The sequence below is a fragment of the Nicotiana tabacum genome, chromosome 18, assembly GCF_000715075.1.
Source record: "Nicotiana tabacum cultivar K326 chromosome 18, ASM71507v2, whole genome shotgun sequence".
Lineage (NCBI taxonomy): Eukaryota > Viridiplantae > Streptophyta > Magnoliopsida > Solanales > Solanaceae > Nicotiana > Nicotiana tabacum.
The window spans coordinates 125,158,823-125,230,911 of record NC_134097.1 but is presented as its reverse complement, the minus strand read 5'-3'; the positions used below and the strand labels follow the sequence as shown (position 1 = coordinate 125,230,911).

The following is a 72,089-nucleotide window of genomic DNA, read 5'->3' as shown; positions in this document are numbered from 1 at the left end:
TCGATCCTATTGTGTTTTCTACCTAATTAAACTTGAAATTTGGGGGATTTGAAGCCTAAAATTGGGGAGTTAAGGCTTGAAAATTGGAGACCTTAATCTAGGGATTTGAGGGGTCATTTGTAGTCAGATTTTGGCATTCTTGGTATGTATGAACTCGTGGGAGGATAAGGATTCCACTGATGTGACTTTTATCGAATTTCGAGACTTGGGTCCGGGGGTTGGATTGGACCAATTTCGGGATTTTTGGTATAATTTGATTATTTTCGCATGGGCATCGTTCCCTTAGCGTATTCTAATGTTATAATTCTGATTTTGGGTAGATTTGACGCGAGTTGAGGCCGAGTCGAGAGGCAATGGCGTCGCAGAGTAGTATTTCATCCGGTTTGAGGTAAGTAACCATTGAAAATCTGGACAAAAGGGTATGAAACCCCGGTATTTCATATTGTTTTGATAAATGAGGTGACGCAAATGCTAGGTGACGAGCGTGTGGGCGTGCACCGGTAAGGATTGGAATTTGGTCCGTCCTGTAGCGACTATTAAGCCGCGTATTTGGTTTGAAATCTTATGACATTTCATATTTTTGAGATTGATAGTATACTTTGGGTTGTAAGCCATGTTTGGGGCCTTATGCCGACCTGTTTAGACCCTATGGGTAATTTTTACTACGTTCCTAACTCTATCTGTTTTGAAAGCATATCCTCAGTCATGTTTTACTTGTTTATTATTTAAACCCGATTTTACCACTCTACTTATTAATATATGAAAACTGTTTGGGCTGAGTTTCCTCGATTTCCACTATTATGCCCGAGTGGCTGTAAGGTTAATGACTGAGAGAGGTTGAGGACCTAATGGTGAGGATTATATATATATAATATAGGTCGGGCTGCACGCCGCATCAATGTTATATGGATCGGGCTGCACGCCATAGTGATATATATATATTGGATCGGCCTGCACGCCGCAGCAATATAACGTGTGGGTTGTAGGATCCTCTCCAGAGTCTGTACACCCTCGGTGAGCGTAGTCGACTATAAACTATGGATCGGGTTGCATGCCGCAGCGGTTATTATGATTATTATTATTATGAGATATTATTGAGCCGGAGTGTTGAGTGTGAGTACTGTTGACGAGAGCTGAGTTACGAGTGACTGAGAGGCTTGCCTGAGAGGCTATACTGTGAGTGATACCTTGCGCGAGGGGCCCCTTTATGACATTTTGATGTTTTACACTCTTCTTTTATACTGAGGATCTGTTGAAAGATGTTGAATAAATGATTTCAAAGTATTTCAATTAAAACTGAAGTTTTTACGAAGTAACTAGCTATTAACTATTTAGTTTGACTTGATATTCTGTTGAACACTCTTATATGATTTTTAACTGCTCGTCACTGCACTCAGACCTTATTTACTTTAGTTACTTACTGAGTTGGCGTACTCATGTTACTCCCTACACATTGTGTGCAGATCCAGGTTCCCGAACATCAGAGTGAGAGCTTCCAGCACTCTCAGAGCTTTACCGGAGACTGCAAGGTAGCTGCACGGTGTTCGCAGCCCTGCTTTCCTCCTTCCTATCTTAGTTTCTTGCTATTTTAGACTTATGATGTATTATTTAGTCAGTTTGGGTTGTATTTAGAGTCTCTTGACTTGTGACACCAGATTGTTGGGCTGTGTTGGTATATTTTGTACTATTTTCTGCATATTTCCGTTGATTTATATATTTCATACGAGAATTTGAGACTTAATCAGTTTTAGAAAATGATTTTATAAAAAGAATTCGCTGTGGTTAAATGTTGGGTTGGCATGCCTAGTACTTTGATAGGTGCCATTACGATCGGGATATCTGGGGTCGTGACAAGTTGGTATCAGAGCCTAAGTTACATAGGTCTCGCGAGTCATGAGCTGGTTTAGTAGAGTCTCGCAGATCGGTATGGAGACGTCTACATTTATCCTCGGGAGGCTGTAGAACCTTTAGGAAAACTTCTCATTCTTGAAGTCCTGTCATTCGAATATGTCGTGCGTCAGGGAGATATGACTGTGACACGGTATGAGATGCGGTTCTCTGAGTTAGCTCATCATGCGGTCTGGTTGGTTCCCACAGATCGAGAGAGGATTAGGAAGTTCATTGATGGCCTCACATATCAGCTTCGGATTCTCATGACCAGGGAAAGGGTGTCAAGTGCTACTTTTGAGGAGGTTGCTGACATCGCCCGCGAGATTGAGTCAGTTCGTCACCAGAAGCAAGATGAGAGGGAGGCCAAGAGGCCTCGGGGATCTGATAGTTTTGGTGGTGCTCCTTCGAAAGGTCAGTTTCAGAACGACAAAGGCCGTCTATTCAAGCATGCTCAGTCAGCTCACCCAGGTTATCGTGGGACATCATCAGGTCATGGTTTTCATAGTTCTTATTAGGGCCATTCATCACTCAGTGCCCTTCCAGCCCAAAGTTCATCCCTTGCTCTATCAGTTCAAGGCTCTTTTATGTCAAGTGCATCTTCTAGTCATCCCGATGCTAGGGGTTCCCTTCAACCCTCGTCTCCAGCATCGGGGAGTTGTTGCGAGTGTGGAGAGCTTGGGCATATGAAGAGGCAGTGTCCTCGTCTACTTGAGGGTCCGTCTCAGCAAAGGGTTCGACCCTCGACTTTAGCTCTAGTTACTTCACCACCCGCTCAGGCAGCTAGGGGTGGGGGTCAGTCAGCTAGGGGTCGCCCCAGAGGGGGAGGTCGATCAGGTGGTTGGCAGGCCCATTTCTATGCACTCCTAGCCAGACCAGATTCTATTGCTTCAGATGTTGTGATTACAGGTATTGTCTCAGTATACCGCAGAGATGCCTCTGGATTATTTGATCCTGCTTCCACTTTTTCATATGTGTTATCAAACTTTGCCCGTTATTTGGATATGCCCCGTGGGTAACTTGTTTCATCTATTCGTGTATCTACTCTGGTGGGCGATACTATAGTTGTGGACCGTGTATACCGGTCGTGTGTGGTGATTATTAGGGGTCTGGAGACCCGAGTGGACCTATTGTTGCTTTGTATGGTAGACTTTGATGTGATATTAAGCATGCATTAGCTATCTCTGTGTCGTACTATATTGGACTATCATGCTAAGACAGTGACGTTGGCTATGCCTAGTGTGCCACGGATTGAGTGGCGAGGTTCGACTGATTTTATCCCTAGTAGGGTGATTTCATTTCTGAAAGCCCAGCGGATGATTGGGAAAGGTTGTCTTTCATACTTAGCCTTTGTGAGGGATGTCGATGTAGAAACTCCCAGTATTGATTTTGTTCCTGTTGTGAGGGATTTTCCCGACGTTTTTCCTGCAGACTTGTTGGGCATGCCACCGGATAGGGATATTGATTTTGGTATTGATCTGGTGCCGGGAACTCAGTCCATTTCTATTCCACCGTATCGTATGGCACCGGCGGAGTTGAAAGAGTTGAAGGAGCAGCTTCAGGAACTCCTTAATAAGGGGTTTATTCGGCCTAGTATGTCACCGTAGGGTGCGCCTATTCTATTTGTGAAGAAGAAAGATGGCACGATAAGAATGTGCATTGATTACAGGCAGTTAAACAAAGTTACAATAAAAAACAAGTACCCGTTGCCTCGCATTGATGATTTATTCGACCAGCTTCAGGGAGTGAGGGTGTTCTCCAAGATTGATCTCCGTTCTGGGTATCACCAGTTGAAGATCAATGACTCGGATATTCTTAAGACAGCTTTCAGGACTCGATACGGTCATTATGAGTTCTTTGTGATGTCTTTTGGGCTGACCAATGCCCCAGCGGCGTTCATGCATTTGATGAACATCGTATTTCGGCCCCTATCTCGACTCATTTGTCATAGTTTTCATTGATAATATTCTGGTGTATTCGTTGTTACATCTCGCATTTTTGTACGTTAAAATTTCGTTTTCAGTTAACCAACGTAGACTCGGGGATGAGATCATCTTGACGTTAACGTACTTACACTATTTATAACAAGCGACAAATAAGTGTTACGTAGTATAAAGGGGTACACGGATTAAAGAAAACGAGTTTCATTGAAAGTGGACAATTTGAAATAAAATACGGGTCGAGCGATAATACCCGATAATTATGAACTAGTACCATGCAAGATACCATATGACCACGGTAATATAATGTATAAAGTATATATGGAATATTTTTAAAAATAAATAGAATTTTAAGTAATTTGGGGTAATTTTTAAATTATGCGGGTAATTGGTTAATTATCAGATAACGGAACATTACCCGATTAACTAATAAGTGGATAAAAATTAATAAAATCACACCAAAAGGAACGTGGCAGCCCCCTCCCCCCTTTTTAGTTTAAGGTGATTCATTAGTCACCTTTACATGTGTCACAAGGACTAATTTACAAAGTCTTATCAAAATAAAGATTCGTGAGCATTTAGAATTTTGGAAGCTCTTCATTCAAGATCAAACAATAATTTGCATTCTGACTTTAAGACCAAAAACGTGAGAGGCAGACCCATTTCGTCCAAGCAATTCTAAACCTTAGCCAAAAAAAATTCGATTGGAATTTCAAAAGAAGCAACCAATTTTGCTTATGAATTTCAAGAATTTCAAGCAGAATTTCGTCCATATTTCGCAGAAACAAATTCGTTCAAATAATTTCAGGAATAGGTATGTTAAGGTCTTCCCTTCTTTCTTTTGGCATGGTTCAAATTATATTGAAGAAACGAGCAAATACATAGTTTTCATAAATTACTCTATTCATAGAATTTTTAGGGGTGTCTATATTCTTGATTCCCCATGAAAATTATAATTATTTTCTGTTCATGGGTCTCAGAATACTTTTACGAGTCCATGCATACCAAAATTATCTAAATCCAATGCCAAATTCCTAATCAAAACTCGAAATCTAGGTCTAAGAACTTTCTTCATATTTTTCCCCAATTTTCATCTCCAATCCGAAATTAAATGACAAAACTAAGATTAGATTATACGAATACAACTAGAAAGGGATTGGGAATCATTACACACTGATTTCCTCTTCAAAATCCTCCCAAAATCGCCCTCTCCCGAGCTCCAAATCAATTTTCTAACTTTTGAAACTAAACCCTCGAATTTTTGATTTTTCTGCCCAGCAAATCCGCATCTGCGGATCAACTTCCGCATCTGCGATACCGCTTCTGTGGTCAAGGGAACCACTTCTGCGGTTTCCACTTAAATCCTCTCTGTCGCACCTGCGACCTAGAATCCGCATATGCGGTCACGCAAGTGCGGTAAACCTTCCACTTCTACGGTTCCTGGCCTTTTCTCATCTGGGCGCTTCTGCGGCTTTATTCCGCATCTGCGGGAGTCACACCTGCGGTTATGACATCAGTCATAACTTCAACTGAAACTCCAAATTCCAAATCTTTCCGTTAACCATCTGAAATCATCTTGAGGCTCCCGGGACCTCAACCAAAAGCACAAAGAAGTCTAATACCATTGTTCAAACTTATATGAATCTTCAAAATACCACAAACAATATCGAATCAACCAATTAGCATCGGATTCAAGCCTATGAACTTCAAAAACTCTCAAATTACCCTTTTGATCAAAAAGTCTATCAAACCTCGTCCGAATGACCTGAAATTTTGCGCACACGTCACATTCAACACTACGGAGCTACTCCAACTTCCAAAATTTCATTCCGACCTTGATATCAAAATCTCACTACCGAACCAGAAACTTCAAAATTTAACTTTCGGCATTTCAAGCCTAAATTAGCTATGAACCTCTAAAACACAATCCAAACACGCTCATAAACCTGAAATCATCCAACAGAGCTAACGGAACCAACGAAATTCCATTCAGAGGTCGTATTCACACCGTTCCGATTACGGTCCAAATTCTAAAACTTAAGCTCTCATTTAGGGACTAAGTGTCCCAAAACTCTTCGAAACTCCAAATAAATCCTCCTGGCAACTCGCAACAGAAGATACAAACATGTGAAATGTAGTTAATAGGGGATCATGGCGTTAATTCTTAAAATGACTGGATGGGTCGTTACAGCCATAGCTTGCCCCGTATTGTTATAACCCTTCTATTTCACCACCGTGTCGCTTGGTAATGCACCCTTAGGACGAGAATTTAGAGCTTGAGAGATTTGCCCCATTTGAACTTTTAGATTTTAAATTGATGTGTTGTGTAAGGAAAGTTGGGCATCTGAATGGGCATTCTTCTCCATCATTTGCTTGAACATGTTCTCAATACGTCCTCATTGTTTGAAGAACCTGCCCCATGGGAAGGATAAGGAGGTGGGTTGCTCGGTTGTTGATACATTGGGGGCCTTTAAAATCCCGACCCTTGGTTGCCTTGATTGTTCCCCAGCCACCTTGGTTGGGGAATTGTTGATACATTGGGGGCCTTTAAAATCCCGACCCTTGGTTGTTGCCTTCCCAATGTCTTTGATCGTTTCCACTCCAATTTTCTTAATTGTTGTTATTGTTATGGTAATTCCCTTTATTATTAGAACTCCAATTGCCATTGTTATTTTTTGGTTGTCGTTGTTGTTGGTTTGGGCCTTGGAAGTTATTTCTTTGCCCTTGAAAATTATTCACATATTGCACTTCTTCCTCTTGCTCATTATAAGAATCATCTTGATCAAAACCGCCATCATCTTGCACTTAGTTCTCCACTCGAGATTGCTCTTGTGGACCCTTGGTCCTACTCTTGTTCACCAAAACATTCACTCCTTCCATAGCATGAACATGCTTAGGGGCTTGCATTTGATTAAGTTGGGCCTTTGCTAGTTGAGTCATGGTAGTAATCAATTCGGCAATGGCTTGCCCATAGTCTTGCAACTCTTTGTGAAGGTGAATCATATTTGAATCTCCTTGTGGGACATTAGCCCGGGATTTCTAAGCTGATGACATCTCCGTCATTTCATCTATAATATCACATGCCACCTCATAAGGCGTAGTCATGAAGTTTCCACCGGCTAGTTGATTCACTATACATTGTTTGGTTGTGTTAATCCCACGAAAAAAGGTTTGTTGCAACATATTTTCCGTCATATCTTTGTTGGGACACTCTTTAACCATTTTTCTATAGTGTTCCATAATTTCATGTAGGTAGGGCTCATTCGATTCTTGTTTGAATGCCAATATCTCATCTCTAAGTGTAGTCATATGCTCGAGAGAGAAAAACTTAGAAATAAACTTGGCCACCAACTCATCCCAAGTGTGAATCGAATGGTTCGGCAATCGTTCCAACTAATCCAAGGCTTTCCCCTGTAGAGAGAAGGGGAAAAGCCTTAGCCTCAATGCATTCTCAGAAACATTATTTTGCTTGCTCCCCCATAATGTATCTACAAAACCATTCAAATGTTTGTAGATATTTTAGGTTGGTGCACTGGTAAAAAATACCTGTTGCTCAAGTAATGTGAGCATCACATTGGTGATTTTTAAGTTGTTCGATCTAATACGTGGATGGACTCTTGCACTAAGATAACCTTCGTTGGGCAATATCCGGTATTGAGCCACTCGTGGTGGAGGTGGGGGTGGGACGGGCACATTGTCTTGTGGTACCCGGCCTTTCTGATTGTCTTGTGGCTCTTGAGGTACCTCATCGAGTTGTTCCTCCTCGTCGTCCAAGTCCCCCATAGGCATATTTCAGAGCTCATTGTTTGCCATGATTGTACCTAAGATTTCTTAAACAAGTTAGTAATACGGAAGGGAAAGAAGATATTCGAAAAACACACTCAAATATATAGCTAACATCGTTTTAAATTTCCCGGCAACGGTGCCAAAAATTGATCTACTCCCAATCCACACTCAACAATGAGTGGAAGAGGTCGTTGGAAGAATAGTACCCCACTATGAGTCGGGGTCGATTTCCTCGAGGAGCTAATTATGGGTGTTAGAGTGTACACCTGATGCGTGTAGAAGAAATAGCTTAAATACACTTCCAGACAAGTTGGTTTTGCAAATTACTTCTAATATATACTATCAATAATTGTTTAAATAACTAGAGAAATGAAATAGCTTAAATAACTAGAGAAATGAAACTAGAAATTGATTAGTTGTTTTTTGGTTGTTTTTAGATAGGTAAAAGGCATAGGGATATAATCTTAGCCTAGGTGCTAGCCAAATGGGTTAATTATGTTAACACTTGTTTTAGTGATGGGGGTGTATTATAGCTCTCAACACTAAAATACTCATACCTCTCGGTCATAGAGTGATTTTGCCCAACTTAGCTTTATCAAGCACAAATGGTATCAAACCAAATAGTTGATATGAGCTCAAGTCGGGTTTTTCCTATCTCTAGTTTGAACCCTTTAATTAGGATAATCAAAATCTTGACTAGCCCAATTACTTGTTAGCCAAGCTTTCCTAGACTAAGTTTCTCTTTCTCAAGTAAAGAACAAGTTAAAAAGGCATGAAGAAATGTTTGGAATCATTAATTCTAAAATTAAAGCATAAACAAGGCTAAATAACAAACGTACAATCATAAACAAGCATTAGATTAATTACCCATAAGGTTTACACACTAGGGTTGGGTCATAACCCTAGTAAATATCTTGCTACACATAATAGGAATAGAAGAAAACAAAGAAGAAACACTAATTAAAGCCATAATATGAAATTAAAATGATAAACTATTGTGTTTTAACCCGAATTGGACAAAAATTACCCAAAAAAGGTAAACTACAATGGCTACTACTTCAAAGATTACAAAAATTGACCTAAAAAGTGATTCCCGACTATTTATTGTAAGGCCCCGGAAAAATTTTGCTAAGTAATTTAGGATTTCGAGGTGCCATGTAGGTTAATTATAATATTTTATGTGCTATTAACATGATGGACATCAATTGGATTTGGTAAATAATTGTATAAGTCTTATAATAAGTAATTTGGAGTCTAATGGGAGGCCTAAGTCTAAGTCAGGTTAGAACATTTCATACTAGGCTAAAATTCCAAATGAGTTCGCACAAGTCCACACTTTTGACGATATATATCTCTCTCTCTATCTCTCTCTCTCTCTCTCTCTCTCTCTCTCTCTCTCTATATATATATATATATATATATATATATATATATATATATGGTTTTATGTGGTGAACAACTTTTCAAATTAAAGTTCTTTGAGTCTAGTTTCCAACGCTTCAAACCGTTCGTCAATTGGACACTCCTACCAGAAGTTATGACCAAATTACCAAAAGCAGCGCACAATTTTACACTATTGCGGTGCCCCATGCGGTGCCCCATGGGGTGCGCCTGTGGGGAGGTACAGAGAGCATTCAAAAACATTTTCTGAGCATATTTTTCACAACTACAGCGCCCCACGTGGCGCGGCTGTGCAAAAATTGGGTATTTGTTATAAAATGACCTCATTTCGCTAAATAAATGTAATGGATCATTTCTTTAGCTAAAATCAGATATTTTTAGAGTGAGAAAGTTCCCTAGAGTAGGAAAGTGTCCCTCATCAATTTTTTCTTCAATTCTTGCCCAAATCTTGAAAGATTAACAAGGAAAAACACACTAGGTCTTCATCCTTGAGGTAAAATTCTTTACCCTAACCCTTAATTTTGAATTTTAGATAAAGATGGGTATTTATCAAAAATGTTTGTGGGTATAGGAGTTGTTATCTTGCTTGCATGTGTTGTCAAAAGGTGTAGGAACATTGTTGAGCTAAAAATAATAAAGTATGGGTCGTGGGTTGATGAAATACTCTATAAAAGGACCATAAAGATTTAATGCAAATATAGTATTTGATAAAATGCTCAAATAAGCTAGAATTATGATCATCTTCCTAAATTTTGGTTCAGATTGTTATATTTCCAAAATAGATTGAAGTTGCTAAGAGTCCCGAAATTTTGTAGGAATTTAAGGAAAGCTCTATTGAGGCATGTATGGCTAAAAACCCCTCTTTTTAGAAATTAAGCTTCGTTGGTGTTTGTGTAAATGCGGTAAGATTAAAGTTGGGTTGATGTATTGATTATTAATTCCACATAAATTGGTGTTGCATGTTTATATACGTGAAAGGTGTGTCTCAATATGATCGATGTACTATTCTTGATGATTTAAAAGTTGCGGAGAATATGAATTATGTATTGAAATGCTTAGACCTTAAATCAAGATTGAAATTGAGATTGTTATGCCAAACTATGTGAAATCCTCTATGTATAAAGATGTTTGAAATAAATCAAATGCCAATAGCTTGAGTTATAATTGTGCCTTGGTGATGCCTATGACATGAGAAATATGAAATAGATTATGAAATGAGCCTTGACTTCACTTTCCATAAATGACTTCAACAATAAAGTGGCCTAAAGGTTTTGTGCTCAATTTATGCCCATAAGTGGCTGTTCAAGATAATGATTTGCCTTATAAGTACCTCCAATGTGATCCGAGTTGTTACATACACCGATGTTTAAATTGTATATTGTCGTGATTGAAAAGGAGTAATTCAAGAATAATTGGTGTAATTGCTTGTCTATGACTTGATGTGTGTTTCTATTATGGTTTTGTATGTCCCTCCCTTTTTGGAAGAACCCTTGTGTTTGAAGTTCCATTGATAATGAACTTGAGGTGTGTTATTTCTGAAATATTCTATATGACCATGATTCATGTTTCCTCTCATGTGTATGAATTGAATGGCTTATTGTTGAGATTGATATTGATCTGAAATATGTGAAAAGAACTCGAATTATGAAATACGGCCAAGTGCCAAGTATGATGTAATGATTGTGTCCCCAAGTGCCGATGAATTGATATGTGAAATAAATATTAAAATGAGATGATTGATGGAAAAGGGAAAATATCTTGGTAAGACGGCCTAGCTGATCGGGCCGTGATCGAATGTCATGCCGCACACATGGTGGTATTATGTTAATATTGAGATTGAAAAGTGACAATAAAATTGTGATCGAGGTACACGTCTCAAGTAAGACGGACTAGTCGATCGGGCCGAGATCAGACTCCGTGCTAAGATTCACGGTGGAATATGTATATATATATTGGCATATATATATATATATATATATATATATATTGGCACAGAAATTGTGATTGAAATTGGGAGTTGGTTATGATGTGCATATTGTGAACAATGGTATTATGAACAGTAGCATTGTGAATTATTGTGAAGATGATGCAAAGTTTTGAAATGTCCCAACCTAGAGGTATGGAAATTATGTGAAAGCTATGTGATCCCTTTTATTTGATGATGTGGTGATTGTTTAAAGCTTTTGTTGAGTCTTTATAATTTCTTTGTTCTTGTATAATAGTTCTTTCTATTGAAATGGTATTTAGTTATACATACTAGTGCTATTCGACGGCACTAACGTCCCTTTTGCCGCGGGCGCTACATCTTTAAATGGATGTAGGTATTTCCATAGCAGATAGTGTTAGTCGCAGCTAGTGATGCATCTTCCTTTCAGCTAACTTGTTGATCCCCACTTCATTTCGGGGTCCTGTTTCTTCTGTTTATCATATACTTTGTATTTTGAGGTATAGCCAGAGCATTGTTCCCGGCATTTCCATATTATTCTTCAGTTTTATTTAGAGGCTTCGTAGACAGGTTGTGGGTGGAGTTGGTAATGGGAAATTGAATTAGAAATATTGATATTTGGCAAGGATGTATAAAACTTGTAATATTTTTGAAAATTATGAATGAAGTTGCTAATGGAAATGAAATAGAATCATAAATGATATATGTACAAAGTATGATTAATGGAGTCCATCTCCTCCTTATTCATGGATTGGTTTGGGTAGAATGAAACTTAATATGCTTGCTCAGTCAGGTTTACTCGGTTGAGCGTCGGTCGCGATCCTCGGTTTTTGGGGCGTGACAAACTTGGTATTAGAGCCTAAGGTTTTAAAGTGTCCTAGGATGTTTCGAAGCCGTGTTTAGTAGAGTCCTTCTTATAGGTGTGTATTCGCCATATCTATAAGTTGGAGGCTATTCTGATATTTAGGAATTTCACCTTTTTTTTATACTCCAGATCGTGCGATATAGCACTCAAGATAGGGAGCTAATTTCCTCGCTATGTCTTACTCTCAAGATGAGCAACCTTGAAACCATAATCCACGAGTTTGAAGCAGTAAGGAGGGAATGACCCCACCATTGAATCTGAGGGAGATTGCCAAATAGTTTCTTAGAAGAATGTATCGAGCCGTGGAGGGATTGGTAGAAGTTGTTGCTAAGGGGAGTACCCTTGTTCCTATTAATGTCTCTACACTACCAGATCATGTAGTATATCAGTATGTTACCAACGTACGTTAGGGATGTGGAGTCGAGGGGTATCGATTAAGCTATTGCTCTATCAACCTAAAGTCACCAGGTAAGTCACTCCTTAGTACATCAATATGAACAACACAAAATTTCTACTTGTTGTATATGTACATCCTTATAACACTATTAATACTTCCCACTTGCTTTCCTAAATTCTAAACAAGGGACTATACCTGATAAATTTCATACATGATCTTTTTATTTAAATGGACAACATGTGCTCACTTGTGCCTATGCATGCACCGTCGTAAAGTTTACCTATGTGTTGGCAGGTTCCATGTAAAGCATCCCAGTGTTGCGATCCTTCTCGAGTCACTCTTTTACTTATTGGTGTATATGGCTTCTACGGTCTAAACAGTCACTCTACTCTCTCTCGAGTATCATCACAAAACCTTCTCATTGTCAAGTAACATAAGAGCATACCTTAGCACCTATCATATGAGTGCATGTCAATCGGAATGGTCACTGTTTGCATAAAGACTCTCAGAAAAAAAATGGAGATCCTCGCATCCCCGTCATAGGAAGAACTTGTGTCGCCATCTTAGTATAACTTTTGTGTCCACTTGGGACATCTCACAGTAAGTAGCTCACCTTGTTCCTAGTATTGTGGTTGCCCGTGACGTGGTCATGTATTGTAGTTGGGAGTTAATATAGCAGAAGCATGTAGCTCATAACAAATGTTTATTTTCTCTTTACACCTCCACAACATGTGTTAATTGTGTTCCTTAGTTAGTGAATTCATTGTGCTAGTTCCCCAACACTTGTTTGATAACCTTGAGAGAAGATATCCTTCTATGTGTCATTGTAACACTTCTCTTCTCATAAGGACCCTTACTAGGCTCTTCGTCAAGACCAAGTGCACCTTTGGGGGTTATCATAGCACAACGCCTGTTTCTCATGATTTTCTTTCTTTTATTAGCATCTGGGTATTTCTCAAGTCAAAATCCATGGATAACTCATTATGATGCAAACCTTCCATGGTTATTGTATACTATTTCATTGGGTTCAGTTGTCTTTACACACTCGACTTCTAGAATCATTGACTATGTCGTTGTCATGTGCGGGGAGTTTTGCTACCCTTGGTGTTCCACCTTCTTGGCTGGATAGGAGTGTTATTTTTCTTTCTCCCCGGAGCATCATGTTAACTATTAGAACTCCTCTAACAAATACATGATTTCATCCCAATATTAAGATGTCCTTGCTATGTGGTTTCACTCATGAAAGGTTGAGATTAGATGCCTTCAGATTTTTGCACATATCATGAGCGTATTGATTTGGAAGGCAAGTGGTTGTATCTTTAGTTCTCTCATATAGGATCAATTATCAAAAAAGGTTAAGCTGTTTGAAACATGATAATCTCATAAGTGTTCAACTTTTTTTCATCCTCATGGGCTTGTGGCATAGATTCCTTGTGTCAGTTAACAATAGGATTGTAATTCAACTTCATGTACTTTGAAACCCATATCGCATTCAAGGTGCCAGAGTATTTTCCTTCTCGATAAACTGATTTTCCCTACACTCCAGGAGACGACTTGGTCACGTACTTGAATATTCCTCTTTAATGATTCCTATTGCCAATGTACTAGTTACCCATATGCCACATTTGTCTAATAATTAATGTCGTCAAAATGATTAACCATGTCAGTATTGTTAGTAGTAATCTTCGTGTCTCCTAGCATATAACCTCAAGAAATACTCTGCTCAGCACATTAATGGATTCCTAAATAATTCCAGCCTGATCTTGAACTCCGTTGCTCCTCATTGTATTAAATCTATTAGGTACTGAAGGTTTAAACATGTCAAAGAGGAAGTATCCCTATGGAAGTGAGCTCTATAATTATGTTCCTGAATTGAGTTATAACACTATTAATACTTCCCACTTGCTTTCCTAAATTCTAAACAAGGGACTATACCTGATAAATTTCATACATGATCTTTTTATTTAAATGGACAACATGTGCTCACTTGTGCCTATGCATGCACCGTCGTAAAGTTTACCTATGTGTTGGCAGGTTCCATGTAAAGCATCCCAGTGTTGCGATCCTTCTCGAGTCACTCTTTTACTTATTGGTGTATATGGCTTCTACGGTCTAAACAGTCACTCTACTCTCTCTCGAGTATCATCACAAAACCTTCTCATTGTCAAGTAACATAAGAGCATACCTTAGCACCTATCATATGAGTGCATGTCAATCAGAATGGTCACCATTTGCAAAAAGTCTCTCAGAAAAAAACGGAGATCCTCGCATCCCTGTCATAGGAAGAACTTGTGTCGCCATCTTAGTATAACTTTCGTGTCCACTTGGGACATCTCGCAGTAAGTAGCTCACCTTGTTCCTAGTATTGTGGTTGCATGTGACGTGGTCGTGTATTGTAGTTGGGAGTTAATATAGCAGAAGCATGTAGCTCATAACAAATGTTTATTTTCTCTTTACACCTCCACAACATGTGTTAATTGTGTACCTTAGTTAGTGAATTCATTGTGCTAGTTCCCCAACACTAGTTCGATAACCATGAGATAACATATCCTTCTATGTGTCATTATAACACTTCCCTTCTCATAAGGACCCTTACTAGGCTCTCCGTCAAGACCAAGCGCACCTTTGGGGGTTATCATAGCACAACGCCTGTTTCTCATGATTTTCTTTCTTTCATTAGCATCTGGGTATTTCTCAAGTCAAAATACATGGAGCACTTATTATGAACATCTGCAAACCTTCCATGGTTATTGTATACTATTTCATTGGGTTCAGTTGTCTTTACACACTCGACTTCTAGAATCATTAACTATTTCGTTGTCATGTGCGGGGAGTTTTGCTACCCTTGGTATTCCACCTTTTTGGCTGGATAGGAGTGTTATTTGTCTTTCTCTCCGGAGCATCATGTTAACTATTAGAACCTCTCTAACAAATACATGATTTCGTCCCAATATTAAGATGTCCTAGCTATGTGGTTTCACTTGTGAAAGGTTGAGATTAGATGCTTTTAGATTTTTCCATATATCATGAGCGTATTGATTTGGAAGACAAGTGGTCGTATCTTTAGTTCTCTCATATAGAATCAATTATCAAAAAGGGTTAAGCTGTTTGAAACATGATAATCTCATAAGTGTTCAACTTCTTTTCATCCTCATGGGCTTGTGGCATAGATTCCTTGTGTCAGTTAACAATAGGAGTGTAATTTAACTTCATGTACTTTGAAACCCATATCGCATTCAAGGTGCCAGAGTATTTTCCTTCTCGATAAACTGATTTTCCCTACACTCCAGAAGACGACTGGGTCACGTACTTGAATATTCCTCCTTAATGATTCCTATTGCCAATGTACTAGTTACCCATATGCCTCATTTGTCTAATAATTAATGTCGTCAAAATGATTAACCATGTCAGTATTGTTAGTAGTTATCTTCGTGTCTCCTAGCATATAACCTCATGAAATACTCTGCTCAGCACGTTAATGGATTCCTAAATAATTCCAGCCTAATCTTGAACTCTGTTGCTCCTCATTGTATTAAATCTATTGGGTACTGAAGGTTCAAACATGTCAAAGAGTAAGTATCCCCGTGTGATCCCATATATTCGATAGGTAATTTTATGGTCAGTTTATGATAGCACATCTTATAGTAATTGTGGAAGGTCATCAAAGGTTTAGCATAGGCGTTCGTGTAGAGATTTAGAGTTTAGGAAGGTGAATGGGTTATTCTCAATACTTTCCCCTAAAGATGTTATGTGATTTGATAATGAAGGTTGCATAAGTGTAGTTCACATTAGGCCGTGCTATGAGTATGATGTTTCCCCATCGTTGTTCCTCATGTATTCTGTGTTTTCATATGCCTATGTCTAAGAATGTAGTTGGAAATCCCTTGTGCATCATTTCGATGGAAATTACTGAAGGTGGAGGTAATGGATAGTTGGCCTATGAAGGGTATCTACTTGTCATCCTTGTTAGGTAAGTTTGGGGCTGGAGATTGCTTCCGTGAATGTGTTCAGGTGAATTCTGTAGGTATAAGAGGCCATATCGAAAGCCGAGAGTGTTGTGAAAATAAAATATTTTCTCTTGATCGTATAGCAGTTGGTTTTTATTTGAAAGGTACCTTCTAGGTGTTATGATTTAAAATGTGCAGTCCATGTCTAGGTATCATCGTGATAATGTAGTGCTTGTAATGATGAGGTTCGTGTTATTGATATATATATTGTGGTGCTTTGTCGAGTTGTGTATGTGCTTTTAGGATGGTTTTAGTGGTTCTCTTGCAGGTGGATAGGCCTAGTTACAAAGGAGACTCTGCCGAAATTTCTGAAAAATTTGGGAGTTAGTCAAAATTTAGGGATTTGAGGTAGGATAGAAAAGAGATATGTTATGTTAGGTATTTGGGTCAGGCTCTACCTCTCATTCGAGGACGAATGATCCTAAGCGGGGGAGAATGTAAGGCCCCGGAAAAATTTTGCTAAGTAATTTAGGATTTTTGGACGCCATGTAGGCTAATTATAATATTTTATGTGCTATTAACATGATGGACATCAATTAGATTTGGTAAATAAGTGAATAAGTCTTATAATAAGTAATTTGGGGTCTAATGGGAGGCCTAAGTCTAATATATATATATATATATATATATATATATATATATATATATATATATATATATATATATATATATATATATATATATATATATATATATATATATATATATATATATATATATATATATATATATATATATATATATATATATATATATATATATATATATATATATATATATATATATATATATATATATATATATATATATATATATATATATATATATATATATATATATATATATATATATATATATATATATATATATATATATATATATATATATATATATATAGCGCGCCTGTGGGGAGGTACAGAGAGCATTCAAAAACGTTTTCTGAGCATATTTTTCACAACTGCGGCGCCCCACGCGGCGCAACTGTGCAAAAATCAGGCTTTTATTATAAAACGACCTCATTTTCCCAAATAAATGCAATGGATCATTTCTTTAGCTAAAATCAGATGTTTTTAGAGTAAGAGAGTGCCCTACAATGGGAAAGTATCCCTCATCAATTTTTTCTTCAATTCTTGCTCAAATCTTGAAAGATTAACAAGGAAAAACACACTAGATCTTCATCCTTGAGGTAAGATTCTTTACCCTAACCCTTAATTTCGAATTTTAGCTAAAGATGGGTATTTATCAAGAATGTTAGTGGGTATAGGAGTTGTTATCTTGCTTGCATGTGTTGTCAAAAGGTGTAGGAACATTGTTGAGCTAAAAATGGTAAAGTATGGGTCGTAGGTTGATGAAATCCTCTATAAAATGACCATAAAGATTTAACGCACATATAGTGTTTGATAAAATGCTCAAATGAGCTAGAATTATGATCATCTTCCTAAATTTTGGTTCAGATTGTTATATTTCCAAAATAGATTGAAGTTGCTAAGAGTCCCAAAATTTTGTAGGAATTTAAGGAAAGCTCTATTGAGGTATGTATGGCTAAAAACCCCTCTTTTTAGAAATTGAACTCCGTTGGTGTTTGTGTAAATGCGGTAAGATTAAAGTTGGGTAGATGTATTGATTGTTAATTCCACATGAATTGGTGTTGCAACTTTATATACGTGAAAGGTGTGTCTCAATATGATCGATGTACTATTCTTGATGATTTAAAAGGTGTGGAGAATATGAATTATGTATTGAAATGCCTAGACCTTAAATCAAGATTGAAATTGAGATTGTTATGCCAAACTAAGTGAAATCCTCTATGTATAAAGATGTTTGAAATAAATCAAATGACTTTGGGAAATAGAGTATGGCCAACGTGCCAATAGCTTGAGTTATAATTGTGCCTGGTGATGCCTATGACATGAGAAATATGAAATAGATTATGAAATGAGCCTTGACTTCACTTTCCATAATTGACTTCAACAATAAAGTGGCCTAAAGGCTTTGTACTCAATTTATGCCCAAAAGTGGCTGTTCGAGATAATGATTTGCTTTATAAGTACCTCCAAGTGATCCGAGTTGTTACATACAAAGATGTTTAAATCATATATTGTTATGATTGAAAAGGAGTAATTCAAGAATAATTGGTGTAATTGCTTGTCTATGACTTGATGTGTGTTTCTATTATGGTTAGTTGTGTCCCCTCCTTTTTGGGAGAACCCTTGTATTTGAAGTTCCATTGATAATGAACTTGAGGTGTGTTATTTCTAAAATATTCTATATGACCATGATTCATGTTTCCTCTCATGTGTACTTGACCTCTTGAATTGAATGGCTTGTTGTTGAGATTGATATTGATGTGAAATATGTGAAAAGAACTCGAATTATAAAAACGGCCAAGTGTCAAGTCTGATGTAATGATTGTGACCCCAAGTGCCGATGAATTGATATGTGAAATAAATATTGAAATGAGATGATTGATGGAAAAGGAAAAATGTCTTGGTAAGATGGCCTAGCCGATCGGGCCGTGAACGGATGCCATGCCGCACACATGGTGGTATTATGCTGATATTGAGATTGGAAAGTGATAATGAAATTGTGATCGAGGTACATGTCTCAAATAAGACGGCCTAGCCGATCGGGCCGAGATCAGACTCCGTGCTAAGATTCACGGTGGAATATGTATATATATATTGGCATAGAAATTGTGAATTACTGTGAACGATGATGCAAAGTTTTGAAATGTCCCAGCCTAGAGGTATGGAAATTATGTGAAAGCTATGTGATCCCTTTTAATTGATGATGTGGTGATTTTTTAAAGCTTTTGTTGAGTCCTTATGATTTCTTTGTTCTTGTATGATAGTTCTTTCTATTGGTATGGTGTTTAGTTATACATACAAGTGCTATTCGACGGCACTAACGTCCCTTTTGCCGGGGGCGCTACATCTTTAAATGGATGTAGGTATTTCCATAGCAGGCAGTGTTGGTCGTAGCTAGTGATGCATCTTCCTTTCAGCTGACTTAGTGAGCCCCAATTCATTTTGAGGTCCCATTTTATCTGTTTATCATGTACTTTGTATTTTGAGGTATAGCCGGACCTTGTTACCGGCATTTCCATATTATTCTTCAGTTTTATTTAGAGGCTTTGTAGACAAGGTTGTGGGTGGAGTTGGTAATGGGGAATTGAATTAGAAATATTGATATTTGGCAAGGATATATAAAACTTGTAATATTTTTGAAAATTATGAATGAAGTTGCTAATGGAAATGAAATGGAAGTCATAAATGATATATGTACAAAGTATGATTAATGGAGTCCATCTCCTCCTTATTCATGGATTGGTTTGGGTAGAATGAAACCTAATAGGCTTGCTCGGTCGGGTTTACTCGGTTGAGCGCCGATCGCGCTCCTCGGTTTTTGGGGCGTGACAAACTTGGTATCAGAGCCTAAGGTTTTAAAGTGTACTAGGATGCGTCGGAGCCGTGTCTAGTAGAGTCCTTCTTATCAGTGTGTAGTTGACCACATCTATAAGTTGGAGGCTATTCTGACATTTACGAATTTCACCCTTCTTTGATACTCCAGATCGTGCGATATAGCACTCAAGATAGGGAGCTAATTTCCTCGCTATGTCTTACTCTAAAGATGAGTAATCTTGAAACCATAATCCACGAGTTTGAAGCAGTAAGGAGGGAATGACCCCACCATTGAATCTGAGGGAGATTGCCCAAGAGTTACTTAGAAGAATGTATCAAGCCGTGGAGGGATTGGTAGAACTTATTGCTAAGGGGCGAACCCTTGTTCCTATTAATGTCCCTACACCACCAGATCATTTAGTATATCAATATGTTACCAACGTATGTTAGGGATGTGGAGTCAAGGGGTATCAATTAAGTTATTGCCCTATCAACCTAAAGTCGCCAGGTAAGTCACTCCTTAATACATTAATATGAACAACACAAAATTTCTACTTGTTGTATATGTACATCCAAAGTGAAGAGTCCTCATAAACATGGTCTTAACAAGATGTTGAATCACAAAATATTGCATGCACCTACTCTTGAACGAGACGTATTATTCACGAAACCTCCCGATCATAGTTCTCTTACTTACATCCTCCTATGGAATTGAGCTCTATAATTATGTTCCTGAATTGAGTTATAACACTATTAATACTTCCCACTTGCTTTCCTAAATTCTAAACAAGGGACTATACCTGATAAATTTCATACATGATCTTTTTATTTAAATGGACAACATGTGCTCACTTGTGCCTATGCATGCACCGTCGTAAAGTTTACCTATGTGTTGGCAGGTTCCATGTAAAGCATCCCAGTGTTGCGATCCTTCTCGAGTCACTCTTTTACTTATTGGTGTATATGGCTTCTACGGTCTAAACAGTCACTCTACTCTCTCTCGAGTATCATCACAAAACCTTCTCATTGTCAAGTAACATAAGAGCATACCTTAGCACCTATCATATGAGTGCATGTCAATCAGAATGGTCACCATTTGCAAAAAGTCTCTCAGAAAAAAACGGAGATCCTCGCATCCCTGTCATAGGAAGAACTTGTGTCGCCATCTTAGTATAACTTTCGTGTCCACTTGGGACATCTCGCAGTAAGTAGCTCACCTTGTTCCTAGTATTGTGGTTGCATGTGACGTGGTCGTGTATTGTAGTTGGGAGTTAATATAGCAGAAGCATGTAGCTCATAACAAATGTTTATTTTCTCTTTACACCTCCACAACATGTGTTAATTGTGTACCTTAGTTAGTGAATTCATTGTGCTAGTTCCCCAACACTAGTTCGATAACCATGAGATAACATATCCTTCTATGTGTCATTATAACACTTCCCTTCTCATAAGGACCCTTACTAGGCTCTCCGTCAAGACCAAGCGCACCTTTGGGGGTTATCATAGCACAACGCCTGTTTCTCATGATTTTCTTTCTTTCATTAGCATCTGGGTATTTCTCAAGTCAAAATACATGGAGCACTTATTATGAACATCTGCAAACCTTCCATGGTTATTGTATACTATTTCATTGGGTTCAGTTGTCTTTACACACTCGACTTCTAGAATCATTAACTATTTCGTTGTCATGTGCGGGGAGTTTTGCTACCCTTGGTATTCCACCTTTTTGGCTGGATAGGAGTGTTATTTGTCTTTCTCTCCGGAGCATCATGTTAACTATTAGAACCTCTCTAACAAATACATGATTTCGTCCCAATATTAAGATGTCCTAGCTATGTGGTTTCACTTGTGAAAGGTTGAGATTAGATGCTTTTAGATTTTTCCATATATCATGAGCGTATTGATTTGGAAGACAAGTGGTCGTATCTTTAGTTCTCTCATATAGAATCAATTATCAAAAAGGGTTAAGCTGTTTGAAACATGATAATCTCATAAGTGTTCAACTTCTTTTCATCCTCATGGGCTTGTGGCATAGATTCCTTGTGTCAGTTAACAATAGGAGTGTAATTTAACTTCATGTACTTTGAAACCCATATCGCATTCAAGGTGCCAGAGTATTTTCCTTCTCGATAAACTGATTTTCCCTACACTCCAGAAGACGACTGGGTCACGTACTTGAATATTCCTCCTTAATGATTCCTATTGCCAATGTACTAGTTACCCATATGCCTCATTTGTCTAATAATTAATGTCGTCAAAATGATTAACCATGTCAGTATTGTTAGTAGTTATCTTCGTGTCTCCTAGCATATAACCTCATGAAATACTCTGCTCAGCACGTTAATGGATTCCTAAATAATTCCAGCCTAATCTTGAACTCTGTTGCTCCTCATTGTATTAAATCTATTGGGTACTGAAGGTTCAAACATGTCAAAGAGTAAGTATCCCCGTGTGATCCCATATATTCGATAGGTAATTTTATGGTCAGTTTATGATAGCACATCTTATAGTAATTGTGGAAGGTCATCAAAGGTTTAGCATAGGCGTTCGTGTAGAGATTTAGAGTTTAGGAAGGTGAATGGGTTATTCTCAATACTTTCCCCTAAAGATGTTATGTGAGTTGATAATGAAGGTTGCATAAGTGTAGTTCACATGTAATGACCCAACCGGTTGTTTTGAGCTTTTGCACTTTGCTCGTCAGTTCTCGAGTGTGACATGCCCCGTGCAATGTATTATGACTTATGTAAATTGTTGGTTTTAGTTTTCAGGGTAATCGGAATGAATTTGGAAGAAACAGTCCTCAGTTGAAGCTTGAAATTTGAAAGGTCTGACCAAGATTTGACTTGTTTGTATATGATCTCGGATCGGAATTTTTATATTTTGTTAGATCCGTTGGGTGATTTGGGACTTAGGAGCATGATCGGAATGCATTTTGGAAGTCCGTAGAAGGTTTAGGCTTGAATTGGCGAAATTGAGGTTTTGGCATTTTTCGATTGATAGGTAAGATTTTGATATAGGGGCCAGAATGGATTTCCAGAAGTTGGAGTAATTTCGTTGTGTCATTTGGGATGTGTGTGAAAAATTTCAGGTCATTCGGACATGGTTTGGTTTGATTTTTTATCGAAAGCGTAATTTAGAAAGTTTTGGAATTCTTAGGCTTGAATCTGATGCGAATTTGGTGTTTTGATGTTGTTTTGAGCATTCTGAAGGTTCGAACAAGTTTGAATGAGGTTATGGGATATGTTGGCATGTTTGGTTGAGGTTCCTAGGGCCTCGGGTGAGTTTCGGGTGGTCAATCGGACCATTTCATGTTTTGCAAAGTTGCAGAAAAATTTCTGTGCAGTGCTGCAGGCATTTGGCCTTCGCGTTCGTGAGTAGGCCCTTGTGTTCGCGAAGGGTTAGCTGGTGAAGTGGAGATTTTAGCCTTCGCGTTCGCGAGGGAGGCTCCGCGTTCACAAAAGGCTGGGTTCGTCGTGCATCGCGTTCGCAAGGGAGGCTCCGCGTTCGCATAGGGAAAGTGAGCAGCTGGGTTTGAGGATTTATTTATTCTTCGCGTAGGCGGAAAGGGAGTCGCACTCGCATTGTGTTAGGGAGCCAAATTTTCGCGCTCGCGAATGGTAGGACGCGTTCGTGGTGAAGGAAATTTGTTCAAAGTAATTTTGTGCTTCGCGAACGCGAGGCTTTGACCGCGTTCGCGAAGAATGATTTTTATGTCTGGGCAGAATGATTTAAAAGGGCTATTCCGTGATTTTGAGGCTAAGTACCTCCATTGTTGAGCGATTTTGAAGCTTGGGAGAGCTAATTGAAGAGGGAATTCAGGAGGATTTCATGGAGGTAAAATTTTTGGTCCCTCAACTTGTTTCTATGATGAATTCTATCATTGTAAGCTTGAAATCCATGGAAAAATTAGTAGCAAAAATAGGTATTTAGGGCTTGAGATTAAGAGACCTTTGAGTGGGGATTTGAGGGGCCATTTGAGGTCCGATTTTGATGTTCTTGATATGTATAGACTCGTGTGAGGATGAGGATTCCATTGATGTTAATTTTATCAGATTCCGATATGTGGGCCTGGGGGCCGGGTTTGAGCAATTTCGGGATTTTGATATAAAATTGGATATTTTCGAGTGGGCTTCATTCCCTTTGCATATTTTAATGATTATGTACTGATTGTGACTAGATTTGGAGCATCCGGAGGTCGATTCGTGCGGGCAAGGCATATCGGGCTAGAGTTTGGACCGGATCGAGGTAAGTAATGATTGTAAATGATGTTCTGAGGGTTTGAAACCCCGGATTGCACATCGTAGTGCTATATTGAGGTGAGGCACACGCTTGATGACGAGCGTGTGGTCGTGCACTATTGGGAATTTTGACCTGGTTCGTCCCGATTGATGATTTTACCGTATATTTGACTTAAATCTATTTGCTATCATCATTATTTGGGTTGAATGCCATATTTGGGCTGAATGCCAACTATTTGAATCCTTCGAGGATTTTTGTTGATATTGCCTCACTGTTTTGACTTTATACTTGAACTCAGTCATGTTATTTTCCACTGTTTTTCAAAACTCAGTCATGTTCACTCAGTTTTAATACTCAAATGATATTTAAATGATGTTTTGGGCTGAGAAACATTGTTTTACTGTTGCCCGAAAAGCTTATGTGATTTTTGACTAAGTAAGGCCAAGGGCCTGTGTTGTGAGAATATCTTCTAGGTTGGGTTGCACGCCACAGCGGTGATACACTGATTTGATTATGAGGCCGAGGGCCTGAGATATGTACGCCACGAGATGGCTTGTTGATATTGATATGAGGCCGAGAGCCTGTTTATGATGCCACGATGTAGCTTGATATTGCGCTTGGGCTGTAAGGCCCCTCCAGGAGTCTGCACACCCCCAATGAGCGCGGGTACCCATTGTGATGTGAGATATAGCCCGAGGGGCTGGTATTGTTCTATGTGATTGCCCGAGGGGCTGGTATTGTTCTGAGATATTGTCTGAGGGGCGGATTGTTGACACTGTGCCTAAGGGGCGAACCTTATGTTCTTATCTTTTTTATTTGCCTATCATTTACCTGTTTAATTGTGTATTTGTGCCCGAGGGGCGGATTTTCTGTGCTTATCTGCACTAATTGTTTGGCATTCATTTGCATAACTCTTGAAAAGTCATTTTCAAAGAAATTAAGCTGAGCTAAGATGTTTTTAAGAGATTTTTCAACTTCATTGCTTTTTTACTGGTTTTGTACTGCTTCTATACAGCATTTTGATGCACTTTTCGTGATTTCTTATCATACAGACTTTAGTTATGATTATTACTCACTGATTTGGGTACTCATTTTACTCACCTACACCTTGTGTGCAGATTCAGGTATTTCTGAACCCGGTAACGGGTATTGGCTGACCGGAGGCAGAGTCATCGGAGTTTAGCAGGGTAGCTGCCGGCGTTAGCAGCATTGCTTTTCTCCCACTTTATTTCATTAGTCTGTATTTTGTACATTTCGAACTTTTAAGTTGTATTTAGACCCTAGTAGATGCTCGTGACTTGTGACACCCAGGTATCGGGCTGTGTTTGGGCTGTATTCCGCACATTATAAAATCTTTTTCTTAGTCTTTGGTTTATTTACTCATGCTTAGACTGTTTATTAATGTTTAACTATTTAAAAATTGAATTGGGACTAGTTGGTTGGCTTTGTCTTCACGAGAGGCGCCATTACGACTGGGTTTAGGGTCGTGACATCATATTAGGCCGTGCTATGAGTATGATGTTTCCCCATCGTTGTTCCCCATGTATTCTGTGTTTTCATATGTCTATGTCTAAGAATGTAGTTGGAAATCCCTTGTGCATCATTTCGGTGGAAATTACTGAAGGTGGAGGTAATGGATAGTTGGCCTATGAAGGGTATCTACTTGTCATCCTTGTTAGGTAAGTTTGGGGGTGGAGATTGCTTCCATGAATGTGTTCTGGTGAAGTCTATAGGTATAAGAGGCCACATCGAAGGCCGAGAGTATTATGGAAATAAAATATTTTCTCTTGATTGTATAGCAGTTGGTTTTGATTTGAAATGTACCTTCTAGGTGTTATGATTTAAAAATATGCAGTCCATGTCTAGGTATCATCGTGATAATGTAGTGTTTGTAATGCTGAGGTTCGTGTTATTGATATATACATTGTGGTGCTTTGTCGAGTTGTGGATGTATTTTTAGGATTGTTTTGGTGGTTCTCTGGCAGGTGGATTTGGTAAATAAGTGTATAAGTCTTATAATAAGTAATTTGGGGTCTAATGGGAGGCCTAAGTCTAAGTCAAGTTAGAACATTTCATACTAGGCTAAAATTCCAAATGAGTCCACACAAGTCCACACTTTGGACGATAATATATATATATATGGTTTTATATGGTGAACAACCTATCAAATGAAAGGTCTTTGAGTCTAGTTTCCAACGCTTCAAACCGTTCGTCATTTGGACACTCCTACCAGAAGTTATGACCAAATTACCAAAAGCAACACAGAATTTTACACTACCGTGGTGCCCTATGCGTCGTGCCTGTGGGGAGGTACAGAGAGCATTCAAAAACGTTTTCTGAGCATATTTTTCACAACTGCGGCGCCCCACGCGGCGCAACTATGGAAAATCAGGCTTTTGTTATAAAACGACCTCATTTCGCCAAATAAATGCAATGGATCATATCTTTAGCTAAAATCAGATATTTTTAGAGTGAGAAAGTGCCCTAGAGCGGGAAAGTGTCCCTCATCAATTTTTTCTTCAATTCTTGCTCAAATCTTGAAAGATTAACAAGGAAAAACACATTAGATCTTCATCCTTGACGTAAGATTCTTCACCATAACCCTTAATTTCGAATTTTAGCTAAAGATGGGTATTTATCAAGAAAGTTTGTGGGTATTGGAGTTGTTATCTTGCTTGCATGTGTTGTCAAAAGGTGTAGGAATATTGTTGAGCTAAAAATGGTAAAGTATGGGTTGTGGGTTGATGAAATCCTCTATAAAAGGACCATAAAGATTTAACGCACATATAGTGTTTGATAAAATGCTCAAATGGGCTAGAATTATGATCATCTTCCTAAATTTTGGTTCAGATTGTTATATTTACAAAATAGATTGAAGTTGCTAAGAGTCCCGAAATTTTGTAGGAATTTTGTAGGTTTCATTCTATATACTAGTGCTATTCGACGGCACTAACGTCCCTTTGGCCGGGGGCGCTACATCTTTAAATGGATGTAGGTGTTTCCATAACAGGCAGTGTTGGTCGCAGCTAGTGATGCATCTTCCTTTCAGCTGACTTAGTGAGCCCCACTTCATTTCGGGTCCTGTTTTATCTGTTTATCAAGTACTTTGTATTTTGAGGTATAGCCGGAGCCTTGTTGCCGGCATTTCCATATTATTCTTCAGTTGTATTTAGAGGCTCCATAGACAGGTTGTGGGTGGAGTTGGTAATGGGGAATTGAATTAGAAATATTGATATTTGGCAAGGATGTATAAAACTTGTAATATTTTTGAAAATTATGAATGAAGTTGCTAATAGAAATGAAATGGAAGTCATAAATGATATGTGTACAAAGTATGATTAATGGAGTTCATCTCCTCCTTATTCATGGATTGGTTTGGGTAGAATGAAACCTAATAGACTTGCTTAGTCGGGTTTACTCAGTTGAGCATCGTCGCGCTCCTCGGTTTTTGGGGCGTGACATTTAGAGTGGCCTAAAATTTGCTGACAAAAATATCCCTCGGGAGGTTCCGCAGTCGCACAATTCCATGTGCAGTCTGCGCTTTGCTCAAGTCTGCAGGTTGAAGGACTCTGCAGCCGTGCAATTTGATCGGCGGTTGCACTGCAGCTTCTACAGCCGCACAATTCCCTGTGCGGTCCGGCACTTCTGGCAAGGCCTTAGTCTTGGTCATTTTGCACACTCTCTAAGCTTTTTGAATTCTTTTCAGTGTGACCATGTTCTGCGGCCGCACAAATTGTGTGCGGCCCGCACTTCTCTTCAATCGACTTTGGAGCTTCAACACTAGTTCTGCGGACCGCACTTTTTGGTCTGTTGCGCTCCTTCTTGCCTTAAGAGCCGAAACACTCTTTTTGAGTTAGATTTCTTCATTATAGTCCAATTCTCCAACATTCCTGCAATTTGCAAACTTTTATTAGTTTTGGGAACATAAATCAACAACTTCGGACTAGAACTAAAGTAAAAAGGTACTAATAAGTGATTGAATTCTACACTAATCAGGCACCTGGCCTTGAGTTAACTTAAAGGTACGTTCGTCCAGCTCGAACAACACCTATCGGCCCTTGTCCTCGACTTAATAAAGGTACATTCGACCAGCCTGAACAACACCTATCTAGTTTTGGCCACAACTCAATTTAAAAATGTTCGATCAAATTGACTAAGAAATATACTCGACTTTTTTGAATAAAGGGCCAATATGGCCCATAACTATTCAGCCCATAGGCTACGACCACCTAAGGGATAACAACAAAAAGAAGCAAAATATACAAGTACAGAAGCAAAACATGCAAGTATAGAAGTAAAACATGCAAGTACGGAAACGAAATGCAAGAATGAAAAAGGAACGTGTAAAACAAAAGTCAACATTGATATTCTGATGAAGAGCTTTTACAAGAGCGCTTGAAGATGCCAACAAAAATATACAAAAAGTTAAAACAAAAACTAGTGGCCATCACCATCCCCGCCTATGACTCCCTTTTCGTCCTCACCTTGACTGTAAGTGGAGTTGCACCAAGAACTATCTGCAAGTCGGTCTACACCCTTATCCTCCTCGAAACCAGGCTGAGGCATAGAAGGATCATAGTCGCAAGTGAGTCAAGCCTCACGAGCTTTAACTCGATCATACTCGAGGGTGGTTGTAGAAATAAAGCCCACCTTATTCAAATTGCGGATCACATCCAGTCGGGCTTCAGCGTGGATCCACTCCTCGTACAACTCTCGAGGAATATTAGGATACTCAGAAGCATTAGACGCAGAGGGCCACGCAAGCAGTTGGGCCTTCTCGGCCTTAAGAGCAGCAACTCGATCATGCAGCTCAGAGTTTTCCTTATCCAACTCTCCAATCCTCTCCTCAAGTTGGTCATCTTTAGCCCTAGCTGGTGATAGAACATTATCCATCTCAGAGCAGAGAGTCTTATTCGCTAGCTCGAGAATGTCAACATTTCTTCGAGCATCTAGTGGGGATGACTTCGCCTACTCAAGCATTTGTTGCTTCTCCGCAACCTCCCCCTCCCCCCCGAGAGCGTCCACTTGAAACTGACACCTGAACTGGCCCTACAGTTGGTACACTTAACTCCGGAGGTCACTACATTAGGCTTCCATGCCCTTACTCAGCTCAAGCTCCTCCTCTTTTCTAATAAGAGCTCCCTCGAGAATGTTGAGCCTCTCCACGGCCGCTATTAACTCCTCGTCTTTCTTCTTCAGCTGTTCTTCGTCCCCCTAGTGGAACTGCCTCTGAAGGTCCTAGTACTTTCCACAGTACTCTTCGTACTTACCCTTCGACTTCATATAAATTTCTTTCTGTCTCTTTTCCTTCCCAGAACTCTCAATTTCCATCATGACCATCTGTAAATCAAAGAAAAGGCAAAAGTTAAAACTTAGAAACGAGTTAAGACAAATGGAAAAGAACGAAAAATATACATACTTACCCTGAGAGCAAGATCGTCAATATTCTTTGAAAAGGCATTGTCATTTATCTTCTTGAGGGTCACACCCTCAGCGTCGGAGCAAAGAGGACTGAGAGCGGGGACCACCTCTTCAGTATTTCTCAGCAAATCCTGATCCATTGGGATCATGATGGTCCTTGAGCCTCCCTCCATCCTCACCTCGATCTGAGTGAGTCCCTCATCGATTATCCTAAGATCGTTAGGGTCCATATCAGAACCTGGCTCATCGCCCTCATCGATGACGTCTTTTTCTTTGTCCTTGTTGGCTGGAGGAACATTCGCTGACGCCTTGGAAGATGAAGCCTCTTCTTGCCCTACGGGCATGGAGCTGTCACCCAGCGTCCTCTTCATGACCATCTCCCCCTCGAGACGTAGTGTCACACCCTCATAAGCCTCTTCCAATTATGGGGCCTCGAAGGTTGCCCCAACATCATCCCTAATGTGTATCGTCATCGTCTCCCAAGGCATGAATTCACCTTCTGCTGAGTCGAAGGACAAATAAACTCCCCTCCTGCATCCACAACTTTCCTTTTACGGGGTTGTAGGTCCCCATCACTGGGTGAGACTTCGTCATACTCGTCAACAAGCGAAAATAGGGGAGGAGCAGGCACAGCAATCGAAATGGGGGCAGAGCTAGAAGGCGCAACGACTGAAATAGGGGCAGAGACGGAAGGCATAGTGGCCCTTCTCCTCCTAAACGGGGGCACGGACACCCTATTCCTTCTTGTAGTCCCCCATGATTAAACCTGAAAAAAAGCATAGGGATATATAATGATTCAAGCCACTATAAAATATGATCACGATTAGAAGGAAAAAAATAACTATTGAGGGGAAGGCTGGTCTGAACTTCTAAAAGAAGCTCGGCCAGTCACGAAACCCCACGGTGCAGGGGAGGACCTGCTTGACCAAGTCAGCGCTACGTATCGCCAGAGGAGGAGGATGACTAGTGGATGCACGGAGAGAAGAATTATTCAACCAAGTTGAGATGAACATAGTGCTTCAAAAGGTTAAAAAAACTCGAACACTTACGTGTATGGTTCCACGCCTCAGAGAAACCGTCGACATTAGCCACGACGGTCTCAGTCTTGACATAGAAGTAGTCGAGCTAGAATTGTCGACAACCTATATCGTTCATCTTCACTACCAAGCATTTACCCTCACGATGTCAAAAGTTCAACATTGTCCCTCTGCAAAAGCTAGGTGCGAACAGATACACCAAGTGTCGCACCGTGACCTCAACCCCGGCAAGTTCAAAAAAAATTGATAACATCTTGATGACCTTATAAACATAAGGAGCAAGCTGAGCGAGGCAAACGCCATAATGGCGGCAAAACTTCTCCAACAGCGGAAGAATGGGGAATGAGTAGTCAATGGTAAATGGGTAGGCATAGAGCGCACAATACCCGGACAGTGAACGTGCACTTCGTCCTCACCAGCGGGGATCAATTCTACATGGCTTGGAAGACCGAACTTGTTTTTTAAATTCAGCCAAGTGTTTAGATGTCATCGACGATAGAAATTTTTTGGTCATCATGTCCAGCGACCGTTGAAAATCGAACCTAGCCTCAGGGTTGCGAGGGATGATCTCATCCACTTAAGGAAGAGCTTTATTTTTTGCGGCGGAGATGGTACCTTCCCTATGATCAAGGAACACAACAGCCACAGGAATAGTGTGACTCTCTTCATCAACATTAGAGGGAAGGTTAGACATAGTTATGGAGTTTATAGAAGATGAGTGTATGAGAAGAAGTTGAAAATCGGGAAGCAAAGAGGGTTCAAGAATCACATAAGAACTTGTGTAAGAACAAAGTTGATTCCAAAGAATAAAATTTATATAATGAGGGAATGATACCTGATAAGTGAGAATTTTGACTAATTATTAGCACCTTCTAGTTTTCGTTTTAGTCCAAAAGCATTTAATTGTGTTTCCAAAAATTGATGAAATATGCTTAATTGCAAGAATATTGGAAAATGAGCCACTAAGATGAAATCCAACTCAAGAAGAAGTGATCTGAACTCAAGGATAAAAATAGGCATAGAAGCTCAAAGTGCGGATTGTAAAGAAATTCCTATCAGAAACAAGTGCAAAGTGCGGTCTGCACATGACATGTGCGGCCGCAGAAGCTAGGCAAGAGCAAAAGTTCAGAAAGTTTACATATCAAGTTCAAAGGAAGTGCGGACCGCACAATTATTGTGTGGCTGCAGAAGATTAGCTACACGGCCGCAGTTGCATTTGTGTGATCCGCGAAAGAGCCATGTGCGGTCAACCTAAAAATGTGCAGACCGCAAAAAGAGAGAGATGTGGTCGTGGTTCAAAATTGTGCAGCCGCAAGATCCCAATCCTATCAAGCTGAAGCAAAGTGCAGACCGCACATGGAATTGTGCGGCCGCAGAACCTCCGAAAGGGCATTTTTGTCCGAAAATTCCAGCTTTGTGTAAATTGAAGAGTTTCACTTTTTAGGTCAAGTTTGAATATCAGTAGCCACAGTAGACGTTTTTCTTTACCCTCTTTAGTAGTTTTTACCATTTTGAGCTTTTTGAACATAGATTTTATTATTTTAATTATCAATATAGGTTTAATTATCATTTCTTCTCTATTTCTTCTGTTTTAAGCCTGAGTAGCTAGACTCTCACTAGGGTTGTGACCCAACCCTAGAGTGTAAACTTAATGGTTGTTTGATTTATTGCTTTTTTATGGTTAGGTGTTTATTATTTACCCTTGTTCTTGCTTTTAATTGTAGAATTAATGGTTGTAAATATTAGTTCATGCCTATTTGACTTGGTCTCTACTTGAGAAAAAGATACTCAATCTAGGGAAACTTGGCTAACAAGAAATTGGGTAATTTAAGAGATTGATAGTCCTAATTAAAGGGTTGAACCTAGAGATAATAAAACCCGACTTGAGCTTTTTATCAACCGTTTTGTTCAATACCCATTTGGACTTGAGAAAGCCAAATTTGGCAAAACTACTCTCTTACCGAGAGGTATTGAGTAGGTAGTCGAGTGTTGATAGCTATAATACACCCCGACCAATAAAACAAGCTTTAAAGTTTACAACCGGTTAGGCAAATACCTAGGTGAAGGTCATAGCCGTAGGCCTTTTATATCATTTGGAAAACAACAAAAATAATTTCCTAGTTTCAATTCTTAGTTGGTAATCTTAGTTTAACTTAGACTTAGAAACAACTAAATTTTGTGGAAGTGCAATTTGAGATAATTCAAGCTCATTCACTATAATATATACTCCTAAGCCCCATTCATAGCTCCTTGTGAAAAATCAACCCCGACTCCTTGTTGGATATTACTATTGCATCAGTCATTTCATAACCTCAAATAAAGGTGTGATTTGATAAGATCAATACCCATTTATAGAGAGGAAGGCACGAGACCCGAAACAGCTCATCATGATTGACACAAGAATCGAAACAGTAGAGCCAATCAAAAGCCGCGAGTAAATCGATACGATGCTTGATGACGAGTGATGTCATGAAGTCACTCCTTTTCATGGATGAAACGGTTCCAGCAAGTCACTCAGAAAAACCAAGATCTTGAAACATACAGTTCACAACAAGCCACGTTGTCTGTTAGTCACAACAACAGTTGTTATCCGCTCATTGAACTCGCCCACGAAGTCGACCTCAACAAGTTATATGGGCTAAAAAAACTCATAATTATATGAGAGCCTAATCAATACTAGGAAGGCTTTCAAAGGCTGTCACGTGTCATCAAGTAGATTTCAACAAAGGGGAAAGGCGAGGTTGAGGACTCAACGAAAGTCGAGGATGAGGACGAGTACTCCCTTTAGCAGAACAGCAACGGCTAGTTTTAGAAATAAGACTTCAGAGAGAATCTTCCAGTAAATATTCTTCAGATTTGTACTATTATGATTTTGTAGCCTAAGTATCCTTATAAATAGAAAGATATGTAGCTATAGAGGGGGATTGGACACTTATTGTAAGAAAAAATAACATATTGACATTCTCTGAAGATTCTTGTTTTATTATACACATACAAAATAGTCTTTTCTTCATATCTTTATCTAACTTTTCTCCCAAGATCCAAGGAGAATCTGAATATTCAAAGGCTCATCCATCATTTATCATTGTCATAGGGAATATCAAAGAATCTTATCCCTTTTCGGTTAACTCGCTTGCATTTATTTACATAAATGCCATTATTTATCAGTTACTACTATTTAATGCTATTCTCTTTGTTCTTGGGCCATTGAATATCACTTTACTATTGCTCGTTTATTGCTATTTGAACAGTATTAGTGACATCTTGCTACAACATCAGTTAAACAATCTTTTAGATATTAATATTGGCTAAGATTAACTCTATTCTATTAGAAAATCAAATTGAAACCTAGATCTAAATTTTGGGTCAAATAGTTACCAAGAAAGATTGTTGTTGAGTGGTAAGTATTTCTTTATCCTTAATCAGATGTTTCGAGTTCTGTGTATGAAATCCTCTTTATTTGGGAGCGCTTTACCCCTAATGTAAGACTTCTTAACGTAAATTCGAATTTAGTCGTACTCTGATAGGGCATGGGACACCTAGTGGAAACCAAAAAAACTGCAACTTATTAAATGTGATAGATTCTCAATGTACATACACCGTAATGTGCGGGATCAACGGATGTTTTTCTAGTTTTTGGTCCCGTTTACTTGTTCAGTCTTTGATTATATAAAAAGGTCACCTACAAATTAGGAAGTCGCTTGATTTCATCACATGCTGTTTTGTTCCAATTACTCATTTCTTATTTAATAAAAGAGTTTTTAACTTATAGATGAATCATTAGGGTAAAAAATAGTTTACACTATGAGATCATCCAAAAAGTATTTACATACAAATTTCTTTAAATATAAAATTTATAATTTTGAAAATAAAATATATTATCTGCTATAATAGGTAAATGCGACTTAATAATATAAATATTTTTAACGGTGATAATGTATATAACTTAAACTCATTTGAGAGAAGAATTTTATAAGATCAATGCAATTAGTTTGTAAAAATTGTGTGGGGTAGCCACTTTTTAAAGTTGTATTTACTTTTTATCCAGCATTTTTAATGCTTAGCAATAGTAGCCACTAGTCTATTAAAATTAATATGAAAAGACCGTGTTACCCTTTCTTCTATCTCTTTCATGTTAGGGAGAAGAACTGTGCCACCGTCTGTGAGACGGCGACTGCCGTGGACTCCATTGGATTCTCTTTTTGTAGGGTGTCTCCTACTTTGGATGATAATTTCTCATATAATTAGTGGGTTTACAGAGGATATCCACTGATGACAAACATCTTCGTTTTGCATATTGCTACTTGATAGTGTGTGCATAAGACACTTGATAGAAAAGATTCATTAGCAGAAGTTGGTACTTTTCTAGGACAGATTAGAACTATTTCTTCTTAAGATAGTTTGAGCGAAGCACCTGCATGGGAAATACACTTGGCAACTAATTTAAAGGATAAACTAGAACTTTTTATTTTGTAGATGGTAATAACTGTTTGTCCCGCATATAGCAGGTAATAGTTTCTCTACTTTTGAACTTTTCATTACAAGTTCAAAAGTTAAGGACACTTGGTCCTGAACTTCGAGTTCCAAGTTCAAAAGTTAAGAACACTTGGTCCTGAACTTAGAATTACAAGTTCAAAAGTTAAGGACACTTGGTCCTGAACTTAGACTAACAAGCTCAAAAGTTAAGGACAGTAGGTCCTAAACTTACAGTTACAAGTTCAAAAGTTAAGGACAATAGGTCCTGAAATCCTGAACTTAGACCAACAAGCTCAAAAGTTAAGGACAGTAGGTCCTGAACTTAGACTAACAAGCTCAAAAGTTAAGGACAATAGGTCCTGAGCTTAGACTAACAAGCTCAAAAGTTAAGGACACTTGGTCCTGAACTTACAGTTACAAGTTCAAAAGTTATGGATAATTGATCCTGATCAACTTAGACTAACAAACTCAAAAGTTAAGGACAAGTAATCATTAACTTAGAGTTACAAGCACAAAAATTAAGGACAGGTGGTCCTGAATTTCGAGTTCCAAGTTCAAAAGTTAAAGACATGTAGTCCTGAAATCCTGAACTTAGAGTTGCAAGTTCAAAAGTTAAGGACACTTGGTCCTAAACTTTATGAGCAGAAGGGTGTTTTTGTCCGGGCAGGTAAAGTTTATTAAAGCAGTGGCTAAAGACTAAAGATATTTTAAACAGTGGCTTAAAAGTAAATACATGTGTTATTAGTGACTAACTGTGCATTTCCCCCTTAGTTTTTGTTTTTTAACGAAGGGGAAAAGGCTAAAGAACCCACCGGAAGTGTGAAATTAGACATATATGTGTTCACGTTCACTAAAAGAAGTTATTAATACAACAACAACAACAACAACAACAACAACGACCCAGTATAATCCCACAAGTGGGGTCTGGGGAGGGTAATGTGTACGCAGACCTTACCTCTACCCCGAAGGGTAGAGAGGTTGTTTCCAGGAGACCCTCGGCTCAAAAAAGCAATAGGAGATGATATATTAGTACCATAAAAATGCGTAATAAAAATAACAACAATATATAAGAGATATGAAATATGAAATACATAATACGAAATACGAAATACGAAATACGAAATAGATGGCTGGTATAGTACAACTAGAAGGTAAAGCCCTGCATCAATAGACGACCAATGACATTCCTAGTCTAACTCCTAACTGGATAGTCTCACTCTATTGTGCTGTAGAAATATTCACACTCTCCCTTAACCTACAACCTTAATGCTCGACCTCCATAATTCCCTATCAAGGGTCATGTCCTCAGTAATCCTAAGTCGCGCCATGTCCTGTCTGATCACCTCTCCCCAGTACTTCTTAGGTCGCCCTCTACCTCTCCGCGTGCCCACTACAGCCAGTCGTTCACACCTCCTCACCGGTGCATCAGTGCTCCTCCTCTGAATGTGCCCGAACCATCTGAGTCTTACTTCCCGCATCTTGTCCTCCATGGGGGCCACACTCACCTTCTCTCGAATATCTTCATTCCTAATCTTATCCATCCTTGTATGCCCGCACATCCACCTCAACATCCTCATCTCTGCTACTTTCATCTTCTGGATGTGTGAGTTCTTTACCGGCCAACATTCAGTTCCATACAACATGGCAGGCCTAACCACTGCTCTATAAAACTTACCTTTTAGTAACGGTGGCACTTTCTTGTCACACAAGACTCCCGACGCTAACCTCCACTTCATCCACCCCACCCTTATACGGTGTGTGACATCCTCGTCAATCTCCCCGATCCCCTGAATAACCGATCCAAGGTGCTTGAAACTACCTCTCTTGGGAATGACTTGAGAGTCAAGCCTCACTTCAACTCCCGCTTCCATCGGCTCAACTCCAAATTTGCACTCGAGGTATTCCGTCTTCGTCCTACTCAACTTGAAACCTTTAGACTCAAGAGCATGTCTCCAAATCTCTAGCCTCTCGTTGACGCCGCCTCTTGTCTCGTCAATTAGAATAATGTCATCAGCAAATAGCATGCACCATGGAACCTCCCCTTGAATATGATGAGTCAGTATAACTTTTTACACCCTTGAATATGAAGTAAGTACAAGTTTGAAAAATTTTACACCCAAAAAACAAAAAGACTACATCTGTATAAACGCTTGTGGGCAAAATTCAGTATAACTGACCTTTGAAAGCGGTAAACTTAGAAACATATTGGAAATTAAAGTCAGTTTGGTCTTGAAAACAAATTATTCCAAAATTGAAATTATAATTATCCAAATGCTTAAATTAAAAATAATCAGTGAAGGTATAATATATGTCTAATTTATGTATATGTGTATAATTATGTATAATGAATATACAAACTATGAATATGGTGAGAAAAAGTAAACAGTGAATATGACATGCTATTTGTGTAAAAATCCCGTTAATTATCCCAGGAATAATTATCCTACCCTTCCATAGAGACAAAAATAACACTACAATCCCGGTATAACTAATATCGAGATTAGTTATACATCAATTTTATCTCAATTAAATGTGGAATAAACTCATCTCAAATTTAATTCCGAAATTAATTATCCCGTACCAAACCACCATAAAGCATAGTATTACGAGAATGGTGTGTAGTTATAAAACTTGAATGGCAAATCAATTTTCCAATCGCTAGTTCGCAAAGTCAAAGTTTTATGATGAAATTATGTCCTTATTAGACCTAGAACCCTCTCTTTTATTATTCTCTTATAAATATAAATTCTTTTGAGAAGGGTGGGCAAGTGATAGTTGTAAGAGGAAGGAAAAAGAACGTAAGGTGGTTTTGAACACACTCGATACACAACGAAATTGCAACTACTAAACTGCAACGTCAAGCCTTCTCTATATCACAATTCTTTTTCTGGTTATTTTTGTAATCTATTTTTAAAGTGCATAAACGACTAGAATTCCAATCAAATAGTGCGGTATCATCCTGTGCTCGCGTTTTTTTTTTTTCGCCAAATTGAGCGCACAGCAGGCTAGCATTATTCCAACAATATAGAAAACAAACAAATATACTGCCCTGAAAATGAAATATTAAATCCATAATACCTTTCAAAATCTCAAAATTTGAAGTACAATAATATAGCAATAGATAACAAACATGATGTTAACATAAGAAATACGCTGTCATTAATCCTCTCCAAAACCTAAGAGTATGTAAAGACAGTAAAGTAGACAATACAAATAGTGAACTAAGCCAAAAAAATATCCAGAGATTCATATGGTGACCAAGGTTCGATCACTTCCTCTCTCTAGCACCAGCTCTCGGCGTGGTCTTTGCTAAACATTACTACGTCTTACTGGTGATCAAGAAACTTTTGCTTTCTCTCCGTCAGCTTCCTTGACGGTCCTGATGATATTTCACATTACCCTTGGCACTGAACAACGACCAAGAGGAAATAATGAAATACCATCACATTCTACTATAACACACAAAGAATATCGGATTCACTCGCCCAATCCAGCCCTCTTTTTCAAGTGTTTCTTGAAGTCCATGATATCACCCTCCCACCGTGTAACAGCCTGATTTTCACATACCCATATCTCATGGGCAACCTGGTTTATGAGCCTAAAATCATGACTCACTAGAACCATCCCACCATCCCATTCATTCAATGCCTCTGCAAGTGAGTCAATTGTCTCAATATCAAGATGGTTGGTTGGCTCATCCAACAGCAGCATGTGAGGTTGCCTATAAGCCAACCATGCAAAAATCACCCTACTACGTTGACCATCTGACAAGTTCTTCATAGCCATTACTTGAGCTTTACCTGTGAGGCCAAACCTCCCAATTGCTGCCCTCATCTTCTCCTCCTCATTCCCAGGGTACTCTCTCATCATGTACTGAAGAGCAGACATGTCCATGTCTAGCTTCTCAGCCAAGTGCTGGTGATACTGCGCAATTTTAAGGTGATTATGCCGCTTAACCATGCCATCAGTGGGGAATAAGTCCCCTATCATCAGCTTAAGCAGTGTGCTCTTTCCAGCTCCATTAGGCCCCACTAGTGCTATCCTGGAATCAAGATCTACACCAAAATCAAGGTTCTTGTAGATGAGGTTCTCAGGTGTGTAGCCAAATGCGACTTCCGAAAACTGTAAAACAGGAGGAGGAAGTTTGCCAACATCAGTAAACCGGAAAACCAAGACACTGTCCCTCCCCACCTTCTCTGTAAGCCCACCACGCTCCATCTTAGCCAATGTTTTTTCTTTACTCTGTGCTTGACGGGCTAGCTTAGCTGAACCGTGTCCAAAGCGAGCAATGTACTCCTTCATTGAAGCAATCTGCTCCTGCTCCCACTTATACTGTTTCATCTGGTTCTCTTCTAGCTCTGAACGGGTTTGAACATATTGGTCGTAGTTTCCTGTATAGAGCTTCAATTTCTTGTTTTGCATGTGGATGATATTGGTACATACACCATTGAGAAAATCCTGGGAGTGTGAAATGACAACCAGAATGCGCTCGAAATTCTTCAAGGATTCTTCTAACCACACACAGGCCTCTAGGTCTGCATTCAGGAAGAAGAATAACACATGTCAACTCTAAAAGAGCCGTCATATAGGACTACACATTGTTCATATAAATCTAGCAAGGGCAAAACCCTAACAGTTGAGGATAGATCTACTATACTAGAAAATGTAGAGCGAAGATTTACCAAGATGGTTTGTTGGTTCATCAAGCAACAAAATTGTTGGATTCATAAATAGGGCTCGCGCAAGAGAAATCCTCATTCTCCAGCCACCGGAGAAATCACATGTTTTCTTTCCTTGCATTTTCTTATCAAATCCGAGACCAAACAAGATCTCAGCAGCACGTTTCTCAGCAGTGGCTGCATCCATAGCTTCTAAACGCTCGTAGATTCGTTCAAGTTGCTCTCCACCACCATCATCCTACAATACAAACGAAACTAACCATATTATCCAAAGAATACCAAGACCATGAAGCATTAATTTAATGTTAACAGCATTATACCTGTCCAGCCAAAGCTTCAGCTTCTTTCTCCAATTTCAACCTCTCTTCATCACAATTAATGACGGCCTCAAGAGCAGACATGTCAGAGGCATCAATCTCCCGTGAAAGATGAAAAATATCCATGTGCTCTGGGATGGGAAGTTCCCGAAGCCCTATAGCAGTAAGAAGAGTAGATTTCCCGCAGCCATTCAGTCCCAGCAACCCATAACGTCTGCAAAAATAAGAGGTCAGAACTTTAACATCAATTAAGATACACAATAATACAAAGAAATTAATAAGTTTTACCTTCCATAGTTGAGCTCCAGTTCAGAATCAACAATGAGATCATGTCCGTGGAAGGTGACTGATAAAGATTGTATCTATGACACAAAGAGTACCAAAACAAAACAATGATATCCCCAAATAAAAGGAAGAATCCAAAGGCAGACATTATAATCTTCAGCATCTTCTCAGTGATAGACTAATTACTCTTTATAACAAGTACATACTATAAATGTGCATGCCCCTTGACAGCAATATGCAACTTCTGTTTAAGACTAGTTCTTCTACACCAAGGTGAATAAAACAATGTTGGAATATTGCTTAGCGCAACAACACCATGGAAAGTCACCATAGGATGCCCAAAAAATGAGGAAAACAAGCCAAGGCCTAATAAATATCACAAAATTTTGTCAACTCAAATAATGATGGAATCTGGGACTCTGAAAAGAAAAAAATATAATAGTACATTATTTCCCCTATGCATATGCAAGCTGACACAATTCAATGTAAAAACATATAGTTCTATATGTTCAGAATAGAATGAAATGGGTCTAGATAGAGCAGAATTGTTACCATTGAATCATATTGCCTACGCCAACTACTTTGGGTTTGATCAACACTTATTATCATATGCTTCCAGAAATCTGGATGTCTCCTTCTTGGGATACAGCCATGTTGATCACTTTAATATTACCAGTCATACCAAGGGGAGGGAGGAATAAAGCTAAGGTTCCTTTCATTCAGAAATATATAGCTCTAGTGCAAACCCAATAAACCTAACAAGGAGATTAAATGAAAAATAGCCTGAAAACCAAAATAATCCAATTCACTTCTAAAAATAGGAGAGAGATGAATTTCACACCAACTCCTTCATCTAAAACTTTGCGCAACACTTCAATATGCAACCAGATAGTGAACCAGAAGAACCCAAAAGCCCTAGCAGATATTCTATCACTAACCACCAAGCTAAGAACTACAACACCTAACAACAACTCAATTTCAAACAAGTTGGGGACATATGAATCCTCACTGACCACATTAAACCATTTAAACTCATCTTAAGTCAATATTTTGCAAATACAAATAAAAAATATTAGACGAAACCTAGTCCCTAGGACGCATAGGACCTATAGTAAAAGTGCTAACAAGTCTAAAGCATACAACTAAAAAATATTAGACAAAACCGAGTCCCTAGGACGCATAGGACCTATAGTAAAAGTGCTAACAAGTCTAAAGCATGTTCTCAACTAATAGGTATCGCCCATATAGATCTTTTTCTTATGTTGTACCCTATCTTTTGCTATGTATGCATGAATTCCGAGAAATTGTAGGTCCTTCCACCAAGGGCAGAGCTACAAGCCCAGATACGGGTTCGACTAAACCCAGTAGCTACTATGTATTTGTGTTTAAATATGTACAAATAATAAATTAGGAACGCAGTATTATAGCTCAAGTCGTTCTAAAATGCAGAACTTTTTTTTAAGTTCCACAAAGTTAAAATCCTGGTTCTGCCTTCGACACAACTACATAATCTAACAATTTTTTTATGTTACAAAGCCGAACATGCAATTACAATTTCCTATTATAAACAACATTAAAGACAATAACGAATCGAAAACCAACAGATACTTGAGAAATCAGAAAGTACAAAAATCAGATCTAAAACACGAAACTAACCCGAATATCCCTTGAAAGGGGATGCGAACACAAAACACCAGTGCAATTTCGATCAGATATGTGAAGATCCCCCACTCCGTTCGTCAAATTATCAACCCCGTTGGTCTCCGGTGCCGCTTTGGACGCCGTCGCCACCGTCTTGGATGACGCGGCTGCACCTTTTCCTCCTCTCCTAGCAGCTGCCGCCGCCTTCTTTTGTGCATCTCTCTTCTTCGCCGCATCCGACACCATCTATCAAAAAAAAAAGCAATTTCGAATCAGAAAAAGATCAACAATAAAATAAAAATAGATTTAAACTGAAATTAAATCAGGAAAGCAAATAATACCTTGTGAAATTGAAGATCTAAGGTTGGGGGAGATTAAGGATAGCGTAAGGAGTGGGAAAAAGTATCAGATGTAGTTTCTTTTGGTTATTCTATTTTTCCTCGGACTGCAGCTGCTGAGGAGAAAGAGGAACCCGAGAATGAGGGTTTTTAGAGAGGGTCTTAAGGGAAAGTGGGAGTGATACATTTATACGAGGCGTGTGGGAAAGAAAGGGTGCACGTTGACGGTTAATGGAGGTCCAAGGATAATCTGAACGGTGATCCTTTCACCTTGGGAAGTTGCTTGCTTTAGGTTAAAGTGAAATATATTTGCTTTGGATTTGTCGGTTTTTGGGTTTGGGTTGGCCTAATTTCACTTTGTTAGGTTTTTGTACCTGAAGAAAATGAGTATTAAAGTTGGCCTATTGGCCCATATGCCACTCTAAAATTATAGAAAATGAATGGTAGGGTGTCAAAGAATTTGTATTTTTTTATAATCATACAAGTCATATGAACAAATTAATTATGCTGATAAAAACTTAAATATGTCTTACATGCCACTGAACATAACATCTTGGATTCAAATATGCTTAAGAAATCTCAGTTTCTCATGGCACTGGCTCACTGCTGCCCATCTAAATATTCTTTTTTTTATTCCATTTAAATTACGCAAACGAACAAAAAGGAAAAAGAAGTTAGTTAAATGTCAGTACTTAATCGAACGGGTTTTTTCTTTCCATACCTATAATTTTAGTTTTATTATTTCTTATCTTTAAATATCTATTATTACCTGATGTTGTTTCTGTTTCGATGCTATTATTTTGTTGTTGTTGTTATTATTTCTTTTTCCTTGATTTATTTACTACTGTATTTCATTTAATTATCTGTTGTGTTTATGCTTGTCGTGAGATGAGAGTCTACCAGAAATAATTTTATTACCTGCACAAAATAGGAGTAAAATATCCGTACATATTATCTCCCTGAACATTACTTGTGGAATTACAATGGTACAAAGGGGAGTGGATTTTGGGCCGAAGTCTTAGAGAGGCTAGTGGATATGGGCATTAAACAAAATGGAGCCCACGAGCCCATAGTGAGGACTCATCTTCCTCAGCTGCCAAGTCATTTTTCTGCAACCCTCAGCAAAATAAGTTCTCGAGTCTTAAAACTACAGCAGCTGCCATTCTCAAAAACTACTTCTCGAGCTTGGAATCAATTCTTCATGGTAAATCTCTCTCCTTTTCTTTGTTTTCTTTTCTTCCTTGGCCTTAAATGCAATTGATTCACACCAAAAAAAAAAATCAAACTTGGGTTTAATGAAACGATTTCAATGGAAAAGTAGTTCTAATCTTTTAATTTCTTATACCCATTTGAGAACTAATAAAGAGATGAAATAAATTTTTGCTCTTTTTGATAATGAGTTCCAAGTTGGGGCCTGCTTAACTCGTAGCAAAGACATATAATTTTCTCAGAGTGCAAAACTCTTAAGAAGTTTGATTTTCCTTTTTTACTTTTTTTTTGGTGATTTAGATACTGTGATATTTTTTTAACTACTGTTTGGTGGTGATTGTAAGGTAATTGTTTCTATGCTCTATCAATTTTGTGTTATGTGGAAAATTTCAGATATTTGGAGAGGGAACTAGCATTAGGGGAATGATTAGTTATTGCAACGAAAACTTACTTTTATCTTCCTAATTACATTAACAATGTGGGAATTAAAATATGTTAACTATGTTGCTCATATTTTACTGTGATGAAAACTTTTTGAGTATTCTGATTTTTTTTGTAAAATTTCTATTACTTTCTTGTGCCTAGAGTTTATGCAGTTTTGTTCCATTACCTGCAAGAGGAAGGTCTAATGGAAACCACCTCTCTACCTACACAAGGTAGGGGTAAGGTTTGTGTACACCCTCCCCGAACCCCACTTGTGGGAATACGCTGGGTATGTTGTTGTTGTTTGTTCCATTACCCGCAATCGCCATATAAAGAGGAAAAAATTTAACTCCTTTTATGTTTCATTGGAAGGAAAAAAGGGTCTATTACCTCTTTGCTAGAGATGCTTATTTTTATTTATGCTCTTAACAATACAACTTCCTTTTTAACAGATCCGATTTTTGAAAATATGACGTTGCTGAAGAGGTATGTGTTGAGATTGTTCATATCATTGAAGTACATCACTGCAAATGTGGTAGACAGAAACAACGGACGAATAGTAGCAACAGCATCAACAGTAGAACATTCAATGAAACAGTCACTGGAGTGCGGTAGAACTTGCAATGCAAAGGCTGCAGCAGTTGTAGGAGAAGTGTTGGCAATGCGTCTCAAAGTGGAGGGTCTTGATCAGGGACAAGGAAACGGGATCCATGTCAATGTAAATAAGGAGGTTGAGAAGAAAGGTTTCAAGAATCAGACAAAAGTTTGGGCTATAGTTAACGGTCTTAAGAACAATGGAGTAAAACTTATTTTGGATGACAATGAAAATGATAGTTCTCACCCCAGCTACCACTAAACGATCCCCTCTTGCACATTCTTAAGGTATAAAAAGTTGAATATTATCTCATGTCAGTAGAAAATTTTATACTAAATATGTAGCTGACTCTAAAGTTAACATGGTACTCTTTTACAGCACAGTTTGCAGTTTCCATATATTTTGTATAACAGATGATGTTCTTTTCCAGAATGGAGGAGAATTTTGTGCTAGCTTCATTCTCAATCATTTTTGTATCTTTTGTCAAAGCACTCCCTTTACATCATCTTGATCCAATTGACTCATTAAAAGTTACAAGCCGGAGTGTAATCATATTACAGTTTTCTAATTGTTGTTTCTCTCATCTTTGGCTATCTTATCATCTTGCATGTTGTTGCTATTGCTTGTGTTACTGCTTCCTTTTGCATGTTTTCTTTTGCCGAGGGTCTATCGGAAACATCCTCTCTACCCTCACAAGGTAGGGATAAGTTCTGCGTACACACTACCCTTCCCAGACGTCACTTGTGGGATTTCACAGTTGTTATCTTGTTGTTGTAGTAGTAGTAGTTATTGTGGTAGTGTTGGAGGCATGGCTTCTTTAATTTAAAGAGGCAATTTAAGAAATACTCCTCATCAAGGACGATTTGTGGTGAATTAGATAGCCTAATGTGTATTTTGCATACTTAGAAAAACAATTTGATTCTCTTTCCGTGGTCTGTACTTCATATATTACAAAACTTTCACTCGGTTCCTTTGCTTTGCTCTTTCGCAGGCTATTATCTCAATAGCAAGAGTTGAAGAAGATGGGAGTGATGTGCCTGGTTATAGAGATGACGAGAAGGGACAGAATAAGACTAACAGGTGCTCGAAATGGTTAGCTGGAAACAGGTTTAAGGCAAAATTTTCATGTTCTTCCGGGCTTAAGTTGGGGAAAAATGGACACAAAAACCGGATATGTCATCTCTCTCTTTATCTCGCTACTGTTTTTACCAGTTTGTTCAGCGTCTATCTAAAGTTCTGTCTTTAAGTTAGCTTAACTCAAAGAAATTGTTGTATCCAGTGTTAGAATTTGTGTTGTAAATTTGTACATTAAATCATTATTGGGACAATAGGTGGCCTTATTTTGCATAGTTGGTGTTTTAGTTGTTACCCTCATTGTCAAGAGCTTATGCATGATTCTGGCTAATGTGCCAAGAATTTGAAATGAGTCCTAAACATTAGTTTGAACCACCCGAAACAAAAGGAAAATTAGGCTAGGAGATTGGCTCATAATCTATCCCTCCGTTGGACCTTGTACCCACGGATGAACTAGACTTTTTTTCATAGCCTCACCTAAGGCAGATAGAACAAAAGATCTTCCCACTAATACTTTCATTCTCCCAGCTATGATACTGGTAAAGGGCTCTCAGAAGAGAATAACTATGTTTGGAAGAATGGAAGTAAAATTGGAAAAATAAGGGTGGTTTCTCTCTTTTGATTAAAAGAATAAAAATAAAAGAGTTGGTGAAGTAAAATGAGAAAGGTTGGTTATTTCTCCACATTGTTATAAAATAAAGACCGTAAAGTAAATAATCGAAGACAAGCATAGAGAGAGATTAATATATTATTCAACTTTAAACTGATCTACATAATGAACTGAAAATTCATCTATTTATAGAAGAAAGGAAGTAGCTACAAGGCTTTTCAAAAAGCAGTTGCGAGGCTTTTCTTGAGTTGCTTGTAAGCTGTCTACATGAGCTACTTGCAACCTGCCTGCTTAATAAGAAGCTGTTGCAAATCATTTCATTGAGTTGCTTGCAATCTGCATGCATCAGCTGCTTGTAGATAAATTTCAACAGAGTACTAAACGGATAATCTTCTTCAGGAAGATTATCTATAACGGAGTAATAAATGAACATCCACAATATAATAGTTTCATAACACTCCTCCTTGGATGTTCATTAAAAGATAATGTACCTCGTTAAAACCTTACTAGGAAAAATCAAGTGGAAAAAATTCAGGCGAAGGGAAAAAATCCTAGCTAAAAACCTTACAAGAAAAATCCCATGGGAAAAACCTTAATAAGGGAAAAAGAGTACAGCGCGTATTTCCCTCCCCCTGATGAAAATATTGTTTCAAATATTTGAGTCTCTGCATTCCAATCTTGTATACCATCTTCTCAAAAGTTGAAGTTGGCAAGGATTTAGTGCACAAATCTGTCGGATTATCACTTAAATGGATTTGTTGCACATCAATGTCATAATTTTTCTGAAGATCATGTGTGTAGAATAATTTTGGTGAAATGTGCTTCGTTCTATCTCCTTTTATAAATCCTCCCTTCAATTGGCTATGCATGCAGCATTGTCTTTGTAGAAAATTGTGGATCTTTTATCACATTCAAAACCACATTTTTCTCGAATGAAATGAATCATTGATCTCAACCATAGGCATTTCCTACTTGCTTCATGAATAGCTATTATCTTAGCATGATTTGAAGAAGTAGCAATAATAGATTGCTTCGTGGAGTGTCATGATATGATAGTAACTCCACATGTAAACACGTACCCGATTTGAGTTCGAGCTTTATGGGGATCAAATAAATAACCTGCATCTGCATAACCAACAAGATCTGCACTACCTTTGTTAGCATAAAACAAACTCATATTAACAGTTCATTTTAAATATCGCAATATATGCTTAATCCCATTCCAATGTCTCCGTGTAGGAGAAGAGCTATATCTTACTAGTAAATTAACAGAAAATTCTATGTCAGGCCCTGTAGCATTAGCAAGATACATAGGTGCATCAATTGCACTGAAATAGGGTGTTTCATAACCAAGGAGTTCCTCATCCTCTTTTGGAGGTCGGAACGAGTCCTTATTCACTTCACATTGGTGTACTTAATGGGTGCGCTTTGTCTATGTAAAAGCGTTTAAAGACACTTTCTATATAGGCAGATTGATGGATAAAGTGTTTGTCTGTTAAATGCTCAATTTGCATACCAAGACAAACTTTTGTCTTTCCAAGATCTTTCATCTCAAATCCTTTTTTAAGATATCCAATTGTCTTTTGGAGCTTTTCTGAGTTCCAACAAGATTTATGTCATCAACATAAACAACAAATATAACAAATTCTAATGTCATTTACCTTTATAAAAATATATGGAAAAATAACTTCATTTATGTAACCCTCTTTCAGCAAATATTACTAAGGTGATTATACCACATGCACCCAGGCTACTTTAAACCGTATAAAGACTTTTGTAATCTAATCGAGTACATTTCTCGAGACTTTGAACTATATGCTTCAGGCATTTTAAATCCTTCGGGGATCTTCATAAAGATTTAATCAAATGAGTCATATATGTTATGACTTGTATCTAAATGGCATGACATCTTCAAGTGTCTGGACTGCTAGTCCGACCCTCACAATCTTTTACAATATTGTACACTATATTATATCAAATGTATTGTCGATGATCATTTCGTATCGGTTCGTAAGCGACATAACTTGTTGAGATCTCATCATTTTTTTATTTTCAGGTACCTAAACTTTTTCTGGAGTTTCATGAAATGTTATGTCGTGGGCTCTTCTAGAGCTCATTTCCTCCTTATTATGATCATTTTGATCATTAGATCCTATCATTTTTCAAGGATTGTTATCTTTGGAACCGATTGGTCTAACACGCTTCATGCGTATAGTAAACTCTATCCTTTTAGGGACCTTAATTTTAATAGGAGCATTTGCAGCTGAAATATAATATTTAGTTTTAGATCAGCAAATGCTTCTGGCATTTGACTTGAATTATCTTCTAAATGAGGATCATATTAATGATAATTCGATTCATATAGCATATTTTTCAGTTGTTTATTCCATTCTACAAATGTTAGAAAAACTAACATATATCCCCAATCTTCTTTGGAAAATATATCTTTGTGTATTGTGGTAGAGAAATTAATCATATACCACACATCAAAAGATAGTAAAAATGTTTGGTTTCTGATCCTCCTTAACCAATTGTAAGGGAGGGACTTATCATATATTGTTGGTTTGATGCATACAAGTGCTGCTATATGCAACTTAGAAAATCTTAGACCAACACATGAAGCTTTGTTCTCATAAGTAATGGTTTAGCCATTAATAGGAGGTATTCAATGCTAAACCAGCTTGGATTTAAACCAACATCATTAAGATGAACTGTCTTGATTTCATAATCTGAAAATTATGCTCTTAATGAGAAAAGCAATTTCAAATGTCAAACTGCAGGTTGAAAATAAACACACATGTAACCATCTCATATATGCATCTACAAGTGGTTCACGTGATAGGTGAATGGGCTCATATTCACCTTTTATATAATTCAGAATCAGGGGCTTAGTCCCAACTTTAGCTGGTATAATCAAGTTATTATGAGAACAAGAAACACAGGAGAATTCTTGAATAATCTTCTAGTTCTTCGTTATACGCTTATCTAAATTCTCAAATAGCTTATTTTAAAATGGCAATGAAAACTTCAAGTTTATCATGGCATGTGCTATCTCTTAGCAAACTTCTGGTTTATTATGGCATAAACTTTTGCATTAGTAAACTTCTAGTTTACTGTGACTAAGTTTGTATCAGTAAATTTCTGATTTACTGTAGTTGCTTTTGCATTAGTAAACTTCTGATTTACTGTGATACATGATATAGTACAAATTGAAGAATAAGACGGGTCACTTCTCACATACATATTATTTTACCCCTATGATTGTGGAAACATGAAAATTTTCAATCTTCCAATCATTTGTAGTCTCAATATGATAGCCATTTGTATTAGTAAACTTCAGGTTTACTACAACATATGTTTTGACCATAATTATATAATATGAATGATATATTTGTATATAAGCTCTTCGAGAGCCTTCATTTATTATCCACAATCTAATATTATTCGGACACTATTGGTGTCATGTATCTTCTAGATAAATAGTTAGCTCTTCAAGAGTTTTTGATACATTTTGTACTATCAAATATTGCTCAGACATTTCTGGTATCATGAGAGAAAATCATAATCAAATGAACAATATAAAACAATTGTTTAAGCACAAGAAAATTCTTCTTCATAATATTTTCCTATGTCGGGAGGAAATTTCAATTGTGCTACTTCTTCAGAAGCAAATTTAAAATACGAAAAATTGAGTATATATTCTCTCAATCATATTGCTTCTTTTGGAGGTGAATCGTAATATATTTACATCAATAGCGCGCTCATATTTACGGCTTTATTAATATTATCACATTCACTTCAGGGAATGGATTAATATTTATAAAAAATTCTCATCCTTCACGAAATCGAACATAATTATCTGAACGCGCAGTAATCACATCAAATTGTGATGCTTCAACCTCTTTTAAAATATTTACTACTTTAGGAGCAAATCAAGACGTGCATGTAATATAGAGAATATTTCTGTAGCTTATCTTCAAATGTAACCATAGAAAGCCTAAATTATCACTTCTGATGGTCATAGGCATATACCACTTCTGGTGGTTAACAAAATTTATTACAATGAGATATATGAAACATAACCCCTTTCGTTAGTTGTATATTTCTTGCAAACTCTGCTGAAGTTTAAGTGGATCTAACAATCTTATCCACTTTGTATAATAATAAGGATGAAAACGAATACCAGAATAGGTACGGTATACGTAGCATATAACTAAGCAAGCGATGATAATGATATTAAATCAAATATAAGCAAAAGGCTCAAATTACTTTATACAAATTTGGCCACTCCAGACATAAGTGATGTCCACATCTCTACCGCTAAGAAGAAATGCTCACCACCTCAAGGATATAATCTTCCTTATGATGCTCGGAATGAACAAGATCTAACCACGGACGTAAGAGCATCGCCTTACATCGGAGATGAACACTTAAATAGAAATTAAATTCGAAGTAAGTGCTCAAAATGGCAGAGTCTCGTGTTGATAACGTGTTATAAAATAAAGACTGTAAAGTAAATAATCGAAGACAAGTAGAGAGAGAGAGAGAGATATATTATTTAATTTCAAACTGATTTACATAATGAACTGAAAATTCCTCTATTTATAGAAGAAAGGAAGCAGCTGCAAGGCTTTTTAGGAAGTAGTTGCGAGGCTTTTCTTGAGTTGCTTGTAATCTGTCTGCATGAGCTGCTTGCAACATGCCTATTTAATAAGAAGCTACTGCAAATTATTTTATTGAGTTGCTTGCAATATGCCTGCATCAGCTGCTTGTAGATAAACTTCAACAAAGTACTAAACGGATAATCTTCTTGAAGAAGATTATCTATAACAGAGTAATAAATGGACATCTACAATATAATAGTTTCATAACACGCATTAATTTTTTCAACTCAGCCAGATTAGCAACAAAAAGGGCGTTCAACATGTCCTGAGGAAGGGCCGCAACCTAAAAGGATATAATATAGGTTGTCTACTCTAACGAGAGAGTTAGTGGCTGATTTCATGTCACGAGTTCGAATATGTGATATATAAGTTACCTAGAGATAATTTTATCGTTGTTCCAAGATTTTCTTGCAGAGATTATCAAACAAGTAAAAGTAAATCATCAATATTTTAACTAAGAAAAGTAGATCAATTAGGCCTCATTTGTTTTTTTAAGATTAAGATGTGTGAATCTGAATACATATCTGAATATTAAGATTTGTGTTAAGATCTGAATATCAATAACTAACACACACACACATACACACACATATGATAATTGGTGGTGGTGATGGCTAACGGAGGTGCTTGTGAATGCTAACTAGAGGCGGTGGTTGGTGATGATTTTGGTTGATGGTGGTGGTTCTGGATAGTAGCTAGTGGTGATTGATAGCGATTATGGTTGAGGATGATGGTGGTGAGTGATGATAATTAATAATGGTGGGTTGTGGTGGTGGGTGATGATAATTATTAATAGTGGGTAGTGGTGGTGTCTGTGATTGAGGAAGCTGATGATGGGTGTTGGTAGTTTATAATGGTGGGCGGTGCCGACTATGCTTATTGATGGTGATAAGGCGGTTGGTGTTGGTAGTTGAGGTGGATGAATGTGTGGTTATGGTTGAGGATGATGGTGGTGGGTGGTAATAGTGGTGGCAGTGATGACGGTTATGGTTGAGGATGGTGGTGGTGGTAGTTGATAATGGTCGGCGATGGCGGCAGTTAGTAATGAATGTGGATGATAGCATCTTAATGAAATTAAGTCTTTATTAGAGATCTTAATCATGCAGACATATTCATACATATTAAGTGGTTGTGAAGTAAAAAAAAAACACTTACTAATTAAGATCTGAATGATTAAGATTAAAATTTAAAAAATAAACGCACTTAATGTATGAGATCTGAATGATTAAGATTCAGACATCCATTAAGTGCAAACAAATGAGGCGTTAGTTCCTCTTCCCTTATGCTCCCCCACTCTTTTATAAGAATCAAACATATTGATAGCTAACCTTTTAGTTTGATTTTCCTTCGGAATAAGTATTACTAACATTTCTTTTCAAACATATTTGTGTGGTAGCTAGGTTAAGTAACACTATAAGGGGTCATTTGGTACATGAGATAAAGATAATAATCTTAGAAGAATTTTGGGATTGTATTTATTTCATGTTTGATTAAAGGTATTAACTAACTTCGAAATTTCATACTAAAATGATGGGAAACATTTTGAGCACAAATTATATATTATGTGCTACAAAGATTTTACCGAAAAAACTCGAAAAAATCCGAAAACCCGAAAAACCGAAATTGAAAACCCCGAGTTTTATTGGTTTGGTTTGGTCTTTAGATTTAATAACCCGACACAATTGATTTGGTTTGGTACTTGCGAAATCCGAAAATCCGACCTATGTACACCCCTACTAACGATGTATCAGAGCAGAACATGCGTAATTTAATATAAAAGATTACATCTTTTTACGTAACGATAACTTTTACCCTATTAGGTAATTTATAAAAGCAAGATGAGTTATTATATGATATAATCAGTTAAACCATATTGCCAGTGTAAAAGTAGTGATCTTGTGAATTATTTTGAGCTTTGAAGATAATATGTAACTTAAATATGCTGCTTAAATAATTTCTTTTTTCATATATTTAACAGAATAGTAAGAGTTCTCAATGTGTAGGAATTCTAGCTTTGAACAACATTTTAAAATTCGATATCTTGACTATTTACTATATCTGGTTTTAAGACTATTTTCTTTTTCTTAATCTTGATAAAAGCTCATTTGCACTTTTTTTAACTAATCACCTGCTTTCGCCCTTAGGAAACTTTTTTTCTACTCTCTTTTTTTTTTTTGCTTTCCTTTTTCTTTTCTTTCCTTTTTCTATCTTCTCTTTATCGAACTTTGTCATAGCAACTTTAGGAGAAGTAGAGGCTCATAATTTTTCATGCCTTTTCATGCTTGTATTCAAATATTCATTATTCAATCTCTTTGCAAATCTTGAAAGAACCCCACATGGGCCTGGCCATAAGTAATCATCACGTCTAAATGCATAAAAGCTCCACATATATATACTCCACATGCCTATGGAATCTAAACAAAAGTATACCATCTCAATAATGTCGAAGTACTAAATAAATGTTTTAAAAAATGAAATAAAGAGTCCGTTTGGATTAGCCGGAAAATAATAGCTTTCAACTTTTAAGTGCTGGAACTTATTTTATAAATAGGCATTTACATATTTGGATAAAAGTGCTAAAACTTAAAAAAAGTTGTTGAAGTATTTGATAAACAAGTGCTAGTAAGAACTTTTTTCTGTTAAAGAAACAGAAATATCCTTAAAGTTGTTAACATTATAAAAGAAGCTGATTACTACAATATATTTGATTCATAAGTAATGCAAATAAAAAATAATTTATATTTTAATTTAATTTAAATTTAAATAATTACTTAAGATAATTTTTTTATTTGTTTGCCAAGAAAATAAAAAGAATAGTTTTTGCTTTGTATATATCTGTATGAGAATCTAATCGATCAATTGCTTTTTTTTTTCTTTCCTTGGCTCAGAAAGTGCTCCGACAGAAGTCAATCACAAACTTAAAAAGCCATCTTATACATCAAGCTAATCAAATTGAAGTTATACACTGATTTCTCAAATTATATAAAAAGTTGGGTCATTATATGCATATTTCAAGAGAACGAAACAAAATAATATTTCTCAATTGGAATGTAAAATAATAAATATTAATGTTTTAAAAGATTCATACAACTACAAGTATCAAGCTTCACAAATTTCATTAGCAATCAAATCGCGAAGACCCATCCAAACAAGATCACTTTGCTCTTCCACATTTTCCGCATTTATATTGTTATTAGCTCTCAAAGATGTACCAACATCAGAATCAAGAGATGGAACATATTTCTCATTCTCAGCTGCTCGGAATGCATCATCCATATTGCATTTCTTTCTAATATAGTTATGAATGACCATAATAGCAAGTACGATGTCTCTTTGAGTGTCAATATGATAGAAAGACATGTCTCGCAAAATAGACCATCTTGCTTTCCAAACCCCAAATGTGCGCTCTACAATATTTCTACAAGAAGAATGCAAATAGTTAAGTTTTTCAATTCGCCCTCTTTGTTCTCGCAATTGTCTTGTTGCACCACGGCGAAATTGTGCTAGGTGATATCTCACATTATCTCTTTTGTATGGAGCCATATATCCCTTCATGTGAGGATATCCTGCATCAACTAGCTAGATAATACTTATTTCCAATTGGACGTGGAAAGTTAAGTTCCGGTCTACAAAGGGCTTCACCAAATATACGACTATCGTGCGCTGCTCCTTCCCACCCAGCCCATGCAAATGTAAAACACATATTAAAATCTACGAGAGCCTAAAAGAGTCTTGTGTTTGACAGCCTAAAAGAGCCTAACGAAGCCAAGACTGAAGTTTTTAAGACTGAAGTTGCTCATACAACTCCTTGGTATGGCATATTGTGACCAAGCTTTAATATGGCCCAAAAAGAATATTCAGGTCCGACTAAAGTTGATTCTAAACAAAGTATAATATGCAAACGAAAATAAAGGATTTAATTACACAAACATTCTCTAGTTTTCACCTTCTAATACAAATACAATCTTTACAGAACTTTGTATATTAAGGTAAAGCAGTACATTTGACAACCAATGTACAGTTTAACTATGAGGTACAAAAGTAACTTTTCTTTTTCACTTTTAATCTCATTATTAGGATCATGGTTATCTCTTACCCTTGCTATGGACAAACTTATAAGCAGAAGATTACTTTTTCTTGACTTGAATTACATATATTGGGAAATTTTTGATAAATTACAATACAAATACTGAACTGGTATCCATTTTTATCACAGAAAAATAGCAGATGCAATGACTCTACATTTACTAACATAAATTCTTGGGACCCCTTTACTTACAAGATGAAAAAAATACAATCTTTACTCCTATTAAGGTAAAGCAGTTGTGCTGGAGTTTGTAAAACAGTTGCTCCATTGGATTGACTAACTCCTTTTATGCGACTAGATGTTTATGCACTAACTTTTCTTCTTTTCTTGTGGAGTATATGTCTGATAATTTCTGATTAACTAATTAGATAAGAACACAGTTAACTGTATAAAAAGAGAGATATTGTAATTTTTGTAAGCACATCGGAGATTTTAAAAAGAAAAATTATTATGGGCATATCTATTAGCCCTAATCTCCAATGGAATTGAAATTAATCCAAAACTTTGAAAACACACTAGGAATTGAAATTCAACAGGAAGATTACTTACTGTGAAGAGACTTTCAAATTGGAGTTGAAGTTGGGGAGAGTTATGGAAGAAGAACGCAGAGGAAGAAGAACGCATACGCTGCAACAGGAATGGACAAAACAAAAGAGACCGTATGTTTTAGGATTTTTTTACTGAGGGGTAATTTCGGGATTAAGAAAAATAATAAGGGATAAGAATGTAATATACTTGGTAAAAAATATCTGGCTTTTAAGCCAATTTCGAAAAAGTTGGGCTTACCCAACTTGTTGGTTTTGGCTTTTTTAAAGCAGATTTTAACTTTTTTAAGCCATTTTTTTAGTTGCCAAACACTACTAAAAGTTAAAAAGTGGTTCAAACTGACCAGCTTTTAAGCCCATCCAAACAGACTCAAAGTCACACCCCCTTCGTCCCTGGCCACACGGGTTCATCGGAATTTCATTCTCCGAAAATCTTATTGTATATATAAGGTCGAGATTATCTTTTGTAAGCATAGATATTGAATCCCCTTAATTCGTTATGTATATTATTTTATATTTTAAATTCCCTTTAATAAATTATGTCTCCGTCAGTGCCCTTCATTACTAATTTCTTTTCCTAGTCAATCTCTATTAAAGTGTTCCATGAAGATGTGTTTAATTAGTTTGGAAAGGACCAACCAACTGAAGTCGTTTTGAGTTGGTGGAATATTCATGGCATTTGTATTATTTATTCACCCAACTCATCATGAGACAAAGGATATATAATATTTCACCCAACCTTGATCAAAAAGGAAATATGAATTTAAAATAGTACCTATTATCTCTTTAAAGCATTAATATATTGGTAGAACATTAGGTGCATTCTAACAAACGATTCTAATCTTCCGTTATAAGTAACCCATTCGTTTAATTTTTTGGACATTTTTCTATCGACAAGGCTACTAACTGCAGTCTTTTGGGGCTAAATCGTTAAGAATATTTCAGTTTGTAACATAAGGTTTAATTATTCAGAAATTACACAAAAAAAATGTTACTATAAGTTATGACTCTTCTCATATTAACATGATGAAAAGTATATTTGTAACATATCAGTAGATATACAATTGTTTGAAATCTTAAAAGCGAAATGTACCGAATATTTTTAGTCATGGGATAGAATACCTTAGGAGTGAACTTTTTGAGATAGCTATCAAATAATTTTTAATCTAAATTTTACCCTAATTTTCTTTATTTTTGTTTCTTTATAACAAACCATTTAACCTTTTTATCGATAAAAAAATTGTAGGACTAAAATGTTACACGATTGGTGTCAAATTGGGTACAATCAGGGCCGAAGCTACATGTTTCAAAGGATGGTCCTTCGTCGGAAAATTACACTGCGTATATAAGTAAACTATTAGATTTTAAAGGTATGTAACATATATTGAATATTCTTTGTTGGAGAATTTTTTTCACTTCTTTTAAGTTTGAACATTCTTGAGTAAATTCCTGGTTTCGCCACTGGGTACAATACAATATTTCTTAATTCTTTCTTTTTAATATAGAAGTTCAATTTGTACTACTGTTTATGATATAGTTATCGACTATCAAGTTTTTCGTAATCGTATCTTAAGCTAATACAAAAATAACTATCCATATAAAGAGGACAGATAAAACTTAATCCCATATTAAATTGAAACAAATTTCTCAAACTAAAGTCTTCAGAGGAAAAATTACAAATAGTAATACAAAATCAGAATAGTAACTTTATCATAAATGACTTATATAGCCTAATTGGAAGGTTGTTATTAAATGCTTCGAGAAGGAGAGAGGGAGAGAAAGGGAAAAGGTAGGAGAGAGAGTGGATTTCTCTTTTTTGATTTTTTTATTATGTGTTCGGTATTCACATAAGGATAAAAAAAAATTATTTTCAAAACTTTAAACTCAAATACCTCTAATTAAGTTTGAGGGATGTTATCGGTTTCATTATTACTCTTCAATATGAGCCTTCAAGAAGCGATAGAGTTGTATAAGTGTGACTTATAAGTTACGAATTTGAGCCGTGATATCAGTCATTTATACTTATATTATGATTTGTGAGAACTGAATTAGTGATTTATAAAAGTTTTGAACCCCCTTAACCACTAAACTATATTTTTGAATTGTATCAAGGGGATCAAAGTATATTATATAATGCAAAATCGAATTTTATCTTATATATATAGTGTAATTTTCCGGCAAAGGAATTCTCTCCGCCCCTAAATTTGCTTTTGCTTACATTTGGGTAGGCTGACTACCTCGCACTACGGATACAGTTATTCTCCAAATCCCGCGTAAACATTGAATATGTCGTGCACCTGGCTGCCATTATTCTTCAATAGAGAGAGAAGACTTTACATGGCATTGATATGTGAGATGATCATCATGTAAATGTCATGTGACACATCATAAAAGACACGTCTTTCCTACAATCTACATCCTACTACTACGTAATTATCGTACAACAACGTGGGAAATGGGCTTAGCTTACTAGGGGTTTGTAGTAGTGGTTCATCATTGTCATCATCACCTTCAATAAAAGGTGTCTTGCACCACTTCTTGGGTCCATGACACCATTCATTCATTCTTTCTTTCTCTTGTCAAACTCTTCGTTTCCTATCACAGTAAATACATATATATATATATTAAGTGAAGCAATTGTTTGACCAAAAAAGTGTTAGAACCTGTTAAATTAATTAATGATGAAATAAAGGATTAATCTTAATTAAAAATAATAAATTCTAGATCAAATACTGTAGGAAATAGGTAAGATGAACGACGTTTGCTAGCGTTGATTAACACGTTTGTACTCAAAGAATACCAATAAATATGATAACATAGACATGCAATAAATGTAGATAATGACAATAAATGTAATAAGAAAGAATTTACCATCTAATTATTATATGATTTGGATGATTCCTTCTCTAGACAACAACGTGGAAAGCAGAGAAGTGAAGATAGTTATAGAATCATTGGATCTTGTGAACAAAGAATAAATAGCATGCACTCGGATAAGATAATCAATGAACAAGACAATTTTTGGAATATCCAAGGAAATATTCCTTACATTCATTTCCAAACCTATCCTACCGTTATTTCTTTACTCCAGTTGCCCGTCCTCGACTACAATCCTCTTGAAGATAGCTTTCCGCTATAATGCCGTGGTCGACCCCGTCCTCGATCCTGTTTATCTACCGTTACCAAGTCACCAAATTTAGACCAATACAGTTAGTTCCTCCGCTTGTTGAGGTCGTGGTCTTCCACGCCCTTGATAAGCAGACTCGGTTTGCGTCCGTCAAAAGGAAATTTGGTCGTGTTGAACGAGTAGAATCGGCCGAGATCAAGAAAACGGCGTGGATAGCGAGGTTGTGGTTGGTATGGCTAATGTGAGGTGACGTCATGGCCACGCACGTCATCATTATGCGTCTTCCCGATGCAGCGTTTGTGCCTTTGCCACTTCGATTTTGGTGCCATTGACGGCCCTTTGCTCCGATTCTTGCGCCACCCAACCCTATAAATAGGTGGAGGGTTTCATTTTTTGGAAATTTTTGCCATTTCTCATTTTGCATGAGTACTGTTCTTCTCTAACCTTCTTCTCCAATTTTCGTTTTCGATTTCTTGCAGCTTCTTCAGTTCTGGTCCTTACTTTCTTACCCAGTTGTTATGTCCTTTTATTTTCCATCCCGCGGCTTCCACGACGTCGGGGTCCTTGATAACGTCTTTCTGATCGTTGAGTTCGGACCCCGACTTTGATAATTGCTATACTTCCGAGTTTGTTCCTTTTAGCTATTGAGTGAATGTACAATCTTGGGCGATGCAGTATCATTCTTGGGTTGTGCATTGTTCGCCTCGGATGCTGAATATCCCCCAGGGAGTAGGGAACTTGATTACTTGATACATGTTGCACAGGATGGCCCTTATGGCATGTATCTATGGTTGCCCTATGATGGCGTTATAAGCGGTGTCTTGGTTCATGACATGAACGTCGTTTCTATGGTGATGCCCCGGTCAGAACGCGTAGCGCTATCTCCCCTTAGGTTCGCTCGACTGCATTGTTAATACCCGTTAGTATTATTCAATGTGGTACTATCTTGTCCTCGAGTCTTATTTGTGTGAGAACTCGAGGGTGGATAATACATGTGCCACTTCAATCGTCTACCATTATTCTTTTTACATCAGTATCCGAAATATGTAAAGTAATGACAAGAGCATCGAAGTGAGAAAAGGTCAAACCGTGGGCATCTGACTTATCGAAGATGATATTGCCTTCGAAGTCATCATAGTATTCGTGGGTGATCGACCGCTTCAGTTTATGTGTGGTGGTGAATTTCACATGGTTGATTGCTGCTTCATCGCCCCCGCTGATGATCATTTGGATGGTGCGGGCGGGGAAGGGTGGCTTTGGAGGGCTTTGGTCTTGTTCTCGTCCGCGGCCGAAGTTAGTTCGTCCTCGGTCGCTCATCAGATCCCTCAGGTGCCCTTGGTTCAGCATGTTCACTACTTCTTACTGTAGGGCTATGCAGTCCTCGGTTTTGTGACCCAACTCCTGGTGAAATTCACAGAGGACAATCGACTTTTGGTACTTGGGTCGGACTTTATTTTTTGCGACCACTTCACCTTTGTGCCAAGCTTCTCTAGAGCGTATACTATTTTTGAAGGAGAAACACAAAATTTGTGAGCAGATAAGAGTGGAGGCATACCTTTTTCGTTTCGTTGAGTCCCTGTATGTAGCCTGGACGACCCTTTCGTTTGTCGAGGAGATGGTGGAATGGTTGTTCTGACATAGGGCTGGTGCATGTCTTGGTTAAGGCGTGGGCCTGGCTGATCTCTTCGACTGTCATTACGATAGTCCTTCCTCCGCTCTGTTTGGACCGATCTTAATCGCTGGGTTGGACCGTTAAGGTCATTATCGTCTGCTCTCACCTCCGCGCAGTAGGCATTATGAATTTCTTCCCAAATGGCAGGAGGGTATTTCCTGAGCCTGCTTAATAACTTCCTGGTCGCTCTTTACCCATTCCTGTTCAATCCATTTTGGAAAGCTGCCACCGCCATTCCTTCTGATACATTCGGTAAGCTTATTCTTACCCTGTTAAACCGAGCGAGTAAGTCCCTGATTCCCTCACAAGGCGATTGCCTAATGGCGAATATATCATTCACCCTGGCCTCTACCTTCTTAACCCCGGCGTGGGCGGTGCCGAAATTGTCGGCCATTTCTTCGAATGTTATTATTGAATGTGTAGGTAATTGTGAATACCAGGTTAGGGATCCCCTTGTTAGGGTCTCGCCGAACTTTTTCAATAATACTGATGGCACCTGCTCCTTTGAAAGGTCGTTGCCTTTTACCGCTGTGATGTAATGAATAATGTGATCTTCAGGGTCTGTGGTGCCATCGTATATCTTATAATACGGTGGCATTTTGAAGGTCTTGGGTATGGAATGCGAGGCTTCCTCCTCACTATACGGTTGTTCGACGATCCGGTCGATATCTCATTTTGGTAGCAGCTTTGGGGCACCCGTTATCTTATCGACCCTTTCTTGATGTTACCTCATCTGGTTGTGGAGTACTTTGTTCTTGTTTTCCATTTCTTCCAATTTCTTTAGGATGGTCGTGAGTGCATAATTACCTATATCAACAGCAGTGTGAGTGTTACCTGTTGGCGGAGCGGGTTGCTCGTCGGCGATCGCTGTGGTATCCGTCTGTATGACGTTCCTACTCGCCCGTTGAGCCGGTTTGTCGAGTATGTTATTTAAAGTGCTTGTCAGCCACTCCTCCAGTAATTTTTCTACTGCTGGTGGTGCTTCTTCAGCTGTGGATGTGGAAGCTCCTCTCTCACATAAAGCGGTTACACTTCCATGAAGGGGAGGTGAGTCACTTCGCGTGGGTGTAACACCCGACGTCACATTCTCGTCGTCTTCTCTACCATCCTCGTTGATGGTGTTTAAGATGCTGGTAGTGACACCCATTATTGCTTTCGGTCTTTCATCTCCATTCCCTGCCATTGTTAGTTTGTGCAGACGAGAAAAAGATGGTTGTCCTTTATGATCTAGAAGAAACTAAAAATTTTAACAAAAAAAGCTCCCCACAGACGGTGCCAAATTATTTGACCAAAAAAGTGATGAGCCTTCTTGTTAAACTAATTAATGATGAAATGAAGGATGAATCTTAGTTAAAATAATAAGTTCTAGATCAAATATTGTAAAAAATAGGTAAGATGAATGGCATTTGCTAGCGTTAAATATCACGTTTCTACTCAAAGAATACCAATAAATATGATAACATGGACATACAATAAATGTAGATAATGGCAATAAATATAATAAGAAAAAATCTACCACCCAATTATTACATGATTTGGATGGTTCCTTCTCCAGACAACAACGTGGAAAGGAGAGAAGTGAAGATGGTTATGGAATATTTGTATCTTGTAAACAAAGATTAAATAACGTGCACTCGGATAAGATAATCAATGAATAAGACAATTTTTGTGTATATTCTCCCAAGTCAACCTTTTATAATGTGTTTTTATCAAAAAGTGAAGATCCCCCTATTATTCTCTATCTCTTCCTATTTATAAGGGGTATTTCCAAGAAACCCTAGAAAATTACAAAATAAGGAATATCGAAGGGAATATTCCTTGTATTTATTTCCAAACCTATCCTACCGTTATTTCTTTACTCCAATTGCCCGTCCTCGACTACAATCCTCTTAAAGACAGCTTTCCGTTATTACGCCGTGGTCGACCCCGTCCTCGATCCTGTTTATCTGCCATTACCAAGTCACCAAATTTAGACCAATACAGTTAGTCCCTCCGCTTGTTGAGGTTGTGGTCTTGCACGCCCTTGATAAGTGGACCCGATTTGCGTCCGTCAAGAGGAAATTTGGTAGTGTTGAATGATTCGAATTGGCCGAGATCGAGAAAATAGCATGGCCAGCAAGGTTGTGGTTGGAGTGGTTAATGTGAGGTGACGTCATGGCCACACACATCATCATTACACGTCTTCCCGATGCAGCATCTGTGCATCTTCCACTTCAATTTTGGTGCCATTGTCGGTCCTTTGCTTCGATTCTTGCGCCACCCAACCCTATAAATAGGTGGAGGGCTTCATTTTTCGGAAATTTTTGCCATTTCTCATTTTGCATGAGTACTGTTCTTCTATGACCTTCTTCTCCAATTTACGTTTTCGATTTCTTGCAGCTTCTTCAGTTCTGGTCCTTTCTTTCTTACCCAGTTGTTGTGTCATTCTTCACACTTTGTTACACACATTCATTACTGAAATATGTCACAATCCCTTCACATTCACGATGAGGTTTCCGATGCCACTCCATTATCGGTGGCCCTTACTCCTGGTGGCGAGGAATTTATGACCGAAGAGGACGCTATCTTCCCTACCGCGGATGAGATAGTGGATCGGCTCCAACCCTATACTACTATAGAGTGGCAAGAGCGATCGATGCAGCTTTTACCCGAAAGGTCAGGACGAATCTATAGAGAGCTAAGATAGGTTTGGAATTGGGTTCCTATCTGATCTAGCAATGTGTGATGTTCTTAATTGCACTTCCAATCATTCTTTGTTTGTTTACTATTCTACTTTAATACTAATGATGCAGGAAAATAAGCTAAGTATGATATTTTTGTAAGGTTTTCTTAATTAGTCTAAAGGCATTAGGGAAGTGACTTACACCTAGGTGGGTATTTAACGAGGTCTAAAACTTAGGGCAAACTTATTATAATTGGGATCATGATATAGCCATTGCACACAACTACTCACTCTATACCTCCCTATAGTTTGAGGGATTTTGCCTTAATTGATTTTCTCAAGCCCAATTAAGTGTCAAATAATGCAAGCAAATTTGGCTCAAGTCGGGTATTACTATCTCTAGGTTTAACCATTTAATTGAGGCTATCAATCTCTTGAATGCACCTCAATTCCTTATTGGCCTGAATTTTCTAGACTTAATCTCTCTTTCTCAAGAAGAGCCTAAGTCAAAAGGCACAAATCAGTGTTTGCAACCACCAATTCAACATTTAAAGCATAAATCAAACCAAATATCATTCACCCATAAACATTTAAGCCCTAAAATTAAAGACCCATTAAATACCCACACTAAGGTTGAGCCACAACCCTAGCTAATGGGTTTAGCTACTCATAATCAAAGAAAAAATCAAAGATTTAGATGAAATATAACCCATGAAAATTAATTACAAGAGAATAATGTAATATTAATGGTTAACCAAGCTCTAAAATTACTCAAAATAACAAAAGCTGTTGTTCACGTGTTCCTCTCACAACAGATGACTTAAAAATCTGAAAAAGAACTATTTATACATAGCTAATTTTTTCGGACAAAATTGCCCCTATGAGGATTCTGCTGATAGCGAAAATAGACCTCTACAGCGCTATGACTACCGCGGCCGCGCAAAAGCAAGCGCGGACCGCGGTCTTCAATTTTTAGCTCCACTTTTAGTTCTCTAATTCTCACTTCCGCTGAGGGCGATAACTTGACCGCTGCCGCATCAGAGACACCGCTGCCATGTAATTTCACTGTGAGCAGCGATAACTTGTTAAGCCCAAAATATCACTCTTTGAACTTGGCCACCGCTGAGGGCGTAATCAAGACCGCCTCAGCGGTGGACCCTCCGCGTCCGTATCTGTTTCTTCGCTGTCAACGCCCTTTTGACTCAGCTTTGAACTTGTGCAGGTTTCACTCCTTTATGAGTTGATTTTGACTTTCTTGTCTCTTTTTGACCAAACACTGCAAACAAGCACAATAAGTTAGCTTTTGGGAATACTTGTACACACTTTTAATCCAAAACTTAAGCAAAAAGGAGCATAAAATAGACTAGAATCCCTAGTTATCAACACTCACAAACTTAAGCTTTTGCTTATCCTCAAGCAAATAAAGTAATTCCCACCTCCTCAAGATAAAAGAAAGGAAAATTCAGTTGTCCTAAAGTGACCTCATCTAGCATCAATTGGGACTAACAATTACCCTCAACTCAAATGCATCATTAACAACACTCAACCTTTTTAGCACCATGGCTTTAGTGCGACACAAAAACATCAAGAGTTGACTCAACTCATCAAGGAAATTCTTTCTACTTACATTAGTCGTTGTGGAATCCAAACTCATACTCCTCGACTCTCCATATGCAAACCTCACTTTTAGATTGTAGCACTCAGAACGAGGATTGTGAAAAACACACTCATCTCTCTCAAAGGAAGGTCACAAGTCCGGCTCTAAGTACCATAAGCTTGCCCCTCATGTGAGTCACCACTAATGTAAGCTCACTCAACTCAAGATCATATAGGGCTTTTGCGGGAATGTAATGAAGGCTTTTGGTTCAGGGTAGGATATATTGGTCTATGAAGGTTTCATCCTTCCTTAAGCACTTCATTTGCTTCATTTTGGCTCACATTTTCTTGACTCTTTGAGTTATTTACTTCTTCCTTATGGTCTAGAGAGATACACTGTCACTCTTTCTTGTTCATTTCAATCCTTTTTCTCCTTTCTAATCTTTTCAAGCCTTTCATCTTTTGCTTTTACTGAATCCCTTCATTTCTTCTACATTGTTCACTTTCTTTTTGACTTTTTGGCTTTTCTTTATTTTTCTTTTTGCCTTTCCTTTTTTTCATTTTGTACCTTTTATCACTTTTGCATTTCTCGTCTCCCCTCCCCAAACTTATACTTTTGCCTTGTGCTAAGGAAAGATTGGGTGCCAAGAGATGATCATTTTAGAACGAGTAAAGGCTTGTATCATGGTTATTGAAAGAATAAGGGCTATGACTCAATGGGGTTGAATAAGGATATCATTCTTGATGGGCTATGAATGCTTTCAAGTCTCAATTTGGATCAAGGAGAGCCTATATTCACTTTTCAAGTCAAGTTACACTTAGGATTTTGCCTAGACAAACATTCAGGGTAAGTTCTAGACTCATTGGCATGGGACTTGGACTTGCAAATCAATATCTCACCACACAAGCTATAGGATTGCTAAAGAGACAGAGACGAGGGCCCACAACAACATTAGCTAAGATTTGAGCAACACAAATGGTTCCGAGAAATTACTCGATGACTGTTTAGTCAACACAAGAGTCTCGAGGTTACAACTATCACCATCCTATACACACCAATTTGTTTTTAACCATAAGGTCAAAGGTAAAGGCGTTAGGCCCAAGTGAAGCTTTTCCTGAGGCATTATTGTTCATTAGCTACTATTTACACAAAAATAAAAAGAAAACAGACTCAAACCCTTAAGAAGGTTGTCATATCATCCATCATCGGGAAGAACCACCCGGTTCACACAAACTCCACCTTTGGAAAGAACCGTGGCATTAAGAAAATCAAAGGCTTATTGATCACAAAAACTTGTAAAATAAGAAGCTACGAACCGAAAAAGAAGCTACTAAATGAAATAAAAAGCTATGCTATTAAGGAAAATTGCAAAAGAAGTTATGAAGTAAAATGCGGAAAGTAAACTGAATATGTACAATAGGGGATTTAGATGAATATACATAACGGGGAATGAACATATAAATTATAAAATTAACTTTATATACAAACCGAAATTAAAAAATAACGAAAAGTAAAAAAAAATAAAAAAATAAATGGTAAAGTCATATACATACCATAAGTGCAAAATAAGCATAAAGAAAAAATAGTATCATCATTACAACCCAACTATCAAATCATCAAAATAGGATCAACCCTCAAATGAAAACTAGCATTGTTCTCAATGCTAAATAACCAAAAATAAGATAAAAAGGGGTTAGAGAGTAAAGAAACCTCCCTATTGGTCCTCTGTTTGCATGGGGTCTTGTGGTTGGCTCCCTACAGTGCTTCACTCTGTACCCATTAACTCTGAAGATTTTACCATTTTTGTTTTTCAAATCAAGAGCACCAAACGGAGTCACAAGCACCACCTCAAAAGGTCCACTCCATTTTGACTTGAGCTTTCCCGGGAACAATCGTAACCAGGAGTTGAATAAGAGAACTAAGTCACCTTCCTTGAATCCCTTATTACGGGCATACTTGTCATGTAAGTACTTCATTTTGTCCTTATACAAGGACGAGCTGGAATAAGCATGAAACCAGAACTCATCAAGCTCATTGAGTTTCTCTACCCGAAGATTTGTTGCAACATCCCATTCAAGATTTAACTTTCTCAAAGCCCACATGGCCTTGTGCTCTAACTCAACCGGGAGATGGCAAGCTTTCCCAAACACCAACCGGTACGGAGACATATCAATCAGAGTCTTGTAAGCAGTCCTGTAAGCCCACAAAGCATCATCCAGTTTCTTTGACCAGTCAGTCCTATTTGCATTGACAGTCTTTGACAATATGCTCTTAATCTTTATGTTGGATACCTCAACTTGCCCACTAGCCTGAGGATGGTAAGGGGTTGAAACCATGTGATTGACACCATACTTTGAAAGCAAAGTGTCAAATGCCTTAATTGCAGAAATGAGAACCCCCATCACTGATGATCGCTCTAGGAGTGCCAAACCGAGTAAAGATATTCTTCTTGAGAAAAGCCACCACACTCCGGGCCTCGTTGTTGGGTAAAGCCACGGCCTAAACCCATTTGGAAACATAATCAATGGCCACTAGAATGTATGTGTTGCCACATGAACTCACAAAGGGTCCCATGAAGTCAATGCCCCACATATCAAACATGTCAACCTCAAGAATAGTGGTGAGAGGCATTTAATCCTTCTTTGAAAGTTCACCTGCTCTCTGACACTCATCATATCTCTTCACAAGCTCACCCGCATCCTTGTACAATGTAAGCCAATAAAAACCATAGCTAAGCACCTTTGAAGCTATCCTCGCCCCACTATGATGACCACCGTAGGGAGAGGAATGACATGCATCCAGAATACTCATTTGCTCCTCTTCCGGAACACATCTCCGGATTGCACCATCATTACAAATTTTAAACAAATAAGGCTCATCCTAGTATTAGTCCAAGCTATCCCGTTTAAGCTTCTTCTTTTGGTTAGAAGAGAGCTCACACGGAACAATACCGGTCACAAGAAAGTTGGCAACATCCGCGAACCAAGGCATGCTATTCACAGATACGGATAGGAGTTGCTTATCAGGGAATGAATCATTAATTTCGAGGCCATCACGGGGCCTCCCCTTCTCCTCCAAGCGGGACAAGTGGTCCGCCACTTGGTTTTTACTCCCTTTCCGATCAACAATCTCAAGGTTAAACTCTTGAAGCAATAGAACCCATCTCATCAACCGAGCCTTAGAATCTTTCTTTGTCATCAAGTAGCAGAGTGCTTCATGGTCAGTATGAACTATCACCTTGGCACCCATGATATAAGGCCTAAACTTCTCCATTGCAAACACAATTGCTAGCAACTCTTTTTCCGTCATCGTGTAATTCACTTGAGCATCATTCATTGTTTTGCTTGCATAATAAATCGGATGAAACATCTTGTTTACTCTTTGACCCAATACCGCTCCTACCGCAATATCATTTTCATCACACATGAGCTCAAAAGGTAAGCTCCAATTGGGTGCGGTAATAATGGGAGTGGTTGTCTATTTGTACTTGAGAAGTTCAAAAGCTTTCATGCATTCCTCATTAAACACGAACTTGGCATCCTTTTCCAGTAATTTGCACAAAGGATTCACTACCTTAGAAAAGTCTTTGATGAATCTTCGGTAGAACCCCGCATGCCCAAGAAACGCCTAACCCCCTTGACTGAAGTAGGAGGAGGAAGCTTTGAAATCACTTCAATTTTAGCCTTGTCCACCTCTATTCTGTTCTTTGAGATCTTATGCCCGAGGACAATGCTCTCCTCGACCATAAAGTGGAATTTTTCCCAGTTAAGCACAAGATTTGTCTCTTCACACCGGGCTAGCACTTTGTCAAGATTATTCAAACACTCATCAAAGGAGTTACCCACAACACTAAAATCATACATGAACACTTCCAAGAAGTCCTCCGCCATGTTGGTAAATATAGCCATCATACACCGCTGAAAGGTAGCCGGTGCATTACACAAACCAAATGGCATCCTAGAAAATGCAAAGGTGCCATAAGGACATGTGAAGGTGGTTTTCTCCTGATCTTCCGGAGCAATCAAAATTTGGTTGTAACCTGAGTACCCATCCAAGAAACAGTAGAAGGCATGCCCTGCAAGTTTATCTAGCATTTGGTCAAGAAAGGGCTATGGAAAATTATCTTTGCGGGCCACTTTATTTAGCTTGCGGTAGTCCATGCACACCCTCCATACGGTGACAATTTTGGTGGGAATAAACTCATTTTGCTCATTGGTAACCACAATCATACCACCCTTCTTCGGCACACATTGTACCAGCGAAGTCCAAGAACTATCCGAGATGGGGTACACAACCCCTGCATCTAACCACTTGATCACCTCCTTTTTGATAACCTCTGGCATAGCCTCGTTCAACCTCCTTTGATGTTCCACGGAGGGCTTGGCATCATCTTCAAGTATAATCTTGTGCATGCAAAGGCGTGGCTTATTCCCCGAATATCAGCTAGAGTCCATCCAATTGCCTTCTTCCTTCTTTGGAGCACCTCCAATGTTGCATCTACCTGCACGTTAGTAAGACACGACGAAAGAATAATAGGTAAAGTTGAACTAGGGCCCAAGAATTCATACCTAAAGTGTGAAGGCAGAGGCTTCAACTCCAAAACGGGAGGTTCCTCAATTGAGGGCTTTGTTGATGGAGTCTTTCTGTTCTCAAGATTCAAAGAGAGCTTACAGGGCTCATAAGAATAAGATCCATTTCTGTGCAAAGCATTGACACATTCCACCCAACCTTTATCCTCATTCACATCAAGGTTCAACAATATCGCTTCCAAATGATCCTCCACATTGATCATGGCACTAGTATCATCAACTATCACCTCCGTGAAAAGACCCACAAAAGAGCACACTTTAGTACTATTCGGCTGCCTCATTGATTTGCACACATGAAAGATAACTTTTTCGTCACCCACCCGGAAGGTGAGATCCCCTGCTTCCATGTCAACCAATGTCTTTCCTGTTGCAAGGAAAGGTCTTCCCAATATTATCAGCACCTCATAGTCGACTTCGCAGTCCAGAATCACAAAGTCAACAGGCAAAATAAACTTGTCCACATGGATAAGAACATCATCAATAATATCAAGCGGCATCTTCATTGTTCTATCCGCCATTTGCAATCTCATTAAAGTAGCTCTCGATTGACCAATACCCAAAGTTTTGAACACGGAGTAAGGCATCAAATTGATACTTGCTCCCAAATCACACAATGCCTTTGCAAAATCCGCACTCCCAATGGTACATGTAATGGTGAAAACGTCGGGAGCTTCAAGCTTTGGAGCCATAGAGTGCACAATTGCACTTACTTGATGAGTCATTTTGATGGTCTCACAATCCATGGATCTCTTTTTAGTCACCAAGTCTTTTATAAACTTGGCATAACCCGACATTTTCTCAAGAGCTTCCACCAAAGGAACATTGATCGACAAGCTTTTCATCATCTCAATAAACTTCTTAAATTGGTTTTCATTCTTTTGCTTTGCAAGTCTTTGAGGGTAAGGTGGAGGAGGCCTTGGCAAGGGAGCCTTAGCCTTGGGGACACTACCATTTTCGGTATGTCTATTACGTGTTCCCTAGATGGGTTCATGTCATCTTGAGTCTCCACCTCATTATCATGAATATCAGTTCTCACTTCCGCATTCAAATTCTCTTCACTCACTTGCTCATCAACTATAGGAACATCATCATCTTGTACTTCAACCTTATCACTCGCAACTTCCTTTTTCTTGGAGGTATTCACTTCACCACTCGACCGCTTCTAGTAATCACCGCCATTGCATGCCCGATATTGTTCCCACCCTTCGGGTTTACTACCGTATCACTAGGTAGAGCCCCCTTAGGCGAGTATTCAAAGATTGCGAAATCTGGCCAAGTTGAACCTCCAAGTTTCGGATTGAAGTATTGTGGGATGCCAACTGGGCATCAAAGTCGGCGTTCTTATTCATAATTGGTTCAAACATTGTCTCGATCCTCCCCATCTCATTGTTTGACGAAATAGGACCTTGGGATGGAAATGGAGGTGGGTTGTTTGGTTGTTGATACATCAGAGGTCTTTAAAAGCCTCGCCCCCAATTCCCTTGATTGCCATTATTCTAACTCCCTTGTTTGTTGTTTCCTCCCCAATTGTTGTTGTTGCCACTCTAGTTGCCCTGGTTGTTTTGGTTGTCCTAATTTTGTTGTTTTTGGTTAGGAGCATTTCCCTTTGTCCTTGATAATTGTTCACGTACTGCACTTCTTTACTTTGCTCATCATACCCATCATCTTGGTTGAAACCACCACTACCTAAATCATATTGATCCGGACTACCTTGGCCTTGTTGATCTCTTTGTCGCCTCTTGTTGACCAACATTTTGACACCTTCTATAGTATTTACTTGTCTCGGCGCTTGAACTTGTTGCAATTGAGCTTTTGCCAACTGATTCATTGTTATAGTTAACTCTGATATTGCCTGGCCATGGTCGTGGAGATCTTTGTGCAAGTGAATGACAGTAGGATCACCTTGTGGCACATTAGCTCGACTTTGCCAAGCTGAGGAAGTATCTGCCATCTCATCCAATATCTCACATGCCTCAGCATAAGGTGTATTCATAAAATTTCCCCTGCTAGCTGGTTCACTACACACCGATTGGTCGTGTTAATGCCACGGTAGAATGTCTACTGGATCATTGCTTCGGTCATGTCATTGTTCAAATATTCTTTCACCATTGTCTGATATCTCTCCCAGATCTCATGAAGTGGTTTATTAGTTCCTGTTTGAAGGCCAAAATCTCATCTCTCAAAGTCGCCATATGCCTGGCGAGAAAAACTTAGCTATAAACTTGTCCGCCAACTCATCCCACATAGTGATGGAATGGTTGGGAAGTCTTCGAGTAAGTCCAAAGCTTTCCCTCTAAGTGAAAAAGGGAAATATCTCAATCTCAATACATCCTCCGATACATTGGTCTATTTGCTTCCCCAACAGGTATCCACAAAGCCTTTAAGATGTTTATATGCATTCTGATAGGGAGCACCTGTGAAGTACCCTTGCTGCTTCAATAAAGTCAACATCATATTTGTAATTTGGAAACTACCCGCTTGGATCTGGGTTGGGACAATTGCACTTGCGTATCCTTTATTTGGAAGCACCCGAGGAGCGACTCTTGGAGATGGAGGGGGAGGTTTTGGAACATTATCATTGGCCTGGTGGCATCTTCTTTGACCTTAAGGTACTAGAGGCACCTCTTCTTCGCCATTATCATCTACCTCCTCTCTCGGGAGAACATTTCCAAGAGGATCATTGTTTGTCGTTTTGTACCTGAGTTGATGGCACACACAAGTTAGTAACACAGAAGCAAAGAAAACAAGACACAAAACTAGTCAGATAGATAGCCAAAACCGTTTAGATCACCGGCAACGGCGCCAAAAAAGTGATCGACTCTAACCCTATTCCACTATAGAGTGGCAAGAGCGGCCGATGCAGCTTTTACCCGAAAGTTCGGGATCGAATCCACAGAGAGATAAGATAGGTTTGGAATTGGGTTCATATCTGATCTAGCAATGTGTGATGTTCTTAATTGCACTTCCAATCATTCTTTATTTATTTATTATTCTACTTTAATACTAATGATGCAGGAAAATAAGCTAAGTATGATATTTTTGTAAGGTTTTCTTAATTGGTCTAAAGGAACTAGGGAAGTGACTTACACCTAGGTGGGTATCTAACGGGGTCTAAAACTTAGAGCAAACTTGTTATTATTGGGATCATGATATAGCCATTGCACACAACTACT

At 38.1% G+C, this 72,089-nt stretch overlaps 1 protein-coding gene and 2 long non-coding RNA genes across 3 annotated transcripts; 1 reads left to right on the top strand and 2 right to left on the bottom strand.

The window, feature by feature from the left end:
* Window positions 1–37,858: 37,858 nt before the first annotated feature.
* Window positions 37,859–42,335, bottom strand: LOC107795359 (ABC transporter F family member 1). The gene is made up of 6 exons (XM_016617979.2): window positions 42,066–42,335; window positions 41,740–41,970; window positions 40,087–40,160; window positions 39,802–40,012; window positions 39,485–39,719; window positions 37,859–39,337 (listed from the first exon to the last, which is right to left on the bottom strand). Exons 2-6 carry the CDS (start codon window positions 41,968–41,970, stop codon window positions 38,280–38,282), a joined length of 1,809 nt encoding a protein of 602 aa, XP_016473465.1. The 5' UTR covers window positions 42,066–42,335; the 3' UTR covers window positions 37,859–38,279.
* Window positions 42,336–43,109: 774 nt separating this feature from the next.
* On the top strand, window positions 43,110–45,636 carry LOC107795358 (uncharacterized). The gene is made up of 3 exons (XR_012702295.1): window positions 43,110–43,266; window positions 44,147–44,576; window positions 45,281–45,636. It is a non-coding gene; the product is annotated as an uncharacterized LOC107795358 (long non-coding RNA).
* A 7,979-nt stretch (window positions 45,637–53,615) lies between these two features.
* LOC107795360 (uncharacterized) lies at window positions 53,616–55,729 on the bottom strand. The gene is made up of 3 exons (XR_012702296.1): window positions 55,614–55,729; window positions 55,274–55,351; window positions 53,616–54,306 (listed from the first exon to the last, which is right to left on the bottom strand). It is a non-coding gene; the product is annotated as an uncharacterized LOC107795360 (long non-coding RNA).
* Window positions 55,730–72,089: the final 16,360 nt, after the last annotated feature.

Bases quoted from the DNA above. Each gene is read 5' to 3' on its own strand.
- LOC107795359 (XM_016617979.2), bottom strand. From the start codon at position 41,970: ATGGTGTCGGATGCGGCGAAGAAGAGAGATGCACAAAAGAAGGCGGCG. The intron at 40,013-40,086 runs GTAAAACTTATT...TTATTTTTGCAG, and splicing joins CTGGAGCTCAACTATGGAAG to ACGTTATGGGTTGCTGGGAC. The intron at 39,338-39,484 runs GTAAATCTTCGC...TCCTGAATGCAG, and splicing joins TGAACCAACAAACCATCTTG to ACCTAGAGGCCTGTGTGTGG.